Raw genomic sequence first — 72089 nt, forward strand, 5'->3', positions numbered from 1 at the left:
CGGGGTATAGAGATTTACAGGTATTCATTGACGGGGTAGACGTTGGGGTGTACTGTACACATCAGGAGGATCGACAGCTGGATTGAACGTGGCCTGAGGCGGGGTGGAGTACATGTTATTACCAAACATATCAAATGATATCAGTGGTTGCTCTGGGTGAAATGAACTCGAACCGCCTATGTCTGGGTGATACGAACTCCAACCACCCAAGTCCGGTGATATGAACTTGAACTGCCCATGTCAGGGTGATACGAACTGCTTTGCGACTCATCACAAAAAGTGTCAACCTATTGGTCCGATGTGTTCAAATGTTGGTCCTTCGAGTCGGGCCCCGCCATATGTTGATCATCTAGCTCCCTCATAGGTTGATTTCCACATCTGTAGTCGTGACCCGGTACTATCATAATTTGTCCACCATATAAATAAACGCGCCATCGAGTCATATACCATTGCATGTATTTAGTTGAGAGACTGAAGTCAAACATGCAGGAGTGCATCTCAGGCCGCCTGTCGTACCAGATATTCCATAGTGCTACATAACATTGATGTTCCACGTTCCAATCTGTTGTATGTTTCCCTTCATGGTCTTACCGTGGACATCGGTAAATTGTTATGGCTCGACCGGCACAAATTGTCTACACCCAAATTGTTGCATAACTCGATCACCATTGTACCACTCAACGGTTGAGAAGTTGAGCATCGACGTTTTAATGTACCATATATGGGCTTTAACGTGAACCCACTGAGGAATAAGGGTTGCAATGTTCGGCACAGAATAGGGCATCCATAAGAACTGCACAATATAACATAATGAGTCAAGTCACATCACATACTGTAAGTGGATAAGTTAAACCAACGTTACTTAAACCACATTAATATATATTACTTTCTCTCCGGCCTACGCCTCTATCATTTGGCGGTAAATGATTAATGTTTGGCTCGTACCAATTCCCGAAGATGTGGCCCATCTGAAACCGAAACAAAAAAGTTAGTAGTTAAACTTTGAAAAATATTATCCACACTTATGAGTCGTTAAATATTAAGTATAATTTTTTTACCTATTTATAAGCGGCCACGAATATGGTTGGTGTCTAACAGCCTAAGACTGCAGTAGACCCAGATAACCAACCATGTTACTAACCCCATGTTTTGTTGCTTGGCAAAGCTCATAGTATAATACGGCCAACACTGCCGATCCCTAGCTGTAACTACCGGCACGAGAGAAATTCTCCAATAGAGGCAAGTACTTTAAGTGGACCCTATTAGACGTGTTGTTTGGCATAAGTACCCCCGGTCAACTGCATAATATAAGCTCGAGCAACACACATCACCTCGTGCTCAGTGACAGTGCTCAATAACTCATTAAAATTTGCTCCCAACCATGCCAATGTCAAGTATGTGAAATTTTGTGACCGTCCAAGCAATCTATGGCATACTGAAGGTTCCAACACTTTGCTTTGACCCGTGACCACACCATCGTCAACTCATAACCCAAGTTGCATAGCAACGTCTTCCAATGTGATAATGTGCTCCCCGCACGACATAATGAAGATGTGGGTCTCCGTACACCACCGTTCAACCAAGGTGGATATTAAGTTCGCCCTCAGGTCAAACCTCCGGATCAATAGGACGTCCCCAAATCCCACCAACTGTAAGTATGGCATGATCTGCTTGTCTGGATCGTACTTGGAAAAATGAAACTGCGACCTCAAAACCCGATACCCATCTTGTATGGTAAAATTTTTATAAAAATATGATAAATCAATTATCTATATAATTTAAACATAAAATTATATATTGAAGAGTAAAATTGAAAGGTTGAGAAACAAAAACATCACACTTATACTGTACCAACGTAGCCATTCTAAGTATTTTTATTTAAATTAAATTAAATAAGTAATAAAATATTAATAATAGAATGAAGATTTGTCATAAAATATTAATAATAACATGTAAAAATCAAATGTGATTATTATGTCCTAATCATAATTAAGCATTATAACTAAAGACAACTATATAACTACAAAAATACATAAAAATAATAATAATGTCCTAAAAACTATAGGTGGTATGGGTAAATATAAAAATAAAACTTATTTTTTATTGAACTGATATCTATAATAATACATAGAGTTTTACATATAATATAAACTAGGCATATTCAAACTCGAAAATTTATCTTACATACGAGAACTTTTATTAAAAAAATTTTCACTCGTTAAAGACAAATATAACTTTTTGTACCCCACAAATGAAATCAAGCACAAGAAAGAAAATTAAGCAGAAAGGTCTTCATATTAAAAAAATTAATATATAAATTTATGAATGTATACTAAATTAAAAAAATTATAACTAACACGTAGAGATCAATTTCATGCAAGAAAAGAGTTAAAAAGGAATAATAACAACCAAATAGAGATCGGTTTCGTGCGATCAAAATATGTTGAGCAAAATAGCGCTTAGCAAAAAAACCGAGAAATTAAAATGATTTTTTATTTAATTTATAATTAATTTTACTGTTTCATTGATCCTCAATGAAGTATGATTCATATTTACTCTAGAAAACATTTTGATATCTCATAATATAAAAACACATAAGTACAATATAATTAATTATTATATTACAATAACTATAAAATATAAAAATACAAAATAAAAATTATAAATAACTTATTCTTTTTATCTCTTTTCTTCTTTCATTCTACAAATATTTGAAGGAGACCAAATCCCACCTTATATAAGACATGCATCTTATTTTCTTCTTTTTTTTTAATTAATAATTAGGTTAATGGTGGCCACATTGTTGATGTGGACTGACACGATGTGATTAGTTATAATATATATTTTTAATTTTTATAATTTAAAATTTTAATATATATTTTAAATAAAGTCCTATTTTTTAACAAATAAATCCTTTTTAACAAATAAATTTTTTCTAATTATTTCAATTTTGATTTTTAAATAAAATATTATATTTAAAATTTTAAATAAAATTTTAAAATTTTTTGAATATCTTTAAAATAATTAAAATCATAATTTAAAAATTATATGTAAAATTAAAAAATTAAAATATACATTTAAAATATTGTAAAACTAATAATAAATTTGAAAGGTCATATCTTTAAAATATTTAAATGTTTTATATTATTAAAATATATTTAAAATTTTAAAATAATTTTAAATTTTAAAAATAATTTAAAAAGAATATATTTAAAATTTTAAAAAGTAATATTATAAAACATTTCAAATACACATTTTAAATTTTTAAAACCAATAATAAACAAATAAATAAAATAAATAAGGACAAATAAAAAACTTAAAAAAGTAAATAAATAAAAACTTAAAACAAAGAAAATGGAAAAAGGGCAAATCATAAAAAGTGACCTGAAGGAAAAAAAATAAAAAAAAGTTGCCTTTACCTGTTTTAGTAGGAAATAGGTGACAACCAGTTATTTTCTTGAAATCTGGTGGCGTAAATTTATTTGGCTTCACCAAAAAAAGATAAAATTGCTTAACTCCCCTTTATACTTTCAAAAAATCACAATATTTTTCTAGTATTTATACAAGTGGCATCATTCTACATGGCTTCATCAAAAAATTATTTTTTTAATGTAGATTGTTGATGTGGCATGTTGGTGACGCCAAACACTTTCGCTCCGCCAACTTTTACTGTAGATTTTGAGTTATTTTCGTATTTTATAAAAAAAAGATTATTTAAGTAAGTAATTAATTTTTAAGGTTATTTTTATAAAAAAGCCGATTATTTATTTTGATGATATATAATTTTAAAAATCACCTTCTCCATCTTTATAAATAAAAAATAACCTAAAATGAAAGTTACTCAATACATTGTAACTTTCCAGTGTTATGAGGTTAAAATTTAAGTTTAGAAGAATGTGCGGATTTAGATGGTTTCTTTACTTTAAATCAAGTTAAGTTAGCCTAACACTTTAAAAGTGAAAACTATTTTCGAAATTCTTTAAAGTATCGAAAATAAAGCAGAAACAAACTCAAAATCGAAAGGGCAATGAGAGAATTGAAAAAGCCACAAGAAAGCAATGCACACCAAGTTTATCTATAAGATGAGTGTCCGAAGTGATTTAAACTTTATACAATCTTATCTTCTTAGGATTTATACTATTTACTTTGATAACTCTAGTTTTACTGAAGTATTTTATTAGGTCACCAAAGTTTCAAGTAGATGAGTTTCTTCATATGTTCCACAATTCGAACTAGTTCAAATGGGTTGAATGAGCCCACTTCATTAATTGACGTCCATGAAACACTTTTTGCGCATTCATCACGGACTTCGATCCATGACCCATGACCCATGACACAAAAATAAATTGACAAAAACTAGAAGGTGCTATAGGATCCAATTGTCTTCATTGTTATACCCAATACTTTTTCCAACTTCATCTCAAAATTAAATATGTATTTCATACAGATATCTTTTAAATAATTTTTGAAAAACATATATATTGCAATAATAAATTTAATTAATATATCAAAATAAAACGCTCATTAAAAATCAATCACACATAAAAACTTAATTAAAATGAACAATTTCATTTACAAGCAAATACATTTATTATACAATATGAGATTTGAAATTATAATCTATTACAAATTAACACTTATAAATATACAAGTCTCGGAAATTTTAAACCAACTTTCCTATGTGGGTAAAAAAACTAGTATATATATACTATAATAAAGTTTGGATGCAAACATTAACTGTTCAATTTTTGGCTTATATATTTTGATGACATTGGCAACACATTTATTTGCCACTAATCATCTATTATTGGTTCAATTTTCTCGATTATATTATCGTTCAGTCACTACATAATATCCTATTTATTGAATATATTGGATTTATACTCTTGACTTTTGTTTGTCAATTTGTACTATTGACTTTTGTTTGTCAACTTCTCTCGTGAAATTAGCTATTAATTTTGCATGTAGTAAAAGAATCTTGTGGAGAGTATGTATCACATTTCGGTCAAATTAAGACATAAAAAGAGAGTGACGACAAAATAGGGGAAAAACAGAAACGATATTGTGATGTGACGACGTGTCTGTTAGAGTATGCCCAAAGATCAATCATGAGATGGTTGTAATAACATACTTGATTTATCATGTTTATTAATATAAGGCGTTACCATTATTATTTCAGTTTCTTTTCTATGTGTATAAATAAACTGTTTTATAATAATGTCCTAAGAATAATATGATTATTCTTAAAAGATTCTTAGTTAAGTATTATTGTTGGATAGGACAATGATAATGCATTAAGACTAACATGTAGTTGATTGATGATAAAGAGTTGTCATTGATATGGAATGTCAGAATCGATGCATGAATATGTGTGTTAGAGACCAACATATTGGACTGACCCATTATGAGTATGTTTCTTGGATTATTATGTAATTGTCACGACATTACTCATAGTGATTAATATGTATATGATCCTCAGACTTGAGATCATCATAATTCCAACATCGTGAGTAGTATATTTTGATACGATCAAGCGTTAATCAGAATCGATTGTTCTATAAAGGCTGATGTTGGATATACCACAATCGATGTAAAGGGATATGGTTGGTCGATATAGAATAAGTCCCTCCTACATAATGGGAGTAATATCTTAGGCCACTTGATTAAGTGAGACTAGAAATGCATGGCCATGCTCAAATAAGTTGATATGAGATGTCATACTTATTTGTATATCGTAGTCTGCTTAAGATATCAAGGAACATTGAATGGACTATGCAAGTGTGACTATTCCATGACTTGTGTCCAATCTAGAGATAAATGACTTAAGGATTATTGCATAAAAGGTTAATCATAAAAAAGTTATGTCGAATCATGATCTCTTGTGACTTAGGTAGCAATGATGCATCGCTTGATGCCACTTATTGTTTGTAACATTGGAATCGTTCTAGTATTACTGCTAACGTTACAGGAACCTACAGGGTCACACCCTATAGTTGAAATGAACGGAATAAACCATAGTTGATATTGTTTTTGGGGGTCGCTTGAATTAAATTAATTTAATTCGGTAATCAAATTTCCAACACATTATGTAAAAGGTTGTTGTACGCATAATGAGGACATGAATTTGGTTAGCATATGAATTCAAATAAATATATGGTTTACCGAAATTATATTATAATTAATGTAATTATAATTTTCGGTTTAAAATATTATTATATTTATTTAATTCCTAAAAACCCTAAAATAAAAAGATATATAAGAATCCCGTTTTTTTTTTTGGGTCTAGCAGTCGTAAAAGAAAAATCACTCTCAAAACTGTTTTGGGGATTTCTGATTTCTTCCGTTCGTAGTCAACTGGGTGGATTACATAGAGGTCGGGGTCTCGATAGATTGCGGCTTGGTTTGACTGTAGATCTGACTACACGTTGTTGAGATGTTGCTATCTACTCAGAATAAACATTCGGAAATTTCGTAACCTTTATCACCCCGATTCGTTCCTCACACATGGATCTTTGGTTAGGATCGCCAGATTTTATTTTTTCGCTGCGCCATAGGGGTGCCAGCGATCCAACAGTGTCATGCAATTTTTTCAGTTTTGTTCTTCCAATCAAATTCTAATTATTTATCCCAGCCAAACTCTGATTAGTATAGATTATTTTAAAATTATTTAACCTACGAATTTAGCCTATAAATAGACCCTTTTCTACCCTAGAAAGATTAACTCATATCGCATTTTAAGTATTAACTTTTACAAGCTTTCAGGGAATTTTGTGTTTAAGTTTTGAATGTTCTTATTTTTAGGTTTCGAAGTTTAGTTTTCATCTTCATTTTTGTACTTTTTGTTTTTTGCCGATTTAGTGAAATTATCTTTACCCTGGTTTTTTATCATATTCGGAGGGATTTTTTCATATAAAATTTGTATGTTCGATCTTTTCAATTTTTTCATTTATTTTACTTGTTTGTTGCTTACACGGGTTTATCCCAACAAACTAGTATCAGAGTTTGGTTTGTTTTCCGCATTTAACCTATTCAAAGATGGTAGCAACAAGGTTCGATATTGAGAAGTTTGATGGCATCACAAATTTCAATCTGTGGCAAGTTTGAATGACAACAATTCTAGTTTAGAACGATCTAAAAAAGGTCATTACCAGAAATAAATTCGATAATAAAGATCAGTCATAATGGGAAGAGCTTGATGAGAAGACCCTATTTGCAATTCAGTTGTGCCTCACGAATCTTGTATTGCAGGAAATGTTGATAGAGAAAATGACATCCTCGTGGAAAAGGTTAGAAACCCTTTACGCGACAAAGTCTCTGGCTAATCGATTGGTGTTGAAACAAAAACTATACACATTTTTTATGGACGAATGTGAGTACCTTAGAGGTCACATAAGTCAATTTATTACTCTTTTGAATTATTTAAAGAACGTTGAGATTCAGATTGATGATGAAGATCAGGTTATGCTATTATTGTGCTCTTTACCCCCTTCATATAAGTATTTTAAGGAGACCCTGATTTATTATAGAGATAAACTCTTGTTCGAGGATGTGAAGGGTCACTTATTGAGCAAAGACAAACTTGACAATGAGTTTGGTTCGAATAGCAAGTCAGATAGGCAAACCTCAGTTTTTGGTAGTATCAAGGAATTGAGACAAGAGATGTCGCTATTGCAAGAAGTTAGGTCACATTAAGGTAGATTATTACAAACTGTGAAATAAGAGGGTTGTTGAGAGCGAGAAAGAATTAGATTATGCTAATTTGGCCGACGACAAATGTGATGATTGGTTGATGGTATTTACGACTGAAAGGTCTAAGTTTATGCCCGAATGGATCCTAGATTCGTTGTGTTTTTTCCATATATTTCTCAATAGGGACTGATTATTCGCATACAGTTTAATTGAAGATGGAGTTGTGCGTATGGAGAATACTTCATCTAGTAAGACAATCAGTATAGGTACCGATCAAATCAAGATGTATGACGGGATAATCAGGACACTGTCAGATGTCAGGCATGTACCTAATTTAAGGAAGAATATTATCTCCTTGAGTGTGTTAGACTCAAAGTGTTGTAAATTAACATTGATTCAAGCGACATTAAAGTGTTTCGTAGAGTTCTCGTTCTGATGAAAGGTCGAAAGACTGACAATCTTTATGTTCTGCAAGGTTCAACGGTGACTGGTAAAACAACAAGTCTCTCGTCTGTTAAGAAGTTGGAGTCGACTTGTTTGAAGCATAGGTAATTTGATCATAGGAGGGAAAAAGGTATAACCGTTTTGAATAAGATAAATTCTTTTTTTGGTGTAAGATTTGGAAAGACAGAGAACTGTATTCTTGGAAAGTAGACTCGAGTCAGTTTTGATATGACAATGCACAAATCGAAGACTAGCAGTGTTCTGGTTTCAAAGGTCAAGCTCAGTTAATTTCTTGAAAAGTTTAAGATAGGCACATGATGAGCTCTACAAAGAAGGCATTGTGAAAATATGAGTCAAGGCGAAAATTTCTAGAGTATGCCTTGTATTTTAGTCAAATTAAGATACAAACAGAGGGCTACATTGCAACGAGGAGCCATGCGACATCACGACGACGCAGCGACGAAACAAGGGAGAAACAGAAACGACATCGTGACATGTCATGCAATTTTCTTGATTTTGTTCTTCTTGTCAAATTTTGATTATTTGTCCCAATCGAACTCTGATTAGTGCAGATTATTTTAAGATTATTTGACTTACGAATTTAGCCTATAAATAGGCCATTTTCTACCCTATAAAGATTAACCCATAACACATTTAAACATTAGCTTTTGTAAGCTTTCAGGGAATTTTGTACTTAAGTTTTGAGGGTTCTTGTTTTCGAGTTTCGGGGTTTAGTTTTTATCTCCACGTAATATTATCTTTGCTTGTGATTTTTTATCTTCTTTAGAGGGGTTTTCCACAAATTTGTGTGTTTGATCTTTTCAATTTCTTCATTTATTTTAGGGTTAAATATAAATTTAGTACTTGAATTTGTCCACTTCTCCTAGATTGGTACTTAAGGTTTTTTTTGTCCCAAATTGGTACCTAAACTTTATTTCTGTCAATTAGTTTGATACTTTTTTTAACACCATTAAGGCTGGAATAGGTGGCAATACCAAACAGCGGCACGTGTTATTAGTGACATCATGATGATGTCATAATTTAAATATATATTAAAAATAAATATTTAACTATCATAATTTATTTTTTAAAATTAAAATCTAAAAAAATATAAAAATGATAAATTAAAAAAATTTATTTCTTAGATTTTCTGAATATCTCCATAAATTTGTTCAATTTCCCTTTGTCTTCACTGTCATCTCTTGTTTCATTTCTTTGCCTATTTCTAAATCTCAGATTTTCTAACAAAAAAAAAATCCTTCTTAGAGCTTTTATTAATTGGTTTCTATTTGAGTTTGATGTGTTCAACTTAGGTTTTTATCGATTTTGTTTCCACCAAGGGTTTCCTTTTCATTTTAGAGGAGAGCATGTTATCAAAATTTATGAGATTTTGCAAATAAATTTGAATAAAATTAAAAACATTCATCAATAACCCAGTAACCCTTGAATTAAGATAATAGACAGACATGCAAACAAATAAAATAATTAAATGAATACTTGGAATGGATATTCAACAAAACCAATTAATATATTAAGAAACAAAAAAAACCTGAAATTTAAAATTGTGAAAAAAAACCCCCAAATCTGCAACAGTTTTTTTGCATTCTTCCTTTCCTTGGTTTACTATCTTTCCTAATGGTTAATAGTTTCTCTTTGCTTTGATAAAGGAAGTGACATCTAAGGGGAAATAAGAGATGGCATCGAAAAAGAGAAGGCAAAGGGACTAAGAAAGAGTGACTTGAAAAGGGGCTTTGAGGGACGACTGGTTGACCTTCGACATAGGAAGCATCGAATTGCATAATACCATTAGCTCCTAACCCCCATCAACCAACCCTTCAATCCTTCATAATATCAAGACCCTCAAACCCCATGGTTGAAGAAAATGATTCTGCAAAAGGTCAAATACCAACCACCATGATTGTAACAACCAACCTATTTGAGAGATCTAAGTAGTGAAACCCATTTGAGAGATCTGAGTGGTGGAGAAGTTCATCATTGTAACACCCCAAACTCGACCTAGACGTTATGGCTAGATCTGGAGATGTTACCATAAATCGATTGAAAATCCAAAATTTGTACGTTTTGAAAAACATCGTAAACTCCATTACACAAAAATCTAGTTTATTTGAAGGCATATTCTTTTAGCTGTTTTATTGAAAACATTTTTTGTTTATATTTTCCCAAAAACGTATAACTTTGCTGTGAAAATTTTTAGAAAGTTGAATTTTGGAAAACACAGCTTGTTGTTTTGAAATCCATTGTTTTACAGAAAAATGAACATTGTCGAGAAAATATTTAAATAACATCATGCAAAAAACAAAAATAAAGTCCAAAACCAAAACAGTCCAAAATGTCCAAACAGTCCAAAATTTACAAAACTCTCCAAAAACTCTCCAACCCAAATTTAAATAAATTAAATTTATGAAAATATTATTATAACCGAGCTCTCGTCGTACCGACCCACCTAAGTCTGAGAATTATCTGAAAGTGATAGACAGACAGATGGTGAGTTTTTAAAACTCAGTGTGTAACATATCAAATCATTAACAACAATTAATTAGACACACACATATATATAAAAACAGAACATAATAGATGCAAACAACAATCCTACCCCCATCCGCTACACACCATCTCCGACCATCCCAACACCATCTAGGGTAATATAATACCCATCCAACCCTACACACCATATAGTGTCGGTATGATACTTTTCAAAAAATTTACAATTGAGCTGCCAGTTTATTAGGCAGTTTATTGTCGTTCACAGAAGTGTATACATATGTGGCTAAGCCACCAAATACAACAAGTTATTAAACTGTCCACACTTCATCTATATAATAATTCCCAACCCAGATGCATATGCAAAACTAACAAATATAAGTTATGTTTACGAATTACATGCTTATCGTGGCAGATACAGGACGTGCATAATAATTTTTAGTTTATACTTAGCGTATTACATATTTTACTTACCTCATAGTATTTCAAACATGCATACTTTTCACGATAACAGATGATCAAAATTCATGCTTTATAACTTAGTTCATAACATACCGACCCTACGGAAGGTCTACGTTCAATCCAAACTACGTTTACGACCTTAGGGAAAAATTCAAAATTTTGGGCCCACACGGCCCAAATAGCCCAGATCGTGTGACATACGGTCCAGCACACAGCCTATCACACAGTCGTGTATCGCACACGGTCGACCACACAATCATATGGCGTTTATAGAGCAGTTTTTCAGCTTTCGTTGGTCACTGTTTTTTGTGTTTTCCGTTATACACCTGGTTCGATTTTGAAGTGAATGCAACCACGATATAGCAAGTACCTAAAATCGAAAATTAATCACCCAAAATCAATCACATTTCCCCTAATTTTACCAAATAACTCACTCGACTACAACGCAAAAATAAACAATTCCAACACTGAAATTGAACTCATCAATGTTCAAATACTTACCCAACGTTACAACTAAGTTGCAGGAGGGCAATCTCGAGTTTCTTGATTGTCACCTAACCACAAATTTCTAACAAGATTAAGCCTCGCTTTTAAGAAGATAGGAATCTAACATCACAAACTTAACAAAAAAAAAAATTCGACAGAACCACTTAGTTTCAATTACCCAATACCTAAATTCGCAAGAGAACAGAAATTCAAACACCACCACCACCGCAAGAAGACAATAGAATTAAAGGAACCAAAATCCAAAAGGCCGAACGAATAATAAAAAAATATTAAAGAAAAGAAGAAAAACAAGAAACTAGACCTATCCATGGGCCGGGCGGCTCGGCTCGGCCCGACGGCCCGCCCGAAATATGGGAGGGTTCGAGTAAAAATATAGGCCCAAAATATGGGCTTGGGCAAAAAAATAAGGCCCGTTTAAAAAATAGGCCAGGCTCGGGCTCAACTTTTTTGGCCCGAGCCCGGCCTGGCCCGGCCCGGCCCGAATATAATAAATATATATATTTTTATTTTTATTTTTTAATTTTAAAATATTTTAAAAATATATTTTTTTATTTTTTTATTTTTAAAATATTTTTTTGTGTTTATTAAAAATCGGGCCGGGCCGGGCTCAGGCTTATTATTTTTTTCTCGGGCCGGGCCGGGCCTGGGCCTAAGAGGCGGACCAAAAAAAATTTTTGGGCCTGGCCCGAACCCGACCCGGTCCATGGACAGGTCTACAAGAAACCCATTTGACTTTGTTTTACTGGCAGAAAAATAAAACAAATGAATGGGCAAAGAGAAAGTGGGAAAACGTGGGGAATAGGGCAAATTTTGGCCAAAAAGAAAGAAATAAATAAAAATAAAATGAAATGAAATGAAAATACAAATTAAATTTAACTAAAAATAAGAAAAGATAATAACAAGACTGATAATATATATATTTAAAAGATTCCAATCCTAATCAACTCAACTATCTTATAACTTATCAGATTTTTCCCACATACAGAATTCGATTAGACCACAACTACTGCTTGGTCGACTCAACACACTACACCATAACAGGTTTTTAGCGGCATTTTTTTAGGCCTTTAGCGGCGCTTTTTAACGCCACTAAAGGCATTTGTGGCGCTTGAGGAAGCGCCACAAAAAATGCCGCTAACGACAATGTCGCTAACTTTTGCGGCACTTACAGGGAAAACGCCGCTAAATCTCATGTTCTTTAGTGGCGCTACCGAAAAACGCCGCTAAAGATCATGTTCTTTAGCGGCGCTTGGGAAAAAACGCCGCTAAAGATCATGTTCTTTAGCAGCGCTTAGGAAGAAAACGCCGCTAAAAGTAATGTTCTTTAGCGGCGCTTGGTAAAAAGCGCCGCTAAAAGTAGTGTTCTTTAGCGGCGCTTATTTCACAAACGCCACTATATGATATGACTTTTAGCAGTACTTTTTTAAAAAACGCCACTAATTTTGGGATTTTTTTAAAATAAAATTTTCTATTTTTATAATATTTATATAATATTTCAAATTAAATGACTAACCAAAAACAATAAATTTATATAATATTTCAAATTAAATGACTAAAATAATATTAATATCAATAAATAAAAGTGAATTCATACTTTTCTTTACAAAAACGTTAAAAGTTAAAATGATAAAAATATTTATGCAATATACACTATGACGGCGGAAGTTGCGACTGCTGAAACATGTTCATCATAATCTGAAGCTGCTGTTGAAGTTCGTCGTACTTTTTACTCTGCTCTGCTTCTCTCGATGCCGCATCTGCTTGAAGTCGTAGCTGTAGTTCTTCATATTTCTTTTGAACCTCTACTTCTCTCGCTGCGGCCTCTGCTTCTCTCGCTGCAGCCTCTGCTTCCCTCGCTGCCACCTCTGCTTTAAGTTGTTGCTGAAGTTCTTCATATTTCCTTTGAACCTCAAATGTGGTCGCTTGCATCTGAGCCATCTGGTCTTTTAACCTCTGAACTTCAGCTTAAGATTGACTCCCCAAAGCCATGTATTGGTGCGAGCTGGATCCAAAATATTGGGTTAGGCTGATAAAAGATCCTTGAAATCGAACCCGACCATACCTTTCAGGACCCAAAACTTCAGTAATAATCCGACCATACCTATTGCGGCGTTTTGAGTGAAAATGCCACTAATTATTCAATTTTAATAATATTTTATATGTCTATATTTATAACTATTTCTTTTTTTAATGGATTTTAAAATTGGATAAATGTTATGACATTTTTTTTTAAATTGATGCATTAATATGAAATTATTAATTTCATTTCAATTAAAATAGTTTAAAATTATGACTCAGATTTAACATATTCTTTTTTTGTACAAATTTAAAAAAATTCCATTTTATATATGTAAGTATATATGTATGATTTAAATACTATCAACATTCCAATTTATAAATTATTGACACCATTCCAATAATGTCTTACAATTTTAATTTTATGCTCCAAGTTATGCAAATCTTGATAACGTACGCTACCTCATACACAATATTAAACTGTTTCATCATACATGCATCGTGCCATGCATATATATATATATGTTTCCCTAAACCCTGTCGGTTCTGAACCTAATAATGACATAATAAGAAGTAAAAAACATGGTATTCGAATTTTTTTTTACTTTTGTATCAAAATAGTAAAAACCCCTAAAAACGCCATAACATCAAACCCTAAACTGTAAATCGTACAAACCCTAAATTTGAAACGCAAGAATCAACATCATAACCCATAAATAATTAACGCTAAATCATAAATCATAAACATGAAGCCCTAAAACATTAAATTTCTTTATCTTATAAGCCGTAAATTGCCTAACCTGATATTAACACTGAAATGTAAACTCTAAACCTTGAACACAAATCCCCGAGCTGTAAACCTAAACTCTAAACCCATATCGTCAAAACTATAATCCTAAAATAATAAACATTGTGTAACGAACCCTAAAACCCCAAACCACATACAATTATTTATAAATATTAATCCGGAAATCGCAATATATTATTTCTTTTTTGTGGCGCTTTTTCAAAAAACGCCGCTAATAACACTAGATCCAATCAAAAGCGGCGTCATTTTATCGTCGTATTGCAGACATATTTGCGGCGTTTTATCAGAAAACGCCAGTAAAGGAATATAGTGAAAGCGAACAAGCCGTTTTGCAAATTTATTTGGCGTTTTTAAAGAAACGCCGCTAAAGTTTACCTATTATGGCGTTTTGAGTTAAAACGCCACTAGTTATTCAATTTTAATAATATTTTATATGTCTATATTTATAACTATTTCTTTTTTAGTGGATTTTCAAATTGGATAAATGTTATGACATTATTTTAAATTGATGCATTAATATGAAATTATTAATTTCATTTCAATTAAAATAGTTTAAAATTATGACACGATCTAACATTTTTTTTGTACAAATCTTAAAAAATCCATTTTATATATGTAAGTATATATGTATTATTTAACTACTATCGCCATTCCAATTTATAAATTATTGACACTATTCCAAATAATGTCTTACAATTTTAATTTTATGCTCTAAGTTATACATATAGAAAAATTTTAGTACCCTAGAGATGTCTGAAATCAATACATTACTAATTATGCGTTGTTTTTACTTTGAATATTATAATCCGAATTCAATATCCAATCGATCCCGAAACTTTTTCGAATATTAAACCAAATTTTAAAACTCAAAAATATAAATTATAACTTTATAGTCGAAGAAAAAGGCAAATTGCATTTTACTCAGGTTTGAAAGGGCGTTTCAACGGAAAGAATGATAAACGACATTGTATCCATTGATTTTAGCAACAATCACCTTAATTATTAATTTTAATGCTGAAATATTGTCTCCTGCAGCTGAAATTTAGTGAAATTGAATTTCATGCGCCTGCTTCTTTTAAACTATGATCAAATAGGAGAATAGTAGTGATAGCGCATATATATATTAAACTCGTATAAACCATAAACCCGAAACGCTAAAACTTTGCATCGTAACCCTTAAATCATTAACGCTAAACCGTATACGATAAAACTTAAATATTAAACCGTAAAACCTAAAATTTTAATTGGCTATTTTTGCGGCGTTTTTGCCAGAAACGCCACTAATACCAATACAAAAAATCAAAAGTGGCGTCGTTTTAACGAACATTCCACCAAACAAGAAAAGCATCTTGCCGAAATATTTGCGGCGTTTACTTCCAAGCGCCACTAAAGCAATATAATGAAACAAAACGAAGCCGTTTTGCTTATTTTTGTTCTATCGTTTATAAAGGAAACGTCGCAATTAGTTACTTATAGCGGAATTTGTTAACAACAACTGCAAAATCCGTATCTTTTGTGGCGTTTTTTACTGAGCGCCACTAAAGCAATAATAGGAAAAAATAAAACGGTACAGTTTTGCTGAAATTTTTTCCTCAGATTACTTACCTCTACTGGCGTTTCTCTCAAAACGCCGCTATATCCAAATATTTTGCGGCGTTTTTTAATAAGCGCCACTAACTCTAATCTACCTCAAGACCAAACGGTGCGTTTTGGTTAAGATCTTTGCGGTGCTTTTTGTAATACGCCGCTAATACTGTTCTTTAGCGGCGTTTTCTCGTAAACGCCACTAATTCTAATATGCCTCAAAACCAAATGCTGCGTTTTGGTTAAGGTATTTTGCGGCGCTTACAAATAAACGCCACTAATGATGTTCTTTTACGGCGTTTTTTAAAAAACGCCACTAGATGTTCGGGTTTTTGTGGCGTTTTAGGATTAGCGCCGCTAATGCTCGATTTTTAGCGGCGTTTGTTTATCAAACGCCACAAAAGATGCCGCTAAAAGCCTGTTTTGGTGTAGTGACAGGAATTAGCAAAAAAATTGCCCCTTTGTTTGCACAAAGATTCAATCAAAAGACCAAATGGTAAGCTAACAAACACCTTACCATCAAACCAACAAGCTTATTATGACATAAGATGACCGAAAATAAAATTTAAATCCAAAGACTGGAGTTAGAGATAGGGACAAAAATATCAAAATTTTTAAAGAGTGAGATCTGAACCCATAACTTCAAACACAAACTCAAAACACTTAACCACTAAAGCAGATACCTAATTATGACATAATTTAACAAATTCAAAATTAAAATTTTGGGGCGTTACAATCATACCAAGGAGAAGCTATGGTCGAAGTTTCAAGATAGTTCAACGGTCAGATCTTTAGATCGGCGATAGAGAAGTTCAAAAGTTGAAGGCATTTTTGTGGCTTTTGGGAAATTTTCCAAGAAATCTAATCAGAGTATTCAAAAGAGGGAATGGAAAACAAAAATTAGGTGCCACTTTCAGGCCAGAAAAATAGCCAATCATGGTGGCGTAGGCTAGTGCTGATTAGGGTTGAGAGAGGAAGAAAGAAAAAAGAAGAAGAAAAAAGAGAAATGGTGGAAAGGGAAGGAAAGAAATCTAGGAAAGAAATGAAACATGCAATATATTTTTTTTGTATATATTTTTAAATTTATTAATAATTTTTAATTTAATTTTTAGATGATGACATCATCATGATGTCACTAATAACACGTATCGTTGTCTGGTACTGCCACCTATTCTAGACTTACGTGTTAAAAAAAAGTACCAAACTAGTTGACAAAAAAAAAGTTTAGGTACCAATCTAGGACAAAAAAAACCTTAAGTACCAATCTAGGAGAAGTGGACAAGTTCAGGTACTAAATTTATATTTAACCCTTTATTTTTCTTGTTCGTTGCTTGCACGAGTTTCTCCCCATAAACAAGGAATAAATTGTTCGGAGAGGGTCATTCATCGAGGACGAATGTTTTAATTACTATATATTAGTAATTTACTTTTTCATAAAGGAAGATCTAATGGTTATCATGAGATAAAATAGGATTATATTTGATGAACGGATTTAACCTAAAAAGATAAAAGATATCCTATGAAGGTAACACACATATGACAAGGTCATTGGACCAACATAAAATAAGTTACTTTTGTAATGGTATATAATGAGAGAGTTCAATCATGGTACTTTTGGTGGATTGACTCCATAACTAAATAATGTTGTAATTAATAGACTAAGAGTCAAAACTTAATTACAAATTATTTGAGCTCTAATTATATATGTCCAACTGATCCCTCTACTAGCTTAAACAATCCTTTGCGAATTATATATGAATTGATACAGTGAATGAATGAAAACGATGAACAGAGAAATATATCGCATGTATCACTATCCGTAGTGAATGCGTTTTCTCACCAAGAACAAAAGATGACTTAGAGATTAAATTAGTATTTTCAAATTATTATTTAATTGACTATAAGTTAAATAATTAAAATTCAAAGTGAAAATTAAATTAATTAGTTATCGCAGTTTTATTGAACAAGACAATTAAATTTATTTACTTATAAATCCGATTATGGTAAAGTCAGTGATGATTTTAACGAAATTAGAATTTAGTTGAAAAAACAATTTTATTGAGTGAATTAATTAAATTTATTTTAATTCATTAAATAATAATTTTTAGAATAAAAATAGTTATTGGGTTGGATAAATTTTATGAGTTGGTTTAAAAGCTAGATAACACATATAATTATACCAAATACAGGTAAGGCCCAGTAAGCCCACTTAACAAGTGATGGGCTGCAACCCCGGTGTTTCTAGAAGGGGTGTGCCACCCACCATATATAGTCCTAATAGGACTCAGTTTTTCTATTAAAATATTATTATGTCTTCTCTTGTTCAAGTAGATCTCTTGCGACTTTTCTCTATAAATATAGACTTTGGGCTAAAGCAAAAGATAATACATTGAGAATTGTTACTCTGTCGAATTATAATGAGATTTATTTTATAAATAAATTCTATTTTTCGTGAGAGCTTAAGTTAGGTTTCTAGCCCATAGAAAGAATTAATTTTTTCTATTGAAAAATTAATAAGTTTTTGTTGTGTGATTAGATCCCACTCTTTAAGCAAAGTGAGGGTTCAAGAATAACAGGGAAGATCATGTTGTAGAAAGTTAAGGAATGACTAGACTGCTTAGCCTAAAACACATATACTAATTTTGTAAAGTTTATTGCTATAAATAACACAAAGACTCAGTTTTAGAAAGAAATATTTAATTTTTCACTGTGCTACAAATTTATTTTCTAAATCAAAATTTTCCAATATTTGGTATTAGAGTCGGGTTGTGGTATGTTTATAGTATAAACCAGATTACCGAATTTATTTCTCTTTTGATTGATTAAATAATGATAAGTGACATTCTTGAGTTGTATGTATGTTTTTGATATTATATAAGTGAATGCATGTTTGACTATTATTTTATATTTGTTATAGAGTAATTTTGTCAAAAATTGTGGTTCTTAGAATTTAGATCAGTTCTATTTAGGTTTTTAAATTTTTTGAGTTTTGTAATTAGATCGTGGACTATCATTTCCACGCAGGTTTTTAATTTTATTTTGTAAAATTAGAAAATCATGTGAGCCGAAAACATACTAGGATTTTTTTTGTAACCCTACATGTTTTGGTGAAACCCAAAAAAGCGTGGCAGACTCATTACTCAAATCAAACGGAGATCAAACGATCAGATGAACGATAGAGAATCGGCGCCATGAGCGGCAACTAAAGCTACACGGTGGCTTTTGGGGCATCGCACCATATCACGTGCAACCAACACGTGGTAGCACTATTAGGATATAGTGCCTTAAATGTAGTTTTTTTTTTTGTTCTTCATTTATACTTGTAATTTTTCAAATAGATTGGTTTCATAAAATTACACTATTCACATTGATATTATTTTTATTTGTCCTCAATGATTTTTGCACGCAAAACAAAATATAAGTAAATATTAGCTCATTGATTACCTAATGTTTTACTAATACTAAGTTTCATTATGCAATCAATCATAATGCAAGAATACAAATTATATTAGTAGGTTATCTAAAAAGCCCATAGTTTGATGAATCAAAACTAAGCAAGTTGGTTAAATGGATATTATGTCGTCTATCAAGTCCAATTAAGGAGATATATTGTCTTATGTATCAGAGTGGTTGGTCGCGGAAGATAGATACATAGATGTGATTATTTGGATTGATAATATATCGGACAAGACTTAATTTAACTTATTCCTAGATCCGTTTATGGATTAATTCACTTGTGAAATTCATAATATGACTTACATCAATCCTGAGTAACTGATTGCCTATGTGTGTGCGACTCATATACTTTAATATATTTAAAGCATGAGTTTAAATAACTAAAGAACTGAAAGCTAGTATGTTGGGTATACGACTTCTGCATGACATAGATTCATTTACAATAGTGGAAAAGTAATGTGGACATGGTCCATTTGTTCAGGACAAATGATTTAATTACTATTTGTTAGTAATTAACTTTTTTATGAAGGAAGATGTAATGATTATCATGAGATAAAATAGAACCATATTGAGTGAATGGATTTAACCCAAAGAGATAAATGATATCCTATAAGGGCAACACATATATGGCAAGGTCATTGGATAAGCATCCATAAAATTACTTTCATAATGGTGTATAATAAGAGAGAGTTCAATCATGATACTTTAATGGAATGACTTCATGATTAAATAATCTTGTAATTAATAAATGAAGAGTCAAAATTTAATTAAAATTTATTGAGTCCTAATTGTATATGTCCAATTAGCTCCTTCCCTAGTTCGATATAATTCAAAATGAATCACATGTAGAGCCAATACTTTAGAATGAATTAAAACGACGATTAAAAGAAATATATCGCATGCATCACTATCCACAATGAATTCATTTTCTTGCTAAATACTTAAAGATTAAATTAATTTCTTCAAATTATTATGTAATTTATTGAAATTAAATAATTAAAATTTGAAGTGAAAGTTAATTAATTAATCATCATTGTTTTATTGAACGAGGTAATTAAAATATTTCCTCATATATTCTATTATAATAAAGTTGTCATAACTTTAACGAAATTATAATTGGGTTGAAAAATGATTTAATTGGATCAATTAATTAACATTTTGGGAAATAGGAAAGTGATTATTGGGTTCACTAAATTAATTGAGTTTGTTAAAATTTTAAATAACATATATAATTGTACCCAATACAAGCGATAGACCAAAGAGCTCATCTTATTTTATGAAGGGTGACAAACTTTAGTCACTATTAGGGTGTGTTTCCCCTTACTATTCCCTATAAGGGAATATTATCTATTTCTATTAAAATATTATTATTTAGTTATCCATTTTCAAGTAGAATATTTTTCTTATAATTAGGAACTAGAGAATAAATTATATTTTCTTAAAAGTTCAAGTTTTTGGTTTCGCATAAAGAGAAATTAATTTCCTCACTGAAAATTACTTAAAATTTTCATTCTGTGCCATCGGTTCGTGAAGTTAAAGTTCACACTTTAAGCAAACCGGAGATACGAGGATAACAGAAAATATCGTTTGGTAGAAGCCAAAAAATGACCTAGGCCACCTTGCTTAAAGCATAAGTATTTATTTAATTTAGGATTTATTAATATAAATATTACAAAACTCAGTTTTAAGAAGAAAAAAAAGTTTAAACTTCTGCTGTGCATCTGTCACTATTTTCTAAACGAATTTTCCCAAAAACATGTCGAGGTATTGCGCCCAGGGCAAGCGTGCAAGGGTGACAGCTGGCATCACGCCCAACTATTCGCGCATCAAGCTAATAGGGGTCGAAGCATCACACCCCAACCATGAGACTGCTACATGGCAAGAGTCGCAAGAGTCTGGGCATCACACCCAACATGCGAAGTTGCAAGGCAGTAGCCCGCGTGAGCAGCACACACAAGCTAAGGGATGACTGAGCAATTCCAGTTACCTGTGCTTCGACGCGAGCAAGAGACACAATAATGGAAGTCGAGATCATGCGATGGTAGTGTCGTCGTACATGGTTTTCCCAGGGATGTTGGAGGTGGTGTTTTTTTGTTTTTGATCCGCCGGTTCAGTTCTTAGCGAATATGTTCTTAACTCGAAATATTTGACTTTTACCCAGAAGATCCAACAAATGTTTTGTGAAAAATTATTGTAATTTTGTTACTATTTTTCCTAGGATGGAGTGATGCAAAATTTTGGTCGGTCAGTATTAATTTATTTTTTATTATGATTATCATCTTTTGAATGTTATAATTGAATAATAATAAATTAAGAAGTATGTCCATGCATATATGATAAAGCGTGCCATATAGTTTAAAAAAGAATGTCATTTATACTTATTCATGTTAAGAACCTAATTTTTTCATGTTTGACAGTAGTGTTCTTAACATAGAGTTTGTCAAACAAGAAAATGATGAACCACTTGCATATGGCGAAGCGATACAAAGTGTTGATTCCAAGCTCTAGGAAGTAGTTATGAATGCTGAAATGAATTTTATGAGATTTAATTCAAAGTGGGAACTTATAGACCTATTGGATGAGATAAAACCCATAAGATGTAAGTGAATCTACAAGGTGAAGAGAAATTTGAAAGGAAAGGTCGAGACCTATAAGGCCAAATTTGTAGCAAGTAATTACATACAAAAAGAATATATGTATTACGAGTAAACCTTCTCTCCAATGGCGATGCTCAAATCAATCCATATTTTATTATCTATTGTGGTGGCTCTCAATTACAAGATCTAGTAAATGAATATCAAGACATTGCTTTTGAATGACTATCTTGAAGAAAACATCTATATGTTGCAACCCAACGAGTATATAACTAAAAGAAAAGAGCATAAAAGTTACAAATTGCTAATGTTCATATATGCATTTAAGTATCACACTTATGGAATCATACAACATATTATATTTATAAAATGGTTGGAGATTAATTACATTTTATAAAATCTTTAAAATTTGATTTAAGTAATTCCAAAAGATTCATAATCTTATTTCAATAATTTACATATGAAAATATTAAAATTTTAAAGCAATCTTCATTCAATAAATTTAAAATTATTCTAAATATTTTTGAATAATTATATATATATATATATATTATATGATGCATCATTTTATTTTCCCAACATACTTTAAAGTAATAATTTTGGATGTTAAAATTTAAATTTGTACAAATAGGAATCCACATTTCATAATTAATGCATATTATAATCAGTATATAATGTTGTTTTACATATGTTAAGAACTTGAATGGAATTTATATTTTTTCTCTAACTATCATTTTAGTAATAAAAAGAATCAATCAATTACGAGCAGTTAAAACTATGAAAATAGTTTAATAGGCAAAATTCCAAGTCCCTAGTTTCTCGCCAACTGATCAGCTGAACTCATTACCCTGTTACTCATCAGTTTATCCCTTATGGTACTCTTAATCTGGTTGAACAAAATCTGGACAACCCTTGATGTTCTATTCCTTTCTTGCCTCACAATGTAAATGTATATCAATCTAATGATAGTGGGGAGAATAGATTTCCTTTTGCCATGCTTGAAAATCCAGTTGGTCGTCTCTTGCCATGAATTATGCACAATCCGCAATCCGCAAAATTTTCTCATAATAGCTTTGAAAATTAACATATGTTGGAACATTTTCAAATATTTATAGTATTCTAATAACTATAAATGAATAGGTGTAATTAATCAAAAGAAAAATCTGTTGGTCATTGGTCGAGTGTTATATCACTTGATTTTTTAAAAAGAATTATAACTATTCAAACAATATTACTTGAATAGTATAATATTAGATGAATAATTGTATGTCTTTTTAAAGATGTTATTATTCGAAAAAGATACTTATTAAAATATGTCTCTGTGAAGAGACATGAAAATTCATATAAATAAGAATGAGATTTTATTTGGAAATCATACCAAGTCACACCAAGTTCTAAAAATTCTTTCCATCCTTCCTCATTTTCTAATATTATTAATTTGTTCTATAAAGAGTTATTGCAGAAATTCTTTGTAGAAATTGAATTTCTTGGTATACATTGCTTAGTACTTAGTGGACTATTCCCGTTAGTGCAAAATGCAAATAGTCATTGGCTTCATTGTATCATCGAGATTAATTTGCTTGAAACTCTTTTGCACACCGTATATAGGTAGGGGTGAATATAACCTTAAAGATAGTGGCTTGATACACGCCTTAGAGCCTTGTCTTATTTTTTCATTTTCTATTCGAATTCTGTTCGTGTGTTCGAAATTTTTCTCACCGGAAATTTTTACTAACAAGGCACTCCCTTGACTATTCCCCCTGCCACTCAAACATCAAGAGGGGTTAATGTTGCATCTTCAAGAAATCATTTTGTTTGTTGTAGGTAATCGATATTGCAAGCCAAGTGATAAAGAAATATCTAGGGATTGTCATACCTCCCCAAAGAACCTTATGCCAAAGCACTTTTTCTAGCTTATGCATTATATTCTTCCATAGTCTCCTTACTTTATAAAGTTCCTATCCTTTTAGCTTGCAACATCATATCTCTAATCTTTAGTAATTTCTTTTAAGCCCAACTATTCTATAGCTTGAACTTGTCAAATGTTAGCTCCCTTCGAATTTACTTATGGGTAAACAACATTATTAGTTATTAAATTATGAGTAAGTTTTCGTTTTGATCATTTAATTAAAAAAAGTTATAATTTGATCACTGAATTATTTGAAAGTTTTCATTTAAGTCATTGAACTATTCAATTTTTTTTATTTAAATCATTGGGTTGCTAAGTTTTTTTAAAAGTTCTGCCAACGCGCTCCAAGCGATGATTCTACGATTTGTACAGTAGATGAGTACCCATCGACAAGTAGAAAAACATACATTAGATCTAATTTGATCTGATGGTCTATGTTGGAGATCGAAGAAAAAGGTTGTTTGAAATTTTAGTTCGCAGATTTGTCATGTCCAAAGCTGTTTCATGAAAAATAAATTGAACTATAAAAGAGAAGGAGAAAGAGAGCTTTTAATTGGTACAGATAGTGCGAATAGAAAAAGCGATATAGTGTCAATTTTAATAGTCCAGTGACTTAAATAAAAACTTTTGAATAATTTAATGACCAAATTATAACTTTTTTTAGTTAAATGATCAAAACGAAAACTTATCGATAGTTTATTAACTAATAGTGTAATTCACCTATAGTTATCAACCCAAGAAACCCATAAACCCAGCTTTCGCAACCATCAACCGTGGACATCTTACTGTACAAGCTTTATTCCATATTGCAAGGTCCTTTATCCCAAGTCCTCCTTCAGCTTTAGGGTGACAAATCAGTTTCCAACTTTTGCATCTCATTCCTTAGCTTTTCATAAAAGAGCACTTTTTAATAACTTTGGATGGAAGAATAAAGATAGTACACCAAACATTTTGAAGGCTAAAAATGATTGATGGAAGAAGTTGTAATGATAAACTCTTAGATGCCCAACTATGCATTTTTTGAGCCATCTTTCTTACCAACAACTCCCGAGACTTTCTAAATTTATATTTTGGTATGTTGTTTTTTTAAATAAATAACAATTACAAGTACTTCTTAAATTAAAATTTTCAAGATTGCATTTTGGAAACAGTTTAAGAAATTTCATTTAGATTAAATTACAAGTATTTTTAAAATTAAAATTACAACATAAATTAATTTTTGAAATAAAAATTCAAACAGTACTATTTATAATATATATATTCTTAAACAATATTTAAATATTTAATCAATGTTAGGAGAAGAAAATGATAGAAGTTGAATAAATTCTTTAATATCCTGAGATAGATGTGAACCAGCTGCTGTCCACCATCCACATTTTAATGCTTTTATTCTCTAACCCCTGCTTTTTATTAAAAAATATTTAACCAGTATTTTAAAATAATAGTTTTTCTCCTTTGAAATCATTGTTCTTTCACTTTGCATCTTACTTTTCAAAATAATAATGTTATTTTCAATATTTTCAAGTTAAAATGCAATCAAAAGAATTAATAGCTTTATTCTGATTTTATGTTTAGGGTTTAATAGTTTTTAATTGCTCCCCAACTTATATGCTTATTTCTCAACTCAACTATATTTAATTACATCAAATCAAGTGCCTACTGCAATTATCTATTTGTAGCTAAAGCTCTGACTACCAAGTTTTGACTAACATTTTCATTTTAAAATAAATTAAGAAACAATTAAATATTTTAATTGAAATATACATAATTAAATCCGCCTGAAAGAAAACTAATTAATATATAAAATATAATAAAAACAACAATTAACATAATTTAGGAAATTAAAACTAATTTTGTTTAAAAAAGAACTACGAGAATTTAGTAAAATATGCTTTTATAAGTAGTCTTATATTCTTCAACCAAGGATGAAATTAACTGAAAATAATGTATCATACCCAACATTACACTAAAGTAATTCTCCGTGCCAGTTCACTTCAATTTTTAGACTTTTAAATCAGTTAGTATGTTTCCTGCATTAAATGCCTTAATTAGTATTATTTTGATGGTACAAAAGACAAAATATACAACAGGCACTTGGTTTAATACGTGGTGTGCATCAAAGGTTGATCTTCTTTCAGGCCAATTACATCTTTAGTTAAGTACCAGAGTCTCCAAAGCCATTCATAAGATGAAGATTCTGTAGATGGTTGGTCCCCCAAGTATGGCACAATGTACTTCTTCATGTCGCTTTCCGAGATTTTCAGATGCGACCCCGAAACATTTACGAACTTAACTTTTCCAGCTTCATCTAAGGTTTTCAGACCGATCCAATCTTCCTTGTAAAGCTCGGTCTGCGGAGATATAAACACTTGTAGCTGTCAGTTCAATCTTAAACATGTTCTGCAGGATTTGTGCTTTTGAAAATGTATTGATAGATCATTAAATACTTTCAAAAGATACATTACCTCCTGCGCAGGCAATATAGGATCAAAGGCCCCGTCAGGATAATAACCAAACCAGGATGTTTCTTTGGGTACTAATACTGTATCATCCTCAAACTGATCCAAAACATGCAAAGAAAAGGTTAGCAGCAAATGGCATGAAAAACTTTATGGATTTCTCCTTCAAAAGTTGGCTGAGAGGACACTTCAACTACCATTATAAGCACCAGATTTTGTAAACTGGCAAACCGTTCCTTGTAAGTAGAATTTCTCGCGCCCTTGATTTCATTGTTTAGTTTTGGGAGGAATCTACATCCTTTGAGGTAGTCAGTTATGTCCTGGTGAAATGGAAGAAAAAATGGAGTAGCCATTAACCTCGGAAAGTTAGTTATACAAGCGTAAATCTACATGTCTTCTACCTTCAAAGGTGAAGGATGAGAACATAATCGATTTGACAGAGTTCCATGTCAATATTTGATTGCAGACTATTAACGAAACAACATGAAAATTGGCAAGAACCATATAAAGCCAAAGCTGTGAATAATACTCACTGTTGGAATTTTAAGATAACCACTGGGTGCCAAGTGTTCCTGCAAATATCAATGGCATGCATTCAAGATTGTATTGAACTCCTATTTAGGTATATAAACAAGATAAGAATATGCTACAGTAGAGGATGTTTGACATGTGAAAGACTGGAAAGTAGTTCGAAAAGAATCTTATACCTGTACGAAGTTGCTATAAACTTCCGACTTGATTAAGCTATCGAGAAATATGCATATCACGGTAGACTGCCAAATAAAGGGCACATCAGAACAGAGTGAAATAATAGTCTGAAATAATCTGTGTTGTTATTTGTTAATGTGTTTTGCCTTAGTGCCAGAAAACAAAAGCGCTTTAGACCCTTTTGCGTAAAGCGCATTTGATCAGGTACCCCTAGGCATGCTCTATATCACTCTCATTCTCAATGTTTGAGAGTTAAATGATAAGACACAGACCATAAGGAAATCATGCATCTTGACCGACAAAAGAAAACGAAAATTGGGTGTAACAGCACTCACTTCACAAAATGGAATTGAAGCAATACCAGCATGGGGCCCTGCCAACGATATGAAATTCTTGACCTGACTCACAAAAAGCATACAAATAAAACGCAATGTTAGATTTCAGTTACAAAGACAAAAGTAACCAGCAAGAGAGAGAGAGAGAGAGAGAGAGAGAGAGAAAAGAAAGGGATGCGTAAAAGCATGCAAAAAAAGATGAAACAGAAGAAAATACAGTAATATAGGAGAAGTTCAGAAGATGAAGAGCCTTTGTTAGCACGTATGCTAGAGAAGGGGCATCCTATGGCCAGCTGAATCAGTGACGTTCACTTTCCAATGGCCTATTCGCCTTGGGGGACAACTAGAGTGCTACATTTCGGTAAACAGAGAAGTAACTAAAGAGATCCAAATAAAGAAGCTCTTACAGGAGGTCCTCCATCACAAAATTCAATAATGCCTCGACCAATCAGGCTACCCTGTGTAAAAGAAAAGGATCATATGAAATCTTAATGCATGATGTAAAGAAATATGTGATCGTGAGTTTGTGAACGAACATTTCTGGGCACCTAGACAAGTAGTAGAACAAGTATAAATTATAGAAATAAGCAAATTTCAACTTATATTAATTACCTGAGAGAGTCCAACCATGTTGTAACCTTGGCTAAGTTCAGTCATGTTTTTCACCTGTGGAATGAAGACTGATTCAGAAGTTGGAACTTCAGCTATAAAACATCAAAGTGATAAATGTACCAAACGGTTTTAAGACCTTTTCACAAGCAATTGATGTCTGCAAGAAAAAAGTAGGATAGATTATATTAATAAGATTTTTATTACAAGGACTACAGATGGTGAGAAATCTCAGTTCAAAGTTTTACCTGTTCCAAAAGGGGCATAGTCCATGAATCCCATGAACCATCTCCAATTTCCCTACAGTCACGAAAATGTCAGATTATTAGGTATAAGAATTCATACAAAATTTTGATCCAGGGAATAGCATGGCCAAAAGAACAAATCTACACATGAAAACAGACATGTGCAGACTCATGCATACACACATATGCAGAAGAATATCATGAACATACTGCAAAACATATGCATGTATACCTAGAATAGCTATACGACTTTTCTAAAATAAGATAAAATGGTGAGCAGAGTGTGACAATAAGCTAAAACAAATTTCACTTCTTGACGCCTTCTTGTTAACTTATAAAGAATGCCAGAGTCAGCATAAAATTCTGTAGACAAATAAGTCAAACTTCTGATTTGAGAATATAACCAAATAATTTTTTTACATTTGCAGTCACTGAGAACTAAAAATGAAAAGAGACTCGTAAAAGAAACATGAAAGAAGATCGTACACGCAGTATCCTTGAGAATTAGACCAGCTGCTTAGAAGCTTAGTAAATCGAGTGACTCCATGGCCACTACATTTATCACTAATGCCTGCCACAAAACATGCCAGTAGTGAATCACATAGGTTTATCAACCCATCCTGCTATTAAGAAGATAAAGAATTATGTAGGATAAATAAACTAAGTCCCTTATTCTACTTTAAAGATAGCGGAAAACTGAAACCGGCCTGCTCTGCTACGGTATTATAGCAGTTATCATATGGCAAAACCTAGAGAGTAGTTTATCCAATGTTTATATGCATATATATTTTTTATAATAAATTCTAGCTCTCCAGTAAAGCTGACAGATTCGAATTTGTTTTCCACTCCATACACCGATGGCATTAAACTGCCGTTATGATTACATAATGTTCCAAAGTAAAATCAGTTACCAGTTTCATAGAGACCAACAGAACTGACCCTTCTTACCACTCTTGTAGTTTTAGTATATGAAACTAAGAGGCTAACGCCTAAAGGCATCCATCCAATAGAAGTAGAGTGAAAAGAAACAATAAAATTATTCAAATTTAGAAATTGGTTGTGCTATAATTACCCAAAACTAGTATTAACTTATAAGTTACTCCTCACAGATAGAGTAAGCAAGTCAATGATCCTACAGGAAAAAGTGCAAACTTAATGGGTCACACAGAGAGCGTGCTGTGAATGAAAGCATTACCGTGCAACACGATGAAAGGAACGGCATTTATGGTTGGGATGAGAACGAATGAAAACAAGATGAAGATGATGGTGGGGAAGTTAGTTGACTGCGAAGGAGATGCCATTGGTGGTAAACATAAATGAAATAAAGTTGCTCCCTTTATCAGAGTTTTATACGATTTCACCAAGCATCCAACAGGGAGTTGTTAGGAACTGCGAATTCTGGGTTTGAGATTAGAAAGTGGACTGAGAACGAGAGATTAATAACAACACTGGAAGAAATGACGAGAATTCATTAGAGTTTTAGACTTTACCAGTTTGACAGACCAGACACGTGTGCCAACTACCGGTCTTATCATAAAAGATGCGCTGCTAAGTTTATTGTAGGGTTGTGCAAAATTCAGGTAAAATCGAAAAAATTCGGTTAATCGATCGATTTCGGTTGGTTAATTAAATTTTTTTGGTTGGGGGTCGGTTAATTATTTTTTAATTTTTTGGTTAGCGGTTAATTCGGTTTGAAACCGGTCGATTAACCGAATTTTTTTGGTTTAACCGAAAAAATTAATAAATAAAATTATAATATATAAATAGGCCTACTATTCAGCTAAACCTAATTCAAACTCAAGTATTTAACCCAACCCAATTACCCAACTAATTAAATAACAATTAAGATTATTAAAAAATTTATATAATTATTCACTTTTGATAAATTAAATATATAATAATTAAATTGATTAGTTATATTTGTATTTATTTTTTATTATTCATATATGTACTTATTTATAGTTAATCCATATAAAGTTTTATAATAACCAAATTTATATATTTATTAAATTATTATATAACTTAAAATTATATATTTATTTTGTATAATTAGATACCTACTTTTCATAAAAAAAAGTAAATTATAAAAATAGTCACCCAACTATACTTCTAGTTCATTTTGGTCACCAACTGTTAATATTTTCGATTTAGTCAATCAATTTTTGAAATAAAAAGTTTTAGTCACTCTCTCGTTAGCTGTTGCTAGATGAGTGAAAAAAGTTTATGTGTGCCTTTTTTTATTGGCCCAATAACAAATTTAGCTCTCCAATAATTACACATTCTATCAATTTGATCATAAATCTAAAAATTCAACAAATTTAGCCCTCAATGTTTACAAAATTTGTCATTTTAGTTCTAATTCTTAAAATTCAATAAATTTAGCCCTCAACATTTACAAAATTTGTCAATTTAATTCTAATTCTAAAATTTTAAAAAAAGAAAAATATTTTTTTAAAATCATTTTTTGGATAAAAATTATAAACATGATTTAAAAATATAGAAAACATAAATAAATTATAAATAAAAAACCAAACCATATGTATTATGTAATGACCCGGTTTCTGGTGGTAGCGAAAAATGCAGTTTTGGAACCTTATTTTCGTAAATCAAGTCCGTAAATCTTAAATAGGGATATTTACGGAATTAGCATATAGATCAATTGAAATTTGGATGAGTAATTTAGCCAAAATTGTGATTAATCATGGCCCAAATACTAAATTGTAAAATCCAAATGCTATAGATTTTTAATTAGGAAATGGCTTGGGGACTTAAATTATAATTATCCAAAGGGCCAAAATGGTTAATAAACCATTATAAACATATTTTAGTGGACAATATTGATAATTGGTGATTAAACTAATTAATTTTAGTTAAAATAATAACCAATGATTAATTAAAGTTAAATTAGATTAAGTAAAGCTTAATTACTCATATAAAAGGGAACTTAGTGGAAAGAGAAATGATAGTTCATCTTCTCCAACCAGCCATAAGAGAAAAAGGAAGAATAAAGATGGAGGTGCAGATAAACCATCCTTATCAAGAAAAAATGTAACACCCGTCGCCCATCCCTGTCACTGAATTAGGGTTATGGGATGCTATAACAATTAACAGGATAACCATATGCTATTTCAATTCAAAATTTATCTTTAAACATTCATCAATATATAATCAGTCAATAATCATGCTATTCATACAAAAATGGGGCTTAAATTGAAGTTCTATAACTCTAAAATCAATTTAGAAACAAGTAGGGACTAATTCGAAATAAAATAGAAAAATAAGACAAGCAGAAAACATGGGTCACACGACCGTGTGACAAGTTTAAGCTGTGTGTTATGGGACGTGGTCGTGTTGTTCAACCATGTGTGAGAACTAAAATAATGTGGAAGGAGACACACGGTCGTGTCTTCCGACCGTGCAACTAATTGTGGTCGTGTGTGCAAATTGAAAACTAAATTACATAGACCACATGGCCGTGCCAAGAACCCGTGTATGGCACATGACCGTGTGACCTGAAATTTACCTTTAATAACAAGTCAAACATTTCATGCTTACTTAATGTGCAAGTGTACCATTTTCCAATCTTTTAACTTGTTCAAATCATACCCAAAACATGCCCTTTGCCTAATTCTAACCAATATGCCATAGGGCACGATCACAAACAATAATCCAAACTAACATCCAATGTCATTTTCTAACCAATTCAAGCTTGCCTAACAATGTTATACAAAATGTCAAATGTTACCAATTCTTTAACATCCAACAAACCTTATATCAAAGTATTTACATAGGCATGTATTCAACAACTATACCAATTCACTTAATCAACTAAAACATCCTAAATCAACAATCGAAGTATAATGTCATATCTATTAACCATTAAACAAGAAACCAAAGACTAACTATGCATATATGGCATTCAATATTCCATCAACCATGCAATTAAACTTTCAAAACCATTTCAACTATTTTATCATCACATACCACATCAACCATAGTAAACCATATCATTATATTAACAAATTCACATGGCTAGGAAATCTCAAACATACTTTAAATACATTAAACATTTATGTACATAACTTCACTCCTGTTACATGCCACATATCTCAAAATAAACATTTTCAAAGTCTACCAAAAGATAGCTAGATAGTGTGATCATCAACTTGATCTGATTGCCAGGTTCCACAAAATGATATCTACAAGAAAACATGAAAAACAATACGAGTAAGCTTCAAAGAGCTTAGTAAGTTCTTGGGTTGAAACGATATAACTTACCTTGAAAACATAGTTTAATAATTAACAAACTCTTTAACTAATATTAACTTTGTCAACACAAGCTTTCAACAGGTGAGGTTTATTTATCAAGTCACGATATAATATCGAAAATCATGAAAATGTATACAAGTCATCAACAAGGCATCATAACCAAAAATCAATTACATACCATCACCATGTCATTTAAGCATTGAAAATCTACCTAATGAACGATATATACGTGGTTATCCACCCAAGACACTCCAAAATGCTCAATCCAGCCAATCCAACCAAGAACACGCTTAGGCACCAATTGCCAAGCTCGTAAGCTTTACATCTGCCCCTAGAAACACATAAGAATCACTGTAAATATAACTCAAGAATCCGCAACAAATGTTAGATTTCGGTATATTCAGTGTATAATAACAAGTCAATCACGTACAACATGCAAAATAACCTATTGGCATGCCAATTGTATCCTATCCTATGTTCATCTAGGCTCGATACAGAAAATCATGTAATACTTTACAATTCAATTACATATCTCACTTTGAATCAATTTGAGACAATTTAATTATATATACACATATTCAACAAATCATAAATCATAAGTCGATATAGTATTATAGACTATACTAAATTAAATCGTATGAACTTACCAGGACTACATTGTAGAGATAGTAATATCAGGGTCTAGTCAGTAACTTTCTATTTTCCACAATTTTCTACCGGTTCTTGATTATACAATGGTTTAATTCAATTATTAGTCCCAAATACTTTACAACAATCCATTTTACATAAATGACTACTTTATTGACATTTTCAAAATTTCCTAAACATTTACATTTTATTCAATTTAGTCCCTAAAATCGAAACAATCTTATTTTCACAAATAATCCCTATACCCATTGTGCCAAATTCATTTCCATCCCAAATCAGCCCTATAATTCTGAAATTTTACAAGAAAACCTTGACAAATTTAACATACTTTTAATTTAATCCTTAAAGTTAAAAACTATACAAAATCACTTTACAAATTAGTCCAAACTCATCATCAAGCTTCAAACTAAATCATTAACAACTAAAAATGGAAAGTTTTCAAAAATTTGATAGAATTACAAATTAGTCCCTAGGCTAGATAGATTAAGCTACAACGATCTCAAGAACATAAAATTCATGAAAAACGAGTGAAAAATGAACTTACATGCATAAACCAATACAAGGTCGAAGATCCCAAGCTTTAAAAATAGCGTTTCAATTTGCAAAATAAAATAAAGAAGAAGATGAATGCTTTTTCCCTTTTTGTTTTATTATTAATAAATTTTTAACATTAGTTTAATATAAAATTTTAATCATAAAACTTAATTAATCAAGTCTAAAACTAGCCACTAACTACAATAATGGCTAAATTGTTATTTAAATCCATGAAATAATGTTTTCCCATCCATTTGGCCCAAATAAACTAATAGTGATTAACTTTTGTAGTCTTTACGATTTACTCTTTTTTCCTTAATTAACCATCAAACCACTAAAATTTCCAGACCAAACTTCGATACACCTATATAGTAGTTTACAGAAACGAGGTCTTGATACCTCATTTTCCAAAACCACTTAAATTTAGGGACAAACCACTTGTATTTAACTATTTGTTCAGTTAGTAAAAATTATTGGATCAAAATTCAATATAATACTATATTTGACTCGTAAATATTAAATAATAATATTTTTAGATTCACTCGTCAGATTTGTGATCCCGAAATCACTATTTCCGACACCACTAAAAATGGGTTGTTACAATAAAGACTAATGAAGACAGTAGTTGATTTGAACAACCAAAAATGCATATCTTCTTACAGTAAAGTTAGAAAATCGATCCATTGCCCTACTAGTTTCTCGTCTAATAATATTGACTTTCACAAAAGAAAGCTGCATGACTAGCTTATTAAAAACTTGAAGGATTGGCTTTAATCTTCATCTTCGATCTTGACTATTCTTCTTAATATCTGAAGCAATAGTCTGAGAGTTAGTCTTGATTGCCACATTGGTCCATTTGTTCTTCACAACTAATTCAATCCCTCCAACCATAGCTTTAGCCTCGACAACCTTAGATGAATCAATCCACTATAATCTTTTTACCAATCCCATCCAATATCTTTCTACTTGAATTTTTGCCTATTATTCCAATACTAGCACAAGCTGTTGAGGTGTCAAATGCCCCATCACAATTAACTTTAACTCGACCTTTTGGAGATTTTTGCCAAACATCAACAGTCGACTTCCCAGTTCGATCGGAGTTATTCTTTTAACATAGGATCCCTTAAGCATATAAGAATCCATTCATTGAGCAATTAATCCTTTGAATAATTCTCTCTAAGTCAAGTTTCTCACCTCCAATTGTGACCTCACACCTAACTTTCTAAATGTGCCAGCAAGTGAAGACAATTCTAACTTTGACATTTTCCCTCAGACAAGGCATTTGTAACAACTTTGAGAACCATTTGTGAAATGATTGAATCCAATACTTTAGCATTTGAAGACTAAAACAAGCCTCATACCATATTATCCTAACCCAATCAAAACTAAGAATAATATGTTCAACAATCTCATCCTCAATACCACATAAACAACAAATTAGGTTCAAAAAAATCCTGTCCCAATCAAACTAAAAATAATATGTTCAACAATCACATCTTCAATACCACATAAACAACAAATTAGGTTCAAAAAAATCCTATCCCAATCAAAACTAAGAATAATATGTTCAACAATCTCATCTTCAATACCACATAAACAACAAATTAGGTTCGAAACACACTTTCTTTTCAACAGATTAAAATGAGATGGAATAGCATTATGACATAATTTTCACAAGAAAATTTTAATTTTGTTTGGTACTTGTAAGCTCCAAATAACTTTCCAAATGCTCCCATTAACTAAGGGAGAGCTGGTAGCTTATAAAGAATACTCATTTCTAGAGTGCTTTCTCAACTCATTATACCCTGACTTCACTAAATATTTACCAATAGCTATAAACAACCACAACAACCTATCTTGTTTATCTGTTTCATGAATGAGAACTTTCAAAATTTTTATAATTCTAATATTTTCTCACCATATCGATGCTAGATAAGTTTCATTTATGTAGCACCCAATTTCCCATAATCCCAAAATTTAGAATGAATACGAGATTATATTGAAAGAGATCGCAAGCTAACGGCCTATATTAGAAGAAACGAGAAAGGTAAAAATTGAATTAGACATGGCTGAGATCAAATTATGGTTCGGTTAGGATAGAACTAGCCGGTTCCTTAGTAGGAGAAATAATAATTAGCGATGCACAGTTCTTATAAGGTTAGAAGTGGCGCGAGAAGGGTTATAAATAGCTGGAAAATGGCTTTCCAAGGTTGATTTCTTTTCGACCTTGTCTAATTTCTCCCATTCTTCATCTTCTTCGATAGCTCGAAGGAACAGTTATGGAAGGCTCTGTATGAAGCAGACTTCATGAGGATAAAGATGAAAAAGTAGGGGAAACAACAAACGAGTAAGGTTCTTAACCTTGTGTATGTAGGATGAAGTTATTGAAATTCAAAACTGTTTTAAGGGTTTCTGTATGTCATAAAATTTTAAGCTTTTAAAATGTAGCGTAAGTTTAACTAATGAGTTTTTGGTTGCAAGCTACTGTCTGGAGAATAGAAGCTCCAGTGTTCGAGAGTAGGAATAAGCTAGAGGAACAATAAGGATTTAGGTGAGTTCCAGACTCCAAACGCATTGTCGTGGTTAACACTGTTTAAGTATGCCATGGTTGCAGAAGCATGAAGCATAATAATATGAGCATGCATTGCATGATTGTGGATAAACCTCAAGGGGTTAGATGAAATTAGGAAGGGAAATGGAGAGAGAACCCATTAGTTACCGCCTCGAGCGAAACTTCAGACCTTGCAGAGAAAACACTATGGTGTTCGGGCATGAAGGTTAGGTAGTGTTAAGGAGGTAATGGGAAAAGGACTCGGGAAAAGAAATTATGGAATGGTATTTACCGTGATGACGGTATCGACTGGTCTTTCGAGGCGACACTGTAACGACGATATATGATGTAAGACCATAGATGAAAGAGGCTATGATAGTCTAGTTTAAGGTAAATGACATAAAACTATAGATGAAAGAGGTTATGGTAGTCTGGTATGAAATACGTAGCGTAAGGCCATGGATGAAAAATGACATGATTGCATCGTACAAGGTATAAGGTATGCAGTGTAAGACCATAGATGAAAGATATTATGACAGCCAGTTATGATGAGTACGACCACAGATGAAAGACTTCATGACATCATAAGATAGTACGCTAGGATGACGGACAGGTGTAAGATAATGGATGAAAGACTCCATAGAATCCACAAAGATGCAGCTTGTCGGGACAGTAAACACAGAATAGAGAAAGTCTACCGGGATAGTAAACATGAGTTAAGCCCATCAGGACTGTAACACAGGGTAAGTCAGATGGGACAAGGGTATAAGAGTATAGCCCGACTACGACAAACCATAATGTCTGTCATGGAACAGATGTGAAAAGTACGCTAGAAAATCAAGTGAGGAGTATACGACTAGTGCACCAAGTACGAGAAATTATGGTGGTGAAAGAAAAGTTAAAAGAAAGTGCAAGTAGTGGTAAGCAGATCTGGAGGAATCTACCAAAATGATGGAAATAATAAGGAACAAGGTATTGGCATGTGCCCAACAAGAATTTGAAAAAGATAGACCGTGTGAGAACTGACTTAACTATGGAAAAGTATTCGTGGATCACAAGCAAGGATCCATCATGAAAAGCCACCAAAGGTTGCTCAAAGAAGTAGTATGTGAGAAGCAATCTCATGAATGGGATGGAAGTTTCACTTCCAGGATAAGTACTCTGACATAGGGACAGAATGTCTGTCAAGACTATTCTATCTTGAGGATAGTCCTTTATGGAAACGAGCCATAAAGCTAACTTCGAAGGAGAACTTACATAAGAAGTGAAACAGATTAGTATAGTCTGATGAGCAATGGCCTGTCAGGACGATAAGTCAACTATTCATCATATGGGACATGAGAGGTCCCAGGTTAGTCTTGTGCATAAGGTAGATTATTGGAAGTAATCCTGCCACTATTATTAGTAGGATGGAACGAGAACGAGTTCGCCAGAGTGGTGAGTCATGTTGAAGGTTTGTATGGTAAGGAAATGTCAACAAGTCTTTTGGGACCATGGTATGTAGAAGAGGGACCAAGCCAGATGGAATAGTGAGATCAGGGTTCACAGGTACTTCCAGTCATACACATAGAATGGGGTACTATGGGAGGCTTCGCCTCAGGATCAATATCCATGAAACTAGAGAGTATGCCCAGAATCTGGATTTTATGACAAATAGTCCTTAGCTAAAATTTCAGGGTTACATTGTAAATAAATAGTTTGATTAGAGATAGAAATTGGAAAGATTAAATATTTGGTGGCATAAGGCCTTGGTTGTTATAATTGTTATTTTAAATTTCATTATTTGATTGGTTTTATTATTAGTTTACTTTATAGCAGTTAAGTTAGCCAAATTTAAGTATAGGTCCATTTGTGATGTTCCACACCCAAATTCGGTGGACAAGTCAGGCGTGGGGTGTTACAATTTCAGTTCTTGTAAATAATGATCTTAGCAACTCTTATTGGTAAGGATCCTTCAATATTTCCAAGATGCTTTAGGTTCCCATCTTTAACTCTCAACAGATATTTATCTTTCCAAATGTTGATGCTTTATCCATTTAGCACCTTCTAAATCAAAGTCTCATTTAAAAATTCTTTCCCTTCAAGAATGCTACTGACTATGCCTCGGTATGCGTGCACTAAGGCTGAAAATCAACACTAAAATAATCAATAATAATGTGGTATGCTATGATTTCTAAACAATAAGCATACAAACAAGAAGTCTAGCTAAATACTTACTAAGCACCATATTACGAAAATTCATTAATAAGGGAAATTACACTAAGTAACTAATTAACACTAATAAGGACCAAATTGTAAAACAAGTAAAATCATGCAATTAACAATTCAAGAAAAATAAGTGGTTGATTAACTTCCGTGTTGCTGGTTAGTCCTTGGATTAGGGATCTAAAGGCTTAAACTTTTAATTGGCTCAATTTTACCTCTCAGTCACTATTTTACCAAATTAGACGATTTAGTTCAGGTTATCTCTCGACCTCACCAAACTAATTCAGGATAAATGAATTAATACTCAATAGGATCTCCTCTCGGTCTCACCTATCTATGTGTTCCCTTAAGGGCGTCAATTGTAAGTTTTAAAGTTCATTAAATTTAGTCTAATTTTTACAATTTAGTCCTTATGCCCAAAGACTAACTAAGCAATATTTCCATCAACCAACCATCATGGATTTAGTTACTCATCCTCATTGTAAGACAAACAACAACCCAACAGACAAGCAAGGCATTCATCAAAATGGGCACAAGAAGGGGTTTAAGAAAGCTTAGAGTTTTCTTAGAAATTTTTTGAAGAAAATAAATATGGCAACAATGGTGATGACAAATAACACAAAAGATCAAATTTTTATGCTAGAAAGAAAATGAAGTTGAAATATATTAAGAGCTTGGGATGAAAATGAAAATACAATAAAGTTTTAAGCACTAAATAGTAAATAAGACCAATGTACAATAAACTCAACTAGCTAACTAACAACCTGACTAAAAATCAGAAAAGTAATAAAAATAAAAACCCTAAAAAGATGAAAACAAAAAAACTTAAGCTAAAAAGATTATTATCAAAAGTCTTTATGACTTTTTAAAGGGGGTTCCTTTAAAGTTTTCAGCTAACAGCTAAATACAACCCAAAAAATTAGACCAAAATGCCTTTAAACGTCTAATTTTGATTGGGGCTGGTGTTGGACAATAGCTACCCCTGCAGTCATTTTTTATCTCATCTCGACATTAGTATCACGATACCCAAGGCTTTGGTATCGTGATATCTCAAGAAGTCTTGTGCTTGAGAGTCTTGGGGGATCTCAATATCGCGATACCTATCCTTGGCATCACGATATCACTTAAGTTGGCCACACTTCTCTTCACTTTAGCACTGTCTTAGGTATCACAACCTCCATGGCTCGGTATAGCGATACCGTTTTTCTAGAGGTGATTTCTTCAATTTCAGGCTATCCTCAAATTTTTACACCACTCAATCATCTCATTAGCTCCGTATGGCACGTTTGACTAATTTGGGTTTTAAAAACAACATAAAAATAATAAGAACAATTTATTGACGATAAAACTAAAAATTGACAAAGCATACCTAAATTACTCGAGAATAAGCTCTTTAAAATGTCATGGAGAGCCTAATTTGACATATCAAATTATGACAGATCAAAATCTTCCACACTTAAGTATTTGCTTATCCTCAAGCAAATACATAAAACATGCAACAAACGACCCTTGAACCTAAGATTGATGTTTAACAAACTTGAATACTCCTAAAGCAAATATGATTAATTCAAGAAGTTAAAGAAATAACAAATATAGAGGCAATTCAAATGAATACATATTTAGTTGTGTTTCCTATCAACATAAACTATATAGATACGTAGTGGACCCATAATCTGAATCAAAAGATGGGGTTTTTTTAAGAGCAATAAGATGAGAAAAATGAGAGAGAGTCTTTCATCTTTATCTCTTAAAAGTCAATGTGGCTATAGGGAAAGGTCAATGTGATAGGGATAGATATTTATATATTAAAATTACCTTATCGAATGGAAGGTTATAAAGTTTCATTACCAAAGACAAAAAGTATAGGCATAGCCGTTGTGTTGTAGGCGAGGTCTTTTGGTTAGAAAAAAAGTACACATTTCTTTCTGTAAAAACTGAAAAGGTAAACTGTATCACAAAGATAACTTGCAGAAGTAAAGTTGATATTATTCCTAATACACCATTTGTGAATGAAGGCATGTTGTATTGAACTTGTGAGACCTTGAAAGTAAAGTATGAACACAGAACGCGTAACTTTGAAGATAAAGTGTGAATGTAAAATTTGGTACTAAAGTTTTGTTGAAAGGGTCGAAAAGGTGAAAAGTGAAATTATATGTAAGGAGGTTAAAATCTTGAAATCAAAGTGACTAAAAAAGGTGCACAACTGAAGAAGGTGAAGACCTGAAAACATAAAGAGATCCTTGGATCCATACTTCAAAAAGGATAAATATGTAGAAAATTACATGACCTGAAAAGATCAAGAGTTGGGTGGCTTGATGCTTAGAAAATCTTAAGTAAGTGTTGACGAGTGATGTGAATTGTGGCTATATATGCCCAATAAGACAAATGGGAGAAAATAGTAAAATAAGTTTTGATAACCTTAATGCTTGCATCAATAGTGGGTCAAGGACTACTAGTGCAATTGGGGAAATATTAGCTATTGCTAGCACATATATAATATATATAAATTGGGGCATTGTCAACCAATATATAAATATATATAATTAAAAAGGTATAGGCATAGCCGTTGTGTTGTAGGCGAGGTCTTTTGGTTAGAAAAAAAAATTACACATTTCTTTTTATAAAAGTTGAAAAGGTAAACTATATCACAAAGATCACTTGCGAAAATAAAGTTGATATTATTCTTAATACACTGTTTGTGAATGAAGGCATGTTGTATTGAACTTGCGAACCTTGAGAGTAAAGTATGAACACACAGCGCGTAACTTTGAAGATAAAGTATGAATGCAAAAAGTGGTACTAAATTTTTTTTAAGAGCTGAAAAGGTGAAATGTGAAATTATATGTAAGAATGTTAAAATCTTGAAATAAAAGTGACTAAAAAAGGTGCGCAACTTAAGAAGGTGAAGACCTGAAAATATAAAGAGATCCCTAGCTTCATGCTTCAAAATGGATAAATAAGTAGAAAATTACATGACTTGAAAAGATTAAGAGTTGGGTGGCTTGATGCCCGGAAAAGCTTAAGTAAGTACTTACGAGGCATGTGAATTGTGGCTATGCGTGCCCTATAAGACAAATTGGAGAGAATAGTAAAATAAATTTCGATAACCTTAATGCTCACATTAATAGTGGGCCAGGGACTATTAGTGCAATTGGGGAAATATTAATTATTGCTAGAACATATATAGTATATATAAATTGGGGCATTGTCAACCAATATATAAATATATATATAACTTGCCAAAATTGATAAGTAACCGATGTTTCAAAAACATATAAGCAGTGCTAATAAGCAACATGTGAGGTATATATGTACGAGCCTCTAAATGTAACATTGCACCTATTTCATGAGTCAGGTACTCGTTTAAACTCAAAGCTCACCTGAAATTTGAGAAAGATTGGGAAAAAATATTAGGTCTAAAAAATGGGTTTGAGAAAAAAATTAAGCTCGTTTAAAATATGGATTTATCAGTTTCTCGAGTTTGTGGTCGGTGTTGTGACACCGGCTTTGTTTTCAGACTGATTTATTGATTTTCAAGGTGTTGGGTACATCCTTACCCTATTTCTGAATAATTTCAATAAAATTAAGCCCTAGGCTACCTATTCTTATTTAATTACTAATATTTAAGTTGATCAAATATTAAATTTACAATAAATTACAACACAATTAGAATATTGTTTATTGATTTGTCATGTGTGGCTGACGGATTCATCCGTCAGCTCCGTAAGCTTGTACGTGGATGTTCTATCTCTCAGCTATTTGTCTGAATTGGTCCAACGTCCATCATGCCACTCCACCATGCTTTGTTTATCTCGCTCTCTGAATTATTTTTTCGACCTGCATTAATAAAAAAATACACCTTTCCCTATTCAAGGTCGTTAGGGAAATTTACATATATTTCATAACATGCATTCTCTAAATTTTCCTTACATCCTTCATTTTGTAGGTAACCACATTTGAATACTTCAACCTCACCTTTAATTTTCATGATTAGTTCGTTATTTTCTAAATCAATGGTGGACCTAGATGTGACTAGAAAAAGTCTCACTAACAAAATGGGGATCTCACAGTCTTCCTCTAAGTCTAAAATCACAAAATTAATAGGGATGATAAAATTTCGCAGTTTTACCAACACATTTTCAAGCACCACTTTCGGTTGTACTGAAGACTTGTCAGCTAGCTATAGTGTGATATGTGTATTTTTTAGCTCCCCTAACTCGAGTTCTTATATATTGATAATGACATTAAATTAATACTAGTTCCTAAGTCACATAAGGCCTTACTAAAGTGTAAGTCCCCTATCTCTATCAGAATTGTGAAACTCTTCGGGTCTTTTAATTTTGGGGGTATCTACTTGGTTATTATCGCACTACATGATGCATTTATATTAATTTTGTCCCCATTTTTAAGTTTCCTACACCTAGTCATTATTATTTTTAGGTACTTTACGTATTTTGGAATTTTCTCTATTAATTCAATGAAAGGCAAATTAACATTAAGCGATTTAAATAAGTTTAGAAAACTTGCAAATTCCACTTCATCCCTTTTTCACTTTTCCTTTGACTGTGAGGGGAATGGTATCTTTGTGAAGACAAGTTCTATATTCTGCTCAACTTCCGGCTTAGCTACCAGCTCGACTACCATTTCTGGTTCTACTTCGACATCATCTCCTTGAGGGGTTTCTTCTTAAGGATGACCAACATCTTCTTCATCCTCCTCCAGAGTAAGGTTATTAGGGCTACTTAGTACTTTACTCGAACAAAGCGCTATGGCTTTCACTTGCTCCTTCCCGTTTCTCCGATGATTATTTTTAATATTACTCGGGATGTCTATAATAATTTACCTTTTGATGTCTCCCATCATGCTATTCAATTGACTCATTTGATCTTCAAGTTTAGCCAATGTGGTTCTCATTTGGGTACATTCAGACTGTACTTGTCTCACCTCAGTCCACATTGATTGCATCTCTCTCTCGATTTATCCAACCTTTGACCATAAACAGTATGGTGGTTGGTGTTGGCCATTTCCTAAGTTTTCCGCAAATAATGAGGTTGGTAAGTAATAATTTGTCTATTTTTGGTTGGATCTATTACCTCCTTCTTGATTGTTGCTCCATTTTAGGTTTTGGTGGTCTCTCCAACTGTGATTATAAGTGTTCGAATAGAGATTGCTGTCCCTATTCCCAATGTAGTTCACATCTTTGGCTTGGTTCTTAGGGTACTGGTCGATTGTTCTAACTACTTCGTGCATCATAGGCCTATTGGATGTAGATTTTAATCAGTTGAGCTTGTCCAAAATCTGTTGATACTTATCCTCTTTATAGACAGCTTTGGTCGTGGATGGTCTCGAACTGTAAGTGAATCGCTCGTTCGATCACTAGCAAGGATTTATAGCCATGTTCTTTATCAATTGATAGACGTCTTCATATGTACGATTCATCAAGGCTCCTCCTACAGCTCCATTGAGTTTTGATCTCAAGTGTGCTTCCATGCCGTTGTAGAACATTTGCAACCGTAGCCATTCAAGTAGACCATGGTGAGGGCATCTTATCAGCGAATTCAATCGCTCCCAAGCTTTATGAAAACTCTCTCCTTTCATCTGCTTGAAATTTATGATCTCTCTTTTCAGTTGGACCCTCTTACTGGTAGGAAAGAACTTGTACAAAAAAAATTTTCAAGTTCATTCCATGTCATGATGGATTCTGGTGCATGTGAGTCTAACCAAGAGAAAGCGTTATATATTAAGGAGAATGGGAACAACCGAAGATAAATAGTGTCGTCAGTGACCCCAATAAATTTCAAAGTATCACAAAGTTGGAGAAACTGTTTTAAGTGCCTATTTGGGTCCTCCGCCATAATTTCTCTGAATTGCAGATTGTTCTGAATCATATGGATTATTGTTGACTTTATTTCAAAATTGTTCGATGTAATTGCTAGCCTCGTAATATTGCCTTGTACCGCATTCAGATTCGGTAGCACATAGTCTCTCAAAGTGTATTCTTCTCGAGCCATTGGTGGCTCTATTGGCAATTGTGGTGGTGGTGGTGGTGTTAAGTCTAGTAAAAACGGATCGTCAAAAATAGATTATCTCGTGGAGGATCAACCATAGTAGGCGGGTTTTTTTGCATCTACTGTTGTTGTTAACGTCAACAATTTCTGCGAATGTGTCTTTTTGGATTAGTGGTTGGCTCTATAACTGTGCTCCTACTCTGAGTCATACACTGAAATCCACAACGAAAAGAAAATATTCGTAAATTAACTTAATTAAAATAAAAAGAAAATACAAATCGTATCTATAATTTAAAATTTTCCTAACTATCCTATTGAGTACAAAATTTAAAATTAACTCAGTGGCGTTGCCTCTTCACAACGACGCCAACAACTTGACTGTGTCCCGACGTACCAACGTCGGAAGTAAGAATACTAGAACTAATTATATGAATTAAGGTTGTGTTCGCAAGTATAAGGGTTAGGTTGTAATATAGTTTTTATAACGAAGTATTACAGTACTCTGAGGATCGTACCTAAGGGAGGCGAGACTAAACTAAGATTAACTTATACGCTAACGGTTCTAGTTAGTACTCTAATTAAATTATATTACGATTGATCCTAATGTGATGAGAAAAAGTTATCTTATAAAAATAATAAAAACAATAATGAAGACAAATTGTAGATTTTATCATATGAAATTATAGAAGACTAAATCCTTTCTATGTTCATAATTAACTCCTATTTCGGATTCTATCCAATCAACTAGTCATTAACCTAGCTGGGCCTCTCGGCCTTTCACTAGCCTAATAAGTCGACAAGAACTACTTATCTCTCAATCTCACAGTCCAGACTGGATTGGAGTAAGGTTTTCATGGATAGGCAATACCAATTTCGGGTTCATTCCGACGTATATGACTTCCTAAGGTCGTCAAGCCTAGGATTTAAAGTTCTTCCTATCCTAACCAGCTGATCCGCTAAGAAACCCTACACAGATGTTGATTAATCTCACATCCACTCGTTAATCTCCCTTCCCGGATTAGTTCCTCGTGGATTTAACACATACAATGTAATTGATTAAAAAGATAAAAATTACAAATAAACCAAGAACATAGATAATGAAAATCTCGATATATTTATAAATGCACGAACGGTAATCTATCAAAGAGTTGACTGATCTACAATTCGATCCTCGCGAAGAACGAACTAGAAAACTAAAATAAAAACTACAACTGAAAAGAAGTCTAAGTTACAATTGAAAGTGAAAATCAAAGTAAGTAAAAAGTTATCCATAAAGTGTTTAGAACAATTCTATTTATAGGCCTAGGGTTGGTCGCTGATCCTTGACCTAATTTGGCTAACTATTTTGTGTTAAAGTTCATTGTACAGATGGAAATACCCTTGGCTCATTAAGTGATCTCGTCACGTCGGTGTAGCGACACCTTCTAGCCTGTGTCGCGACGCTGAAGACAGTTTACTAGCTAGGGCATATCTTCAAGGTTGTGTCACAACACCAAAGGCAAATTGCTCATTTTGGTACTCTGTTTGTTGTGTTGCGGCATCCAAGCTCTGTGTTGCAACATCGGGAGCAATCCACTGTCTTTGTGCTTCCAAATGTTGTCCTGCACACTCATCGAACATATTAGTTTACCTTTAGTCCTACTTTGGCCCCCAAGGTCATATAAATCACTCAAATTTCTATTTTTATTACCTCCATATTAAAACTAAAAACTTAACAAAAACATAACTAAATTACTTTCCTACGAGCTCATTAAGTACAGAAAGTAGTTTAATATACTACAACGGATTGCGACAGATCACTGACCATGAACTATCCATCATAGCTTGATTCGTCCCTAACTCTGTGGCAAAAGTAACAATAAATATGTTGATACCAATCTCCCTGACACTCAACACCTTATCACCTTGCCAAATCCCTTGAAGAATACTCAAAATCGCCTTACGATTAAGCACCCTATCAAACTTAATTTTCCCCACCACCATGAATCTTGTCAAAGTAAGACTCTGATCGTCACTTTCCTTTAAAAAAATCTTTAAATCATTTATACTAGAACAACCCCCCAGAAAAATAAGATTTGCCTTAATAGAAATTGAAAGTTAATATCGAATAAGGAATTTCTTACCTTTTGCAAATAAATGGAAATCAATCAAGAAAATATGAATAAAAACTTAGGTAACAAAAGCAAACTCACAAAATTCAAGACTTAATAAACAAAAGACCTAAAGGAAAATAAAATACCCAAATCAAGAATACCTAAAGACGCAAAATGAAGACTCAAAACAATAAAACCTATCTGAGATTAGACTCAATCAACTCACTCAGTAAGAGAAGAACAACTCTCATTTTGAGAGAAAATTCTCATTTCGAGAAACAATACATGAACCATGCTTTTGTGCATTTTTATACATAAGATTTTCATTTGACTCAATTTTCACAAAATCACTTGCACAATTATCTTTATAAAATCATTTTATGTTTACATATTGCATACACAAATTATTATATTTATTTAATATATAAATAAATTGATGTATTTATTTCTTTAAATGTGTACAGTTGAATCAAAATTAAAGTTTCGTGTATACATTTGAACCATAATCAAGGTTTCATATGTATAATTGCATCAACTTAAAGTTCATATACCAAATTGCACATTAGATCAAATTTAATGTGTAGTTTTGAGATTTAACCCTAAATTTTAATATTAATATAATATTAATAATTTTAATTATACTTTAAAGACCCATATAATTTTAATTTACATTTTATTATTTAATTTAATTTAAATTTAAGATGAGAAAGAAATCATACGATTTGATCTCATATCAAATGAATGTCCTACAAAAGCTTTAATGGTCAAGAAAATAATTTATTGTATATACATATATTCAATTGATTCTAAAGTCGTTAAATGTTACTGATCATTTCTATTCTCACCATATCATTATAATTATGTTTTAATCCAAATTATTATTTTTACCATTAATTTGAATCACATCACCATGATCCAAAGGAAGCAAATATCTGTGTCAAATCCAATCTTCAACCGAACTCCTTGGGCCGTGCAGACCAATTCGCTGGCTTGAGGTTTACAGAAATATGTTACAAATCTTGCCAGGATCTTGTATTTGGTTCTCTCTATCATTGTCATGGGTAAGAGATTAGTCTTTTTGACCAGGGTCAGAACCATCACCATAAGATTTGGGGATATTTATATCCTTCCCTTGTTCTTGCAAAGCTTATTCAATAACCTCAATTTTGCTCAGACACACTTTGCTTAGCTGATCATTATCTCTACATAACCATTAACACATAAGTATTTTAAAGAATATGTATTTCTCTTGTCAAAAAGGTTAGGTGATCATAACCCTACTTTATAATTTTACACATTAATATTAATTTTAATCAGCTCATCATTAATAAAAAATTATTTTCTAGAATATCTATATATGTTTCACCTATACTTTATTTAATAACTAAAGTAATAAGTATTAACCAAATTAGATTATTTTTAATTTGAGCTAATCTTTCGTGGTAGTAAATAATAACATATAATTATTCTTATTATATATGTGATGCCCATATTATCGAACAATCTCTCACTTGGACCATATAAATATATATATATATATGCTAATTAACTTATAATTACGTGTCATTATATAATCTTATGAACTCAAAAATTTATTATCATATCTAAAAGGGTAAATTAAACTTATTTTTACTAACTTGTAAATCATTTTTCGTTTATCAAATTATCTTCCATAAAGCAAATATAAATAAAATATAAAAAAATCTATGAATGATTTTCAGTAAAATAAATACACTCTTAATTTTCAATTTAGAATTTGTATTTTGTCGAATAGTAAAGAGGATGAGGTATATGATTTTTTTTTATTTCTCAACATCTACCAGAGCGAGCCCAGTAATTAATCTTTCGCATTTTGTAGGAACATTAAGAAGATAGATGCTGGCCACGAGTTTTAAAGCTACTCCAATATCCAAGGCGAGGATCGAACCCTCGACCACTGGTTAATATAGGAGAGATTATTACCATCTCACCTAACTCTCGTGGCTATATAAGATTTTTATTTATAAAGCCGCAATTACTATATGTTACAAAAATATAAATAAAAGAATTAAAGTACCCTATAAATTCTTTAAATGTTACAAAAAATAAATTATTGATAGGTTATGGAAGTTGTATGAACATTCATTTATTAATGTATTTACTATATTTAGAGCTTTTATCAAATGCTTAGTCATTAATTAATAAGTTAGGATACTAAAAAATGAAGTCGGGTAATTTTAAAATTTTTAAAAAGGGTAATATAACATTCGATCTTAAACTAGGTACTTAAGTTCATTTTGGTACCTAAATTTAGTAATTAGATTTATTTTGACCCTTGAACTTGGATTCTATTAAGATTTGATGATGTGACCAATGTTACAGGAATAAGATCTAATTAGTCGATCAGACTGATTGGACCGAAAGTCGTCGGTATAACAATTTGAACAAAGGGGTTGAACCAATTGAGTCAGAAACTACTTGAAGTTGGTAAAATTTGAAAACTGAAACAAGAATTGACAATTGAACATGTTGAATGAGTTTAATAAATTTTTTTAAATTTTTTAGATTTTTATGAAATTTTAATTAATTAATTCATTATTGTTGGTCTAGTTATCAAACTGATTGAATTAGAAATCATAGCCTTGATTGGTTCAACCATCAATTCGGATGTGACACTCTGAGTTTGTATCACATTATCACCTTAAAATTTATATGCATTTTTAAATTTTCAAGTGATGACGCAACATAATTTTAGAGTGTCAAATCATCAAACTTTTATGTTTTTCATGTTCAAGGACCAAAATTGACCTAGTTATCAAGTTGAAGTAGCAAAGTGACAAAAAAAAAGTACAAGTACTAAAGGACCTAGTTGCCAAGTTTAGGGACAAAAAATTATATTATTACTTTTTTGTGTACAATAATAGACATAGGGAATGGGGTAACATAGTTTGAATTTGTACCAAGCAGGTGTTTGATAAAAGTTTTAACCGCAACTCCATTCAGATCAAGACATATTATTCGTTTTCAAAATAAAGCTTGTATTATTTTATTTTATTTTATTAAATTCTTATCCAAAAGTTGGAGTGGCAAAAATTGAATATCAAATATTTAGTTTATAAAAAATTGAATATCAAATCTTTAGTTTTAACCACAAGTCTATTGTATTTAATCAAGACAACTTTTATTTTTATTTTTAATGATTAAGTTATAAGTTGGTTAGCATCAGTATTATTATCCATGCAGGAGAATGCGGATCTGAATGTGCTTATGCGCGTTTTATCCTCATATTTAAAGGTTGATGTGAAGTTATAAATAACTCTAGGCTTTGTACCAAAAAAAAAAAAAACTCTTATCCTTTCTCCTTATCAAAATAAATAAATTATAAAAGAATTACATGCTTAATAAAATATAATTTCGTCCTCATGTTAAATGGGGGGCTCGCAGCCCACGATCCCACTAAATTTTGTAAAATTTCTTTTCAAGTCTTTTGAGTTTTGAAAATTTTTAATTTAATATTATAATTAGTGTTTAGAAAAGACAAATTTGTGTTTCGCCCCTCAAAGTTTTTTTAAATTTGATATTTTTATAAGATTTATGATTTTTAATGATAAATTCAATAACATTTTAGTTTAATTTGATAAACTAAGGCAATGTAGTATTGGTAAAATAAAGTTTAGTAATCGCAATATCTAAGTATAATAGTAAGTAAAAATAATATCTAATACAAATTTCGGTGATTAAGATTATCCCAAATTATATAAAAAATATTGTTTTCTTAAATTTTAGTGATCATAATTATCCCAAATTTAAGAAAACTTTATCCACACGGTCGGACCTACTTTAAACATGTATAATTTATAAAATGTTAAGAATGATAGGTGAGAAGGGGTTAAAATATGAATACGCTATTCATCAAATATGTGTACTAAGAATCGTATATAAAAAGTTTGAACTTTGAAAGGCAATGAAGCACCTCATTTATCCCTTAATTAATTAAACGTGTTGAATTAAGATAAAGTTTTCAAAAGAAAATACATGGTTATTTCTTTATAATTGAATTTTCTAGAAGAAACAATTAAAAGCCAAGAAGTATCGAAGAGTTTCGGGTTCATCCGCCTCTGGTAAAGATGGCCACCTGTCTTTGACCAATCCCATTTGTGGTCGTATGGCATGTCCAAATCTTGAACAATGTCATTAAAAACATGATGCATTGCATTATTCTACAACACCGAGGAAAACACCTAAACATTACTCTGATTATGTAATGGATCCTATGTCATCCTATATCATTAAACGAAGCTTCGAATCTCTAGAGACCGCAGTTAAAAATGATAAGATTTTCAATACCTTGTGCCTTAATCAAGTCATAAATCTTTTACATTTTTTTTCTTTTTGTTGAATGGAAATACTATAGCTTGATATATTCCCTAGGCAGCATTCGGTTCCCCTGGTTGCACAGCCATTCGAAAAGCTTCGACTCCTTAAGCTTCATAAAACACGAGCAGATAATTCGACCTCCCTTGATGATTTAATCCAAAAACACGATCGTGCAAATTTCTCTAAACTGCCTTGCAGCTAAAAAACTTGAATGCGTGTTTGAGGTGGAAAATGAAGGAATTGATGCATGAAAATGCAATGAACTCAAACTCATAAGCATGGTGAAACATAATTCAAGATTTCCAAAGCCTCTTCGCAAACTCCCCGGAATCAATTACTTTTTCTTTGTTCACTCAAAACCTATAGAATCACTAGCAAGATTGAAATTCTTGGAATTGAATTCCCAAATATAAGAGAATAGAACTCTAGCAAACTACCTCAAGCATCCGAAGAGTGTAGTCATGCTGAAAGGATCTTAAGTTCATCAACAGATTTAGAAAGGCTCTTGAGTATTGTCGAAACTTTTTTTTTTTTTTTTGAAATCGACTTTTTATTTTAAAATGAAAAATGGGAGTCGCTACCAATTTTTTTCATGATGTGTGATCGGATCACCTCGTAATTTGATCATTTTAATAATAAGCTTGATTTACTAAAACAATGTTTTTCGGTCTACAAAAATCCAAAAGATGAGTTCGGAAGCCGATTACGCACGAAGAAGAATTAGCACCCTCGTTACTCTCAAAATTGGTTCCTAATTGATTACTTGATGTCTTAATGTCGAAAATTAAAAATTTGAAGAGAATTTAAAATGTGATCCCTTTGTATTAAGATATTTTAATAGAAAAGACTTTATTCCAAATTAATCGAGAAGAAGGATCATGCCCCGTGAGTTAGGACACGACGCCTTTAGTTTTCGAAAGCCATAATAATCACCGTATTAATCGATATTTAAATCTCGTTTTTATATTTTTGAAATGGATATTCGACTATTTCGGTTTTAGAAAGAAGTTATATTCTGTAAGTTAGGAACACGACTCTTCTAATTCCAAAAATAATGAACATTTTCCTCAGTTTAAAAATTTTCTTTTTTATGCATCGTGCGAAGAAACAAACGTAACACTTAAAACGACATGCATTTAACTTATTCGGACATGATATACAAATGGATAAATGCTTAGAACTAATGTATGATATAGTGAAAATGAAATAATTCAAAATGGCCATGTGGGTAGAATGATAAATAATAAGTAAATAAAGGAGTACTATAATAATAACATAATAATAATAATAATAATAATAATAATAATAATAATAATAATAATAATCTGATTACAATAATAATAAAATAAATAAGGTAAATTAAAATAAAAATAGAAATAGAAAATGCATGATTAAAAGGATAAATAAACATGACATGAAAATGTCGAAAAATAATAAAATAAATAATAAAATAACGAGAAAAGAAATAAAAATAAAATGATAATGACAATAATAAAAAATACACAAATAAAAGAGTATAAACAATCTAATTTTTAAGTGTAAAAAGAAAGAAAAAATAGATAAATAAATAAAAACAGTTTGTAAAAAGGTAGAAATTAAATAAACAAAGGATTTAATTGAAATTTAAATTAAATTAGAGGGTATAAATTGTAAATAATAGAAAAATAGACTAATAAGGATTAAAATGTAACGCGTTAAAAAGGATAGGGACTGAATAGGAAAATATCCCCAGTCCTTATGCGCACCGTTTCTCAAAAGAACCAAAATGAAACAAAACCAAAATTACGTGGTACAAATTAAAAAGAGAAAAAAGAAATAGGACTGGATTGAAATGCCATTAAAAAGTGGAAGGACCGAAAGCATAAATAGACCCTTTCTTAAGAAAACGCATGGATCCTTTTACTATTCGGGTCAAGTCGTTGGGCCCCACTTCGAAACGACTTTGTTTTGGGGCGTTTGGAGCCACTTCAAAATGGCGTTGTTTTGTTCAGTCTATATAAGTTTAAAAAAAAAATCATTTCAAATGGTTTTTTAAAATAAAAACAGTTTTCTCTCTCTTTTTTTTCTCTCGTCTCTCCTTCGTCCTGCCACTGGGACAGTGGTCCTTCGCCATGGGCACCGGTCATCGGCGACAGTGACTATCATCTCTGGTGGCCGGAGTTTAAAAAGTCTATATTTTTTTTGTTTTTTTAAAAAGGGAAGACTAGATTAGAGGGTGATTCCCTCTGTATTTTTAAAAAAAAAAACAAAAGAAAAAGGAAAAGGGAGCTTCAGCCCCCTGAGCGTCCCTCTCACGCCCTCTCCTCCGATAGAGCCCCAGCGAATCCCAAGGGAATCAAGGGCTCCTCCACGTCGGAGATGGGTCGTTTCTCCTCGACGGCGACGAATCTGCCCAACCACAGCGACGGCGCAACAAGAGTGGTAAGGTTTTTTTTTTTGTTGTATTTTTTTATATTTTTTTGAAAATAAACAACGAATAAAACGGATACCTTTTGAATCTTTTTGTATTGTTTTTTTGATTGCTCTCCGTGTAAAAATTACAATCTATTATCATGGCCTTTATAGCGAATATTACACTGTTTATTTTTGTTTTGCTACTGTTTTGCGTCTATTCTTACACGTTGCCTCTGTCCTTTTTTTTTGCTCTTTTCTTGCAGGTGGCGGAGTTAACGGAAGGCAATGACGTGCACCTTTGCCATTTTGGTTCAACGGCGGCAGGGGCAAACCTTAGTGTCGAAACCAACTTTTATTTTTGGAAAAAAAAAGCAAAAATTAGTTGTCGATGAAAATTGGAGTCACCACCAATCTTTTATTAAGGTGTGATTGGATCACCTAAAAAAACGGCTTTGGTCTACGAGTTTTAGAAAAATAGATCCGGGAGTCAGTTACGTACGAGGAAGGATTAGCACCCTCATAACGCCCAAAATTGGTACCTAGTTAATTAATTAGTGTCTTAATGTCGAAAATTTGAAAAATATAATCCTTAGCAAAAACTTAAAAACGTCACTTATTAAGACCCTTATCATTCCGGAGAAAGAAAATGTCACACCCAATGCGTTAGGGCACAACATTCTAATTTCCTCAAAAATGAATTAGTCTAAAACTCGTGTAATAAAAATTTAAAAAAATATTCATTTGTTTAAGATTTAAAAAATCGCGGCTCAATACGTTAGGGCACAATTCCTCAAAATCTCAAACTTGAAATATTTCCTTTATTATTATTTTTTCAAAAAATCTTTGTCTCGAGAAATTAATACGTCACATCCAATACGTTAGGATACAACATATTTAACTCCCCAACAACAAGCTTTTTATTTTATATTTTTTTTATTAATGAGCAACCCTCGATCGTTGGATTTAACGAAGAAAATCGGAACCCAATATGTTAGGGCTCAATTTCCTTGAAAATCCTAAATACGAGTGTTATCTCAATTTTGAAAATTTTAAAATCGAAAAAAAAAATGATGTGATGCTACATTAAATATAAAATGTAATAATAAATACAACAATGGCATAGAAATAAACGAAATTAATGTACATAAACAACGACATGTAAAATATCAAATGAATATAAATGAAAACATAAATCAATAAGCAAATGAAGGAAATAAACAAAAAATATAAAGAGAAAAGGTACAAAATATATATACATTTGAAATTATGAAGAATAAAAGACATAAAGATAATTTACTCATAAAATTTTGGGTTATAAAACTTATATATATATAAAATACATAATGCATTTATGAAAACAAGGAAAATATAAATATATACATATAAAATATATTCATGCATTTACAAAAAATGAAATATATAAGTATAATATAAAAACGTGGAAAATATTTATAATAAGCTTTGAATGGAGTATAAATATATGCGTATATATTACAAAAATGTATAAACATATAAAAATCATAGAATATGGGCAAACATATAAATATTATGAAATATAAATGTGTATATATATATGTATAAAAAAACTATGAAAATCATAGAAGGCTGGTGACTTCGATCTGCTTCGCTGTCGGTGCAGGAAGGAAAGATCTGCTATTTTAGCCTGCTCTGCTGCAACCCAGTGAGGTAAGGCTGGTGACTTCGATCTGCTTCGTTGTCGGTGCAGAAAGGCAAGATCTGCTATTTTTAGCCTGCTCCACTGCAACCCAGGGAGGCAAGGCTGGTGACTTCGATCTGCTTCGCTGTCAGTGCAGGAAGGCAAGATCTGTTATTTTTAACCTGCTCCGCTGTAACCCAGGGAGGCAAGGCTGGTGTCTTTGATCTACTTCGCTGCCAGTACAGGAATGCAATATCTGTTATCTTCACTGATCTGCTCTGTGGGGAACATGACCTATATAATGAACCTAATTATACCTAATGATTAGGGTGGCATGAATCAAATGCTCCTAACTAGACATGTGTGAATGATGTTTGCACGAATGCGTAATGTTTTAATTTATTTATTTATTTTTTTTTTTTTTTGAGAATGATTCCACTTAGGTTGTTATTGTTCGAAGTTTATTAAGGCTTCAACACTGATGTGCTACAATGCCTTCTTGCTTGGCTAGCTTTTCTGAAGAAACATTTAGTCAGGTTGCCCCCCACTGTAAACCTCGAAGTTCAATCCATTGGGGCGCAAAATTTATACCATCATTCTCCCACTGTAACCCAAAGGTAGAAATATATGGCTTTTTCTCGATCCTTTCCTATCATAATTGAAGGATACAGGATCTAAATCTCTCTGGTCCCTTACACCATTCCGAGGGTATTGTACCAAAGGCTCATGCATAGATGAAGGCTTTCTTCTTTGAGGAAACTTCTTCCTATTGTCTGGTGATCATTGCTTGTTTGTTTATTTAAGCTTTGCCATCATCATGTCATTTGTTCAATCAATGTTTTTAACAACAAAATCCAAAGAGAAAGTCCTAATTTAGCCTCTTCCTTTTCAGATTTCCAACCTTTAAACATGGTGTGTTCTAAACAATAGTCATGTTTCAGGTTCCTATATTATTTAGAAACTTCTAGAGTAATATGCCAAACTTCCCTTGTGAAAGTTTTATTAGTCCATTAATCATTATTCCAATACAACATGCTTGCAAAAAAGGGTATAACAATGGATGAGAATACAATTGTTTCTGAGCATAGCTCGAAAGGAATAAATCATCAAAAATAGTAAATAAGGATAGCAAAGAAATTGATTGGGAATGTGTATCTTGGAAAAGAATGAAGTATTCCAAGAATAACAAATATAAAAATTGGATGCCCCAGATATCACAGCTTGAGCTTCTCTATACAAACTTTCTGGCGACCATTCTGAGTTTGACATGTGTTTAGAAGATCCACAGTACTCTACCAATGCCTCAAGATGTTGCCTACCCTTTCCTGATAATTCAGGTATAACAAGATCACCACATGCCCCAATCTAGTTAGAATTCGAGTTGCTCTGATCACCTCGTGCCCCATTCTGATCAATATTTGAGCCGCCCTTTTCGGGTTTTGAACTCAAATCCCCTTTAGTCTCAAGGTGGCCTTTACGGGTTTCACTTTGGCCTCTCCATTTTCTTTTCCTTTTTCTTTTTCTTTTTATCACTTTCATTTTTTTATTTTGATTTTGAAACTTTTTTTTTGAATCTGAACTCATAGGATTAGGCATGTCCTTGTTATCCCTTCTGATCGACGCTTTTTTAGATAAGGCCTTTAACATAAGGTCCTTCCCAACTTGGGATAAAGTTCTTTTTGTATGGGAAGGATCTTCTTCAATACCAGGTTCCTTTCAAGGAGTTCTCTAGGGCGGATCCTTTTTTTTTGTAAGCTCGCATCATTTGCTTTTGGCGCATTTGACCATGATGGATAACTTTGAACATTCCTCTTCAATCAGAATTGGATCCAAAAACTCAGAGAAAGAATCTTGTCTTCAATAGGCGAAACCGCGATGGGCCCAAGAGAAAGGTATTGCCCCGGCAGAGTTTTTTTTTTGGGGCAATATGACATTAATCGTGAACAGACTGCAAACTTTTGATATTGTGCTGTTGTTCAAATTTAGTACATTATCAGATATGATCCTTTTGACGTTCCATACTGACATATGATTTTCACGAATTTGCTAACTGTCGACTTTGTGACATTGGCATATGAAGCAGCTTCCACCCATTTTGTAAAGTAATTGACGACCACAAAGATGAATCGATGACCATCAGAATCTTTTGGCGAGATCGACCAAATGACCTTCATTCCCCACATAAGGAGAAGTCATGTATCCCAATGATTCTTTTTAGGGTAAGATTCGTCTCTCGACTTGTTCTACCATCCTTAACAAGTCCGAAAATAGGCTACAATCTATGTCATCTTCAAAGTCCTGAGATCCCTCTAAACACATATCTCGCTCAAAAGAAGGTTCGAAATCTGTAGTAATGTCACTCATGTCATTGATATCCGAGGACCCATTGTAAATACCAAAGACTTTACAAAGAAATATATGAATTTATGAATAATTATTTATACAATATGATCATGAATGAATGAATGATTGTGGAAGAAAATCCAAAAGAATGAAAGAATAATTATTCAAAAAGAATGAAAAATATTGGCTCAAAAATAAATGCAAAGATATATTTTATTAGAATAATGACGTTCAGACAAGAGCCTTTTTCATAAAAGAATTTCTATCATTTTTAGGCTAAAAACAACAAAAATGTTCTAAACATTACTCTAAATAAGCTCTAAAAACTATAGGAATTTCTTTCGCAGTCCAATTGCTTAGAACACTCCAGATTTATAAGAGTGGATATCTAACAAGGTCCATTTTCATTTGTGTCCTCATATATTTCATTGATGTGAACACTTCCTATCATTATGTGCATATTTTTCTCCTCTTTAATTTCCTCACAAAGCTTCATCTCCTTGTCATCCATTATGCCCTGAATCAAGACCTTGAATTTCACACTCTCTTGGGTCTCGTGTCCCTTCTCGTGATGGAACTCACAATGGTTCCTTGTCTTTCCATGGTTTCCTCCTGAATCAGAAATAAATAATCCCATTACTGCCCTCACGTCTACCCCATTATCAATATGATTGGGTAGTGGATTTTCTGTGCTAGACGAGTCATCAAATCTGACAACACCCATGTTAATGAGTCCTTCAACCAGTTTTTTAAAGGCGGTGCAATTCTCTATTGAGTGCCCAGTAATTCCTGCGTGGTATTCACACTGAGCATTTGCGTTATACCATTTAGAAAATGGAGGCAACATTGGTTTCTGGTAGAAAGGGGACACCACATGCGCATTAAATAGGCTTTGATATAGCTCGCTATATGACATCGGTATAGGTGTGAACTAAGGCTTTTCTGTATTTGCCTTCGTGTAAGATTCTCGCTTTAAAGGACTCTGATGGCTGGTGGTTTCTGTCTTTGGCCGGTCCACAGCGATTGGTTTTGAGTGGCTATTGTTATCTCGGCTTGCATTATCCCCCTTATTCCCCATTCTCTTTGGGGCCATTATAGTATCTGAGTATTCTACCTTCGCCTGTTTTATTTCTGCTAGATTATCAAGAGCAATAGGATTGACTAAATTGTTCCTCAGATTGGATCTTAAGCCTGTCATGCGATTCATTGGTGTTAAGGTATTGGTCTGATATTGCTAGAATTTAATAGTAAGGGGTGCCCCTTGTGGGTGCATATCTGGCTGGACACTTATCGGGATAAATTTTGAAGGATAATTTGTAACACCCCTTACCCAAGACCGTTTCCGGAGTCGAGCACGAGGCATTTCTTAGCTTATCTTACCAATTCGGAGCATAAAAACTAGGTTTGAAAATTTATTTTCACTATTTACAGCAAAGCTGTCCAATTGCGCAGCGGTCACTAAATTAATTATAACTTGAGCTACGGAACTCAAAATTTAACTCCGTAAATTTTCCTTGAAACTAGACTCATATATCTTCCTACCATAAAATTTTTAGAATTTTTGGTTCAGCCAATTAGTACAGTTTATTAGTTAAAGTCTCCCCTGTTTCACCATTCGACTATTCTGCCCTCTTGTTACTAAAAATAACTTTTCTCATTATAGGATTTTCATATGCTATTCCCACTTGTTCCTACAGACAATAGAGTCATTAAGTAATCTAAGCATGTAAATTTCAACTCATAACCATTTTTGTACAATTTGTAATTATTTTCTAAACTCAGAACAGGGGACTCCAAAAATAGTTCTGACCCTATCTTACTAAAATTCACATATCTTAAAATATAAATTTCCTTTTGCTACACTGTTATTTTTCCATAAAAATAGACTCAACAAGATTTAATTCCATATATCATTCACCCTCTAATTCATTTTATATCATCCTAGGTGATTTTTCAAATTCACGTCACTGTGCTGCCTGAATTCTGTTTCTTTGCCAAATTTTATCCTTTCATGATTTCCATGCATAATTTATCACCTAATCTTTCATAACAACAAACACCTTCATCCTTAACCATTTTAATGACCATACATCATCAAATACTTACACATCACTCATTAGCAAAATCATCATTACAAACATACAAAATAACTAAATCCCTATACATGCCATAACTCAAACGTGTTTTGACATAAAATACCGAAAGCGCTTGTGGTTGATAGTGTGGACGATCTCCGACTTCTTTAGGATCCTTGAAGTAGCTTTGCAATACTATAAGAGAAAGAGAAATAAAAGAAGTAAGCATAAAGCTTAGTAAGTTTACTAGCAAATAAATAACAACATTACACACAAATAATTAAACTCAAGTGACTATATCTCTAGTTTACTCTTTAGTTAATCTCATACTAGTTCTCTTACTTGTTTACTTAGAATACTTGTGTGCATAACTTACTCAACTCTTGCTGCATCGTTGAACATCAATTGATAGTATAATAAGTTCTTAAGTCTTACAACTTACCTGAGCTTGCCATTTATGCTTTAAACTGAACTTTCATGAACATGATTCATTTACAAGCCCGTTGAGCTACATTGGAATAATAAGGATACTCGGGTCTCTTCTGATAATAACATGCCAAAGCCATGTCCTAGACATGGTCTTACATGGGATGTTCTCATGTTGGTGCCCATGCCATGTCCTGACATGGTCTTATAGGGACCTCTCATCTCGTATAACGCCATGTCCCAGACATGGTCTTACATGGGACCTCTCGTCTCGGTGCCCATGCCATGTCCCAGACATGGTCTTACAGGGGACCTCTTATGATCTTAAGGATGCCAATGCCATGTCCCAGACATGGTCTTACATGGGATCTCTTTACCCAAATGTCATGACATTCGTATCCAGTACCATCCTTATGTATCAACGGGACTTTTAAATTTTAATTCTCTATCATTTCATGCTTGGATCATCATCAAATAAATTCATAAAATAAATTCATAATTGCTGTAAATTAACAGCATTAATAATAAATATTGAAATATTGCATTTATTTACCGTAAACTTACCTCGGTACCAATTATAGCCAAATTCACCAACTTAGTCTTCAACTTTATTCTTCCCTTTGTCTAACCTCGAGTTTCGTACTTCTTGATCTAAAATAGTATCTTTAACTTATTTAATAATCACATTCATCAAAACATCCCTCGACTCTAACTTTTACAAAATTACAATTTTGCCCCTAAACTTTTACATAATTACATTTTTGCCCCAAGGCTCGGAAATTAAACTTCATCTCTTATTCTTATGTTTTATAACATTCTGAACATTTTTCCCTTCTATGGAAACATCAAATTCCCACTCTAACATGTACTTATGAACATTAGGTATTTTCTGGATTATGTCGTTTTACTCGTTTGCACTTAAAATCGCTTAGCAAAAGTTGTTTAACATAATTTATAGCTTCATATTCTATCATAAAACATCAAAATAAACACTTTTCACCTATGGGTATTTTTCCAAATATAAACCCTAGGCTAAATTATTGCTAGAATAAGCTAAATTAAGCTAGGGATCTCAAAACGTAAAGAACATTAAAAGCGGGCTTGGGATCACTTACTATGGAGCTTGGAAGCTTGAAAACCCTAACTATGGCTTCCCCCCTTGCTGATTTCGTTCATATGAAGAAGATGAGCATAATTTGTCATCTTTTTCCCTTTTAATTCATTTTAATTACTAGATTACCAAATTGCCCCTAACTTAAAAATTTTCTATTTCACTTATCTCATGTCCATTTTTGTCTACCAAGTTACCAATGGTATAATTACCATATAAGGACCTCTAATTTAAAGTTTCATAACAATTGGACACCTCTAACATGTAGAACTCAACTTTTGCACTTTTTACAATTTAGTCCTTTTGGCTAAATTGAGTGCCCAAACGTCGAAATTTTCGAACGAAATTTTCACGAAATCATTTTGTGAAATTGTAGACCATAAAAATATAAAAAAATAAAATTTTTCTCATCGGATTTGTGGTCCCGAAACTACTGTTCCGATAACCTCAAATTTGGGCCATTACATAATTAGGGTCTTTATTATCCTCCCCAAAGTGGACCACTAGGCTTCTATCCAATAACTGGGTTAACTGGTTTATCACATTGCTTTGGAATTCTAGCATCTGATCCTTCATATTTTGTTGAAATTTGGTCAATTGCTCTAGCATCTGTACTTTCATCTGCCATATTCTCTCCAATCTTTGATCCATGCCTCCTGACTTTGCTTGGGTACTGTAACAGTGTTTCATTGGTTAGTTAGTTTCCAGATTAACTTGAATGATTTTAATCGATTAGGCTCTTTTAGTGGACTTTAATGTTTATGATGTCATGCAATGCGAATGCATGCAATGAATGCATAAAGAGATGTTGATTCTGATTCAATTCCATTTAGAAAACTTTACTAGAAAACAAATCTCTTTACATAAAATAGATATTTATACGGCCTTGCCCTCATAGGCGGAGATATTCGATCCTCTTCTTTATTCGAGCGTTAAGATAAATCTCACGAACTCTTCAAAAAACATCTCTTCTATCTCCTTTTTGCTCAATCCAGGCCGTAACTTGTTGCTCACTCATCCTCGTGATGCTTGTTGGCTTCTCTTTAAGAAGGTTCAGTAGCTCTTGAATAATCTTTGCCATCTTGAATCCTTGGGCAACGGAGCCATAGTCGTGTAGTCCTCCATTAAATTATCATCTTTCTCTTATCATGTGTTCTTAGACCATATTCGGACAACCATATTGTCATCCATTTTATCAAGAAACCCATTTTCTTATGACAAGCTCTCTATTTAGCAACTGAACGTGAATCAACGCCTCTTTTTAAGATGCAAATGCAATGCAATCATAATAAAAACAACATAAAAAACAAGTTAGTACAAAGTAAAAGCAAATGAATAAAGTACCTACTCGGGAAACCACTAGGGTTTGGTGTAATTATTCCTAAGGTGGGCAACTAGGGTTCACTATATGTAGTTTGGCTCTAAGGTAAGGGTACCTAAACTAGCAGATTCCTCGATCCTCACCCATTATAGGCTCATACGGACCAAGTTCAGTTCAGGGGAATACATTTCCCTATGGCTGCACGGAGATGAAAATCTCACAAAGACATAGGTACGGATGTATCCCGAAAGCAATCCGCTATCCTGCACGAAGGTGAAGACCTCACGAAGGAAATAGCTTCTAGGCATTCGGTGTGATTCTACCTAGGGTAGGCTCCTAAGGCTCATTATATGCGGTTCGGTTCTAAAGTAAGGGTACCCAAACTAGCAGATTCCTCGATCTTCACCCATTATAGGCTCATATAGATCAAGTTCGGTTCAGGGGAACACATTTTCCCTATGACTATACGGAGATGATAATCTCACGAAGGCATAGGTACCGATGTATTCCGAAAGCGATCCACTATCCTATACGGAGGTGAAAACCTCATGAAGGAATAGTTTCTCACTCCCACTTAGAAGGGTAAAATCATTCAACTCATGTAATGAATAATGCAAAGATCAATTAAGCAAGAAAATGAATGAATGCACAATGATCTCATGATTTTTTTTTTAAATTTATTTTTTCAACAATAAGACAGAAATTAATCAACATTGTGGCTCGACTCTCGTATGTGTCCCCAGCGGAGTCGCCAAGCTGTCGAAACCAACTTTTATTTTTGGAAAAAAAATAAAAATTAGTTGTCGATGAAAATTGGAGTCGCCACCAATCTTTTATTAAGGTGTGATTGGATCACCTAAAAAAATGGCTTTGGTCTACGAGTTTTAGAAAAACGGATCCGGGAGTCAGTTACGTACGAGGAAGGATTAGCACCCTCGTAACGCCCAAAATTGGTACCTAGTTAATTAATTAGTGTCTTAATGTCAAAAATTTGAAAAATATAATCCTTAGCAAAAACTTAAAAACGTTACTTATTAAGACCCTTATCATTTCGGAGAAAGAAAATGTCACACCCAATGCGTTAGGGCACAACATTCTAATTTCCTCAAAAATGAATTAGTCTAAAACTCGTGTAATAAAAATTTAAAAGAATATTCATTTGTTTAAGATTTAAGAAATCGCGGCCCAATACGTTTGGACACAATTCCTCAAAATCCCAAACTTGAAATATTTCCTATTATTATTTTTTCAAAAAATCTTTGTCTCGAGAAATCAATACGTCACATCCAATACGTTAGGATACAACATATTTAACTCCCCAACAACAAGCTTTTTATTTTATATTTTTTTATTAATGAGCAACCCTCGATCGTTGGATTTAACGAAGAAAATCGGAACTCAATACGTTAGGGCTCAATTTCCTTGAAAATCCTAAATACGAGTGTTATCTCAATTTTGAAAATTTTAAAATCGAAAAAAAATGATGTGATGCTACATTAAATATAAAATGTAATAATAAATACAACAATGGCATAGAAATAAACGAAATTAATGTACATAAACAACAACATGTAAAATATCAAATGAATATAAATGAAAACATAAATCAATAAGCAAATGAAGGAAATAAACAAAATATATATATAAAGAGAAAAAGGTACAAAATATATATACATTTGAAATTATGAAGAATAAAAGACATAAAGATAGTTTACTCATAAAATTTTGGGTTATAAAACTTATATATATAAAATACATAATGCATTTATGAAAATAAGGAAAATATAAATATATACATATAAAATATATTCATGCATTTACAAAAAATGAAATATATAAGTATAATATAAAAACGTGGAAAATATTTATAATAAGCTTTGAATGGAGTATAAATATATGTGTATATATTACAAAAATGTATAAACATATAAAAATCATAGAATATGGGCAAACGATAAATATTATGAAATATAAATGTGTATATATATATATATATAAAACTATGAAAATAAAATAATAATAAAGTATGTATATAATATGTATATATATTAAAACGTTTAAAATATATATGTATATATAGTAACATGCATATGCGCACATATATGTAGGTATAATAATAATATATAATATAAAAATAACAAAATTAATAAAATAGACTAAAAACCTAAAATGAAAGATTAAGGATTAAATTGAAAATCAACAGAATTTAAAAAAAATGAAGGGCCCAATTAAAAGGCGCGAATAACTCATAGGGCTCGAATGGGAAAATATCTCCATCCTTTGAAACGCGTCACTTTATTAGGGCTAAATAAAATAAATAAATAAAATTTGTAGTGGTATCACCTTCTCCCTTTTTTAAAATCCTAAATAAGTAAAAAATAATCGAAAAAGAAAAAAAGAAAACAGTAAGCCACCTTTAAAAAACTGACAATCGTTCTCCCTTTTTTATTGATTCTTTTCTTTTTCTACAATGAAGGGAGATGCCTCTATTTATAGCTGAGCCTCCCCAAATCCAACGGTACAAATCAATAACATCAACAGCTAAGATTAAAAGGTATCTACAAATTAAATTTCTAAGATTACAAAATCATATCTTCTAAGATTGCATAAATCATATCTAAGATTGCATATATCATATCTAAGATTGCATATCATATCTAAGATTGCATATCCTCGAAGATTATGTTTCCATATGTGAGTCCGGGCTAAAATTGGGTATTACACTCGAGACGAGCATGCTAATGTGGCATGAGGAGCGACGCCAAGGAGGCTAGGTTTCTTTTGTTTTACTTAAAATGTTTAAATGTTTAAGTGTTTTCTCTTTTTTCATTTGAGGTTGTAATATTTTTATTTTAGTTTGTAATTTATTTTTTATTTATTTGTGAATTGATCCCGAACAAAATTGGGTCATTACAAGTATCATAAGTTGTGACGAGTTTATCTACTCGTAAATGTTTCATTATGTTATGTATATATCAATCGTTGTTATAATGAGTTTTAATTTATATGTGGGTGAATTCGATTGAATTAATATGTAATTTATTTTATTTATGAATCTACATGTATCATAATTTGTAATAAATTTCATCAAATAATAAATGTTTTTGTTAGAGTATGCCCAAAGATCAATCATGGGATGGTTGTAATAACATATTTGATTTATCATATTTATTAATATAAGCGTTATCATTATTATTTCAGTTTCTTTTACGTGTGTATAAATAAACTGTTTATAATAATGTCCTAAGAATAATATGATTATTCTTAAAAGATCCTTAGTCAAGTATTATTGTTAGATAGGAAAACGATAATGCATTAAGACTAACATGTAGTTGATTGATGATAAAGAGTTATCATTGATATGGAATGTCGAATCGATGCATGAATATGTGTGTTAGAGAACAACATATTGGATTGACCTATTATGAGTATGTTTCTGGATTATTATGTAATTGTCACGACATTACTCATAGTGATTAATATGTATATGATCCTCGACTTGAGATCATCATAATCCCAACATCGTGAGTAGTATATTTTGATACTGATCAAGCGCATAATCGAATCGGTTGTTCTATAAAGGTGATGTTGGATATACCACAATCGATGTAAAGGGATATGGTTGGTCGATATAGAATAAGTCCCTCCTACATAATGGGAGTAATATCTTGGGCCACTTGATTAAGTGAGACTAGAAATGCATGGCCATGCTCAAATAAGTTGATATGAGATGCCATACTTATTTGTATATTGTAGTCTGCTTAAGGTACCAAGGAACATGGAATGGACTATACAAGTGTGACTATTACATGACTTGTGTCCAATCCAAAAATAAAGGACTTAAGGATTATTGCATAAAAGGTTAATCATAAAAGAAAAAAAAAAGGTTATGTCGAATCATGATCTCTTGTGACTTAGGTAGCAATGATGCATTGCTAGATGCCACTCATTGTTTGTAACATTGGAATCGTTCTAGTATTACTGCTAACGTTACAGGAACCTACAGGGTCGCACCCTATAGTTGAAATGAACGGAATAAACCATAGTTGGTATTATTTTTGGGTTTCGCTTGAATTAAATTAATTATAGAATTAATTTAATTCGGTAATCAAATTTCCAACACATTATGTACAAGTTTGTTGTACGCATAATGAGGACATAAATTTGGTTAGCATATGAATTCAAATAAATATATGGTTTACCGAAATTATATTATAATTAATGTAATTATAATTTTCGGTTTAAAATATTATTTTATTTATTTAATTCCTTAAAAACCCTAAAATAATAGGATATAAGAATCTCGTTTTTCTTTGTTTTTGGTCTAGCAGCCGTCAAAGAAAAATTACTTTCAAAATCGTTTTGGGGATTTCTTCCGTTCGTAGTCAACTGGGTGGATTACGTAAAGGTCGGAGTCTCGATAGATTGCGGCTTGGTTCGATTGTAGATCAGACTACACATTATTGAGAAGTTGCTATCTACTCAGAACAGACATTAGGTAATTTCATAACCCTTTTCACCCCGATTCGTTCCTCACACATGGATCCGTGGTTAGGGTCGCCGATTATTAAATTTTTCCGCTGCGTCGTAGGGGTGCCGGCGATCCAACAGTGTTCTGATATTATTAAATTAATTTTTTTTTATATGCCAACTTCTATGTACGTATGAATATCATAAATGGTAACGAGTTTATTTACTTATACATGTTTTTTTCTTTATTAAATACACCCTTATTTCTTAATTTTTTATGATTATTGAAAATTATAACGACTCCATCCACTTACATATGTTAATGGTATATTATTAATTTAATTTACTTTTTTATTTGCCAATATACATATTTATAATTATTTTACTTTATCAACTGATATATTCATACATTCAGCACAAAGGAGATGACAACAGAAACCCTGAACTTACATATATATATATATCAATATCAGCACCACCCTAGATTTTTTCCTAAAAAGGGTTAAGTTCTAAGTAGAGCTGACAACATTTTCTCTGACATAAAACGAGAATCCATTGCAGACCCATGGAGGACAGGAACAAATTATTACAGGTGCTTGCTTCCCTCAAAACCCAGTAGCTTCAACTCCAATTCCAGATCCCCAGTTCTTGCACTTTAACCAATCTGAACATCAGCTTCCAAAATTGAACCCTTATCACATTAATAAACGGAACGAATGTTCACATTTGAAAGTATAGGTACCATATTAGTACTAAATCTAAAATACAAAGGCCATTTGTGCTATTATTCCTTATTTTAGAATTTCTTTCTTCGACTTAAAACTCGATGGATCGCCTTAATCAGATTTCAAGCGTTGAAAAGTGAAAGCTAATTAATAAGATCCAACCCGCCATTAATAGAGATCAAATGAAATGAGTAGCGGCAGGCACCAAACCATTAACTAGTTGACTTTCCATTTATTATGGCTTCGGCATAGTGGAGCTGCTGCTATCCACTATGGAAAAAGACGAAGAAGACGATTTAAGAGAGGGTGAGCGACGCCTTGGACCCACTCTGACGGGTTCTACGTTACTTGAGCCTATCAAGTGAGGGAAATTGAGCTTAGCTTTTGAGCCACGAATCTTGAAAGCGGCTTTATCATAAGCCAAAGCAGCATCTTCGGGCGTTTGGTAAGTCCCTAGCCAATTCCTCAACCATTCTTCTTAGGATCCCTTATCTCCGCCGCATACTTTCCCCACGGTCTCCTTCTCACTCCCCTGTAATTCACCCTTTTCCCACTACCCACCGCCGCTTCCTCTTCTAATTGACTTGCCTTCACTTCCACAGGCTGAGGAGGGCCAACGTTCAATGGATTTCGGAGAAGGCTGGAAGTAGCCCCGCCATATAAGGGCTGCCAGTCGAAGGAGACGACGTCGTCTAACAAAGTGAAAGAAGCCTCAGAATCATCAGCCAGAATATGCTGGCTAATGGAGTCCAAGAAGGCAAGATCCTCAGATATTACTGAATTACTCTCAGACTGATCGGTCAACATGTTTTGTATTCAACCGTAAGTAGCCTAGGGAATAAACCAAGCAAGCTAGTAATTTGTTCAAGAAAGTGATGAAGAACAGAGCGCTCTCTTGTTGGAAGATAACCCTAAACCTAAAGTTTATATTTGGTCCAAAAAGAGTTGCTCTCTGCCACTTTCATCGAAGTTTCAGTCTTCTCTTGTACAGTATAACATATAGTTTACTGAAACACGTGCTTATTATGGAGAAATTTGTTAACATATAAAACATAGCTTCCATTTATTATTTCATGGGAAAGGAAAATCTTTTGTCCAATACATGGTTCTGATGTGTACCATTCAACTTTTATCTTTTATTTCTGTAACACTTTATTCAAGGACGTCATCCTGTGCTTTTCCAGTGCTTATCAAATAAATAAATGTATGATAAATTAGAAATCAACTTTTATTATTTTAGATATGTTTGACAATTATTTTTTAAAATTACTAAATTATGTTGAAAATATTAAATTTGATTTTATTTGGCTAAAATTATTTGAAATAATGTCTTCTTTTTTAAATGCGATAATCAATTTATTATATTTAACCTTTGCCAAACCTATTCAAAATAATATAAAATGTTATATTAATAAGATTAAAACTTGTTAAAATTAATATTTTTTTATCAAACTACATACTTAATTTTTCAATATGTTAAAAGTAGATATGTGGTCGAGATTTGATATAAAACTTGTAGTATCATGTTAATGGAAGAATTAATTTTTATCATTATAATGTTAAAAAACAAAAGAAGAAATATCAAACACAAGTTTTAATTATTACTCCAAATAAATTTTAACAGTATGACTTAAACCTGGACATTAGACCCCGTGAAATCAATCCATATGTCAAGGTGCATGACTTATACTTGAATGATATTAAAAAAAAAAAAACATAATTATTTCAAAGATCGGAAAAATTTTTGATACACTTTAGACTTAAATTTTAGAAAAATATAAATTTCTTTCAAAGGTTTCGAAGGCCTAATTATTTTTTTAAAATTTTCAAAAGTTAATAAAATTGTCGGAGGCCCCCTATGCCGCCATAAGGATCTGTCTCTGCTTATATGTGAACCATTAACATTAAACCTGTTGAGTCCTTAAAGTTACCGGAGCGGTTTCGACACTCGTCTCCGAAGAGAAAAGAAAAAGATAAAGTTTTGGACTAATTATAAAAAGGTTTCTAAATTTTAGTTAGGAGTAAAAAAAAAACTATGTTATGTATCAATGATTTCGTGCCAAGTCAACAATCTGTTGAAAGAAAATAAAAATTTTCACACCAGTGACTAATTCGCACAATTAATTTTTTAAAGTGATTAATTAAGAAAATTAGAGTAACCAAAATAAGTTGTTTACCCTAATTATAATTAAAAGTGATAGTTGAAAATGTTGAATTAAATAATTAATTCAATATATTAACTCATCGAAATAAATTTGAAATTTAAATATAAAATCTCAAAATTCAATCAATTAAGTCGTGAAAAACATTAAAATGCTAAAAAATATAAATTTAAAATAATAATAATAACTCCCAATTTAAGTTTATGAAAACAATAAAATTATGTCATTTAAAACTCCACTTCTAGAAGTCCAAAGATCTTTTTTATGAATTTTCAAATCATAATTTTAATTGTAGAAATTAAAATATTTTGATGCACATCATTCAAATTTAGGGTTAATGCAATTTATTTTTAGCTTTGAATTCCTGATGAAATGTAAAAGATGAAAACTTATTAAGTCCACGTGATTAAATTTTATAGTTTTCAAAATTAAAAACTAAAACAAACCTATTTTCAATAAAAAAAAAGTACAAGGTTGACCTAACCCCTAAGTTTATTGTGAAAGATATTTTCCATGTAAAAAACCTGTGCTAACAACCCTAGTAAACACCAAACCCTAAAATCTTGGTGGAATCCGTACGGTGACCAACCTTCCTTCCTCCTTCCCCGTTCCCACTTCTTTAGAATTTTAAATCCGAGTTAAAAGAATATACGTGATGTACGTATAATCCCCCAATCACCTGACCATCACTCACGAATATTTGGACAAATAAAATAAACCGGAAGAATATTGGTTTTTTTAATAAAAGAAACAAACTGGAATAATAATAATATTGGAGCATTTAGTGAAAGAAATACAGCATGTGCTTAGTTAATTAATCAATAATGCCGCACGCCGCAGGAAGATGCACAGAAATTAATCTCAGATTGTTTCTTCCTTCCTATATAAATCACAATCACGTGTTCACTCTCACATCCTTAGTCATACTCATCACTCATCCATTCTTTTTTAACCCAAAATGAATGTGGAGATCTTGTCTGAATCAGATTTCAACATCCTTGAATCTTTTCAACGTTTCTTTGATGGCTTTGACGAATCTCCACCGCCACCGCCGACAACAACTCCCACCTGCGATAATTTTGTTCTTCAACCTTCCTATAACCGGTGTTTAAGTTTTAGTGGTGTTTTTTTGAATGAAAATTGGGGGGATTTGCCTTTAAAGATTGATGATTCCGAGGATATGCTGGTTTACAGTACGTTGCGTGATGCGGCAAACTCTGGGTGGAGTCCTTCGAACGAGGCTGATTCAACAACAGTGTCCTCCGAGGCATGTAGTGAAGGGAAAGAAAAGTTGATGGAGGTGGTGGAGCGTGAACCCAACGTGCTGCTGCCGCCGTCGTCGAGGAGGGGGACGAATTTTAAAGGGGTGAGAAGAAGGCCGTGGGGGAAGTACGCGGCGGAGATCAGGGATCCTAAGAGGAACGGTGCCAGGATTTGGCTGGGGACTTACGAGACACCTGAGGATGCTGCATTGGCTTACGATAAAGCCGCTTTCAAAATGCGTGGGGCTAAGGCTAAACTGAATTTCCCTCACTTGATTGGCTCTAGTTATTGTGAGCCAATTAGAGTCGGCTCAAGGCGTCGCTCACTGGAACCTCCTTCAGCTTCCACAACGTCGCCAAAGAGAATGAAGAGTACGGCTGCTGTAACTAACTCCACGGCGCCTACGGAGGTGATTCAGATGAGTTCTTGAAAACCTGGAGGCCAGTTTTGGATTTTCTAGCTATTTAAAAAGAGTCCAACCAACCAATTTTATTTTCAGAAAATAAGATTAATTGAGGAAGATTACCACCAAAGAAACAAGTTTTTTTTTGTGATCAAAACTGGTCATTTGAATCTGGATCGGTGTTAAAGCCTCTTAATTGCATCTGTTTTTCTTTTTCTTTTTTCCCAATTTTACTTCGTTTCTTCGGGAAGTGAAATATTGAGGAGTGATAAAACATTTTGTAAGATTTAAGGTGGTTGTTCGATTGATTTATTCTAATAAACAATTTGGCTTTGGTTTAAATCATCTGATTACTTGTTGTCGAAATCACCTTTTTGAAATTTTTTTTTAGGTTTTTGAAAAAAAGAAAATTGGGAGTCACCACCAATCTTTTATTAGGGTGTGATTGGATCACCAAAAAAAACGGCTTTGGTCTACGAGTTTTAGAAAAACGGATCCGGGAGTCAGTTACATACGAGGAAGGATTAGCACCCTCGTAACGCCCAAAATTAGTACCTAGTTAATTAATTAGTGTCTTAAGGTCGAGAATATGGAAAAATATAATCTTTAAAAAACTTAAAGCGTTGCATATTAAGACCCTTTTCGATTCAAAGAAGCAAAAACGCCACACCCAATACGTTAAGGCACAACATTCTAATTTCCTCCAAAATGAATTAGGTCAGAATACTTAAACAATAAAACTTTAAAA

The 72089-nt window shown here is 32.4% G+C and overlaps 2 protein-coding genes, 1 non-coding gene and 1 pseudogene across 4 annotated transcripts; 2 read left to right on the plus strand and 2 right to left on the minus strand.

Annotated features, from left to right (window-relative positions):
- Positions 1 to 25848: 25848 nt before the first annotated feature.
- On the minus strand, positions 25849 to 29799 carry LOC105791694 (uncharacterized). Of its 2 annotated transcripts, XM_012619895.2 has the most exons (12): positions 29523 to 29797; positions 28814 to 28898; positions 28331 to 28382; positions 28222 to 28242; positions 28086 to 28139; positions 27881 to 27931; positions 27474 to 27536; positions 27138 to 27203; positions 26964 to 27002; positions 26628 to 26750; positions 26437 to 26529; positions 25849 to 26322 (listed from the first exon to the last, which is right to left on the minus strand). In XM_012619895.2, exons 1-12 carry the CDS (start codon positions 29626 to 29628, stop codon positions 26071 to 26073), a joined length of 1005 nt encoding a protein of 334 aa, XP_012475349.1. In that variant the 5' UTR covers positions 29629 to 29797; the 3' UTR covers positions 25849 to 26070. The 2 variants fall into 2 exon arrangements, with proteins under 2 accessions (XP_012475349.1, XP_052491185.1); XM_052635225.1 differs by lacking the exon at positions 26964 to 27002 and having other exon boundaries at positions 29523 to 29799.
- A 14262-nt stretch (positions 29800 to 44061) lies between these two features.
- Positions 44062 to 44165, plus strand: LOC128032160 (small nucleolar RNA R71). Its single transcript, XR_008188289.1, has one exon. It is a non-coding gene; the product is annotated as a small nucleolar RNA R71 (small nucleolar RNA).
- Positions 44166 to 67214: 23049 nt separating this feature from the next.
- On the minus strand, positions 67215 to 68437 carry LOC105793661 (ethylene-responsive transcription factor 13-like; annotated as a pseudogene).
- Positions 68438 to 70607: 2170 nt separating this feature from the next.
- On the plus strand, positions 70608 to 71683 carry LOC105793662 (ethylene-responsive transcription factor 13). The gene has a single exon (XM_012622519.2). The coding sequence runs from the start codon at positions 70634 to 70636 to the stop codon at positions 71366 to 71368; it is 735 nt and encodes a 244-aa protein (XP_012477973.1). The 5' UTR covers positions 70608 to 70633; the 3' UTR covers positions 71369 to 71683.
- The last annotated feature ends 406 nt before the right edge of the window (positions 71684 to 72089 follow it).

The sequence above is a fragment of the Gossypium raimondii genome, chromosome 8, assembly GCF_025698545.1.
Source record: "Gossypium raimondii isolate GPD5lz chromosome 8, ASM2569854v1, whole genome shotgun sequence".
Taxonomy (NCBI): domain Eukaryota; kingdom Viridiplantae; phylum Streptophyta; class Magnoliopsida; order Malvales; family Malvaceae; genus Gossypium; species Gossypium raimondii.

Bases quoted from the DNA above. Each gene is read 5' to 3' on its own strand.
- LOC105793662 (XM_012622519.2), top strand. From the start codon at position 70,634: ATGAATGTGGAGATCTTGTCTGAATCAGATTTCAACATCCTTGAATCT.
- LOC105791694 (XM_012619895.2), bottom strand. From the start codon at position 29,628: ATGGCATCTCCTTCGCAGTCAACTAACTTCCCCACCATCATCTTCATC. The intron at 26,751-26,963 runs GTGAGTATTATT...CCATTTCACCAG, and splicing joins GTTATCTTAAAATTCCAACA to GACATAACTGACTACCTCAA. The intron at 26,530-26,627 runs GTAGTTGAAGTG...GTTTTGGATCAG, and splicing joins AAAATCTGGTGCTTATAATG to TTTGAGGATGATACAGTATT.